The sequence below is a fragment of the Anoplopoma fimbria genome, chromosome 24 (assembly GCF_027596085.1).
Source record: "Anoplopoma fimbria isolate UVic2021 breed Golden Eagle Sablefish chromosome 24, Afim_UVic_2022, whole genome shotgun sequence".
Taxonomy (NCBI): Eukaryota; Metazoa; Chordata; class Actinopteri; order Perciformes; family Anoplopomatidae; genus Anoplopoma; species Anoplopoma fimbria.
In genome coordinates, this window is record NC_072472.1 from 10,777,266 (window position 1) to 10,849,354 (window position 72,089).

Below are 72,089 nucleotides of genomic sequence, written 5' to 3' on the forward strand. Positions count from 1 at the left end.
CTCCAGAGATGGCGATTGTCTGGAGCGACACCTCTGTCTGCCCCACGGCACGGAGAGAAAGTTCAAGAGTACAGTTTGGGTTTTTTTTTTTCTTTTCTAAAAAAAAAAAAAAAAAAAATTAAAATAAAAGAGCTTTTTGCAGGTTGTTTTTAAAAACAAACAAGGCGCTGCAGCTCAGGAGTCAGGATTCATGAGACAGCGTAACCTTAGTTGACCTCTTTGTCAGTAAAAGCTTGTTTTTCAAGATGCAGAGCTGAGTCCAGCGCACATCCTCTGCCCTGTGTGCTAGAGCCACACACATTAATAATATATTCACAGTATCTATTAGACATTACCGTCCGCGTGGTTCATTATTCTGCTCTGAACTACAGACAAGCGTGTGCGTACACACGCACACCTGTCACTGTCTAGACAGGGAGGGGGCATTAAGGCGGTGGGGGGGGTGTGTGTGTGTGTGTGTGTGTGTGTGTGTGGGGGGGGGGGATCCCTCATGACCCATTAGGACTACTGCTTTATTCTATGCCAACCAGAATATATCTCAAGGCGTTGGATAATGACAAAAAAAAAATCAAAAAAAAAATCAACAACAACAAGAGAACAAAAAAAAAAAAAAAAAAAAGCAATCTCTCTATCAGATCTGATTGGCCGGCTGAACCGACTGAATTTTTTTTCCCCCTGCTCGCAAACTCGAGGTCAGCTCGGGACGTTAAAAAATAAATAAATGAGAAAATAGAAATGCGTAGAAAGTAGAAGACACGGCAGACAATCTAGCTTGTTGGCGGCTGGAAGGACTGACAGCGCCGCCGTCCAATGGGAGGCCGCGGCGCAGCTGGCTCACTGTACTGGCAGAGGCGGTGTCCAATGCAAAGTTCAGACGCGTGATGGACACATTACTGACAACCCCCCCACACACACACACCCACACCGTCCCTCCTGATCCAGACTGGGGATAGATTTGAGTTCATTCACAATTGTGAACGCTGATATTTTGAACAGCAAGCGTTGGGAGCATGCACAATACACATTGATAAGATATAAATGAAATAAAAAAAACACACGGTTGGGTGTGTGGTTAATGTGCACGCGCTCTCCAAATGGGGTGCGACACTACTGCGAACCTGTTTTCCCTAAAAAAAAAAACAACCCTCATCCTTTCTCATCGCATCATGAGCTCCATTTATACAATATGCTGCGTTGCTGCTCTGGCACAAGCAAAACTTAAACACTTGGAGTAGGAGGAACATTACTACATTACTACTACAACTACTATTACTATAACTCCCACCACTTCCACAGAGACATAATGGAGCCGGGTTTTTTCACCGTCCCACTGAGCTCCCTGCGATTGGGGCGCAACAATGTTGACGGATTTCTGATCCAACCCAAGACAGTGCACTGTTCTTCCAATAGCAGCTTTAAGTGAAAAGGCGTGCCTGCCTGCTTGTCCCCCTCCTCCTCCTCCTCCTCCTCCTCCTCCTCCTCCTCCACCCCTCAAAGTACTCGATGTATAGTTAAAAAATGGGAGGGCACACTTGAACCGAGCTGCTCTATGAAGGTAGGCTGCAGCGTGTGTTTATTGATGAGATGAAAAGAAGATGGAAGTGAGAAATGAAACAAAGTAAAGGAACATATTAAAAAAAAAAAAAAAAAAAAACTATACGCGCTTCGTCGGGGGAAAAACACAGGGGGAGCCGTGGAAACGCTGTCGCCACTTTTTGAACGAGCTTCGAAGTACAGGTAAGAAATTAAGAAAAAGTAAAGAGAAAAGGGATGGGTCTCTACTATGTATATAACGCGATTATTGCAGGGGGGGAATTTGGAGGAATTTGCGATGTGAGAGGTGGAAACATGCTCGTTGACTTTGGGGGTGATGTGCATGAAATGCCAGTTGACTTCCATGTAGTTGTGGCTGGCTTTACCCGACCATACATTATAAGCTCTACATAATCGGAAACTTCGTTCTTCAGAGGATCTCAGACATTCAATAAATGTGTCGCCGGAATTAAATGAAACGAGTCCCCTCATGTTAGGAGGGGAGCTCAGTTTTTTTTTTGTCCGCCAGTGGGGTTTTTTTTTTTTTTTTTTTTTTTTTTTGTTGTCCATTTAGAATCGACTACCAAAAAAAAAAAAAAGAAAAAAAAAAAAAAAAAAAAAACGCGCTGCCCTGGCATGACGCAAGTTTCCCCATCTGTCATTATTCTCAACATGCCCCTTTACCTTTTAGCCCTTTACTTTCGGATTTGCCCGAGAGCCCGGGCAAAGGGGGGGACGACGGACACACACACACACACACACACACACACACACACACACACACACACACACACACACACACACACACTTGTGAACAATACTCTTGGGCAAAAAAAAAAAACGGTGGTTCACAGGTCCGATTCTCTCAATCAAGCGAGGAAGAAGAAGCAAAAACAAGCCTCAGCGATGCTCGCGGGGCTGCTCGTTCACATTCTACTGAGAGCCGGAACAACTGTGGCAGCCGACGTGCGCATTTGGCTTTTAGGTCAGTTATCTGAATCAGAGGAAACGCGTTTCCTCATTGCAACACACCCCCCCCACACACACACACACACACACACACTCACACTACAACACACTCTCACTACTAATCTATTTTTCTAAAATTCAGATTCAGTTTGTGGAACTTGCCGGATAGATGGTTGGTTTCCATGTTTGAAATGCATCATTGTAGCAGCGGCTCCTATACAGCGCTTATACTCAGACAGATGTCTAGCCTACATTTATTTTTTATTTTTTTTATGTATTAATATCAATACGGCGTGGCGTTTATGAGATGGGGTTACATTAATAGATATGTGCTCAGCAGGCGGATGGGGTCGGCTGGCTGATATTGTGTCTGAAGGTAAAAACAATTCTGCAGGTTCAGTAAAAAAAAAAATCACAACTAAATCCAGTGGGACTCTGGTCTGGATTATTTGGTGCCATGTTTTCCCCCCTCCAAAAAACCCAAAACGAGTGATCTCTTTAATTGTCGCAATCCGCTTTTTTTGTTCATTGCATTGCCTGTATTCTTTCTCCTCCTGTATTTTTTTTTAAATCTTTGCAACGTGAGGATGTTTTGGCAAAGGCTGGCCTAGATATGGGGCCATGCTCTGGTGTAATTAAAGTTGCAGGAGACGCTTCCTGCGTGCCTTTTGAGACATTTTGTTGCAAAATATTCATGGGCAAACTCGTTAGTCCTTCGCTTTTGCTTATTAGATGGCAGCCAAGAGGCTCTTCACCTCTTTTTGAATAAAGTTAAAAAATATGGTCTGTATTCGTTCAGCTTTGGCGCAATAAAAAATAAATAAATGGAGCATTGACTGCCCAAAAAAAAATCCACAAAAAGGGCCACGGGGGAGTTAAGCCGGAGGAGCATGTCTTGTTCTTTTTGGGCTTCATCTATACGTGCGAGGTCGTGCGCGTCTCTCTCTCTCTGTGTGTGTGTGTGTGCGTGCGTGTGCGACTGAGAAACGGACATAGTGTGCTTGCTTGCGTGCGCGTGTGTGTGTGCGTTTGTGGCAAACAGATGTTGTCCCAAAGCGCTTGGCTTTGTCAGATAAAGAGAGAGTAATACAGCGTGTCCTCTGTTATAAGCGGTGCTCTCTGCAAATACGTTATGTGTCTGATTAAATGCACACGCAGAGGCTCGTCCATGTGGCCCAGGAGTTGTGTGTGCAGGTATACAACCTCGCATCAACACATTAGTCATGTCACAGAGGTTGACTCTGGTGTGGTCAGTGCCGTTTACGTGAGAGGACGCAGGTTTTCCACACACACACACACACACACACACACACACACACACACACACACACACACACACACACACACACACACACACACGCACACACATAGAGGCCGGTCCCGGGGCTTTGACACGTGGGGAGGCTGCATAAGAGCGCAGCGCTGCGGCCATCCGCTCTGGTCTGTGGATGTGCACTGTGTGTGTGTGTGTGTGTGTGTGTGTGTGTGTGTGTGTGTGTGTGTGTGTGTGTGTGTGTGTGTGTGGTATTTTTACGACATAATTGTGCGTTCATCCCTTCTCGCTTTTGTTGTGATCACTTCCTCTCTTCATCCCCCCCCCCCCTCGCCTTCATTCAGAATATGTTTCCACAACTTAAATGCATCTGCAATCCTATAGGCTTTGGTTATGTAATTTGGTTCTGCTCTGGATCGTTTGTTTTTTCTGAATGGATACATTCTGGAGAGCTGAGCGTGCAGCCCTGTGTAGCAGAAATCCAACGATTGGACTTTGATGTAAGATTTCAGCTGGGCATGATTATACATCTGTCCTATGAATTGGAGCATATTGATTGACAGGCTGCATGTGGGTGAGTAAAGTTGAAATTATATTGTCACGGAGCGTACACTGGTTGGAATGCCCTTCATCTGAAAAAGAAACTCCACACAAACTTAAAACCTGTATTTTTTGGACATTTTATTGTTTGATGAATTGAAGGGTACTTGTCTTGTGTGTAAGTGAGCTCTCGTCGCAGCTTGATGTCAAAGAACTCTGTTTTTTTTATCAGCACAGATAGGTGTACAGTAGCTGCTGAGAGAGAGAGAGCGAGAGAGAGAGAGAGACTATATGTGTGCGTTGGGGTTTGTAGTCCACAGTGTCAGTTGCCCAGTTTCATCTCTGTTAAGTCACTAATGAGTATATATATGTATATATTCCACATGTACATTAATATTCACAGTGTTTGAGCCATCGCCATTTGCCAGCTTTCTGTGTCACGGCTAAAAACCCACCCATGACTAATGAATATTTAAGAGCATGTCTGCATACCAAGGAAAGTCATTATTATATGAAGGAGACCCAGCAGATAAACTGTAGACCTCCTCATATGAAGGCGGGGGTGGGGTTGGGGGGGGTTGGTGGTGGTGGGGGGGGTCAGTTAATCCACACTCAGCAATCAATCCCAATTTTCTTTTGGCTTCACCATCCTTCACACGTCCTCTGTTCTGTAGCTCTCTCTCTCTCTCTCTCTCTCTCTCTCTCTCTCTCTCTCTCTCTTCACATTCAGCCATTTATTATTGACCAACAAATTCAACACAATGTGACCACAGCATTCAATTTTGAAACGTTCCGAGCTGAATCAGTCGCCCTTTCGCACATTTCTCCCACCTGATAATTTGGGTTTACTCAAGTGAGAATGTGTAAGGAAACCGTGCTGTACCAATGTAATGAGTGCTTCTTTTGGAAGGGACATACAACAATCATCTTGTACTGTACTTGCACACAGATGGCAGGTCAGTATTCCAAATCATTTTTTTAAAGCCCAGCGAAGGCTCGGTTGCCCAAATAGTCAAGATAGAGACATCTCTCTGAAGCCTCCGCAATGCCACATTTGTGGTTATTCCTTCACCAGACTTTTGCCAGGTTATTCTGGTGGCCCACATTCCGACTTAATTAAATTTACAGATATATGCTCATTATGTTGTTTTAATGCAGCTCTCTTGAAAAGATTTTTAGGCGTTGGTGGTTTTTTTGGACAGAAGGGAAAATTATGGGAGAGGTGCGAGAGAGCATTCAGTATTGGTCATGAATAGAATTCACTTCAATCCACTGATTTATTTTGCTCCGTAATATTTAATTATAATATAATGAATGATAAAAAAAAATGTAGAAAGTGTAAATTTGGTTGCAAATGTAAGAAAACTGGCAATGTCATTTTAATAAAATATAAATTCTTACATGCAGCACCGGTGGTCCTTTTAAAAATGAAGTTAATATAATATTTCAATCCATAATTCTAAGCAGGGTATTTTAGTATAATATAACAAAAGATGTTAAAAAAAAGAAATATGCACTTGAGTCCATCTTGGCACTTTGTCTACCCCAGTTGAACATATTTGGCAGCCATTTTGGGAATGCAATAGAGATCCATCGATATAACGAGCCACTTTGTGGATTGCATCCAGAATGTCATGGTGCTTGTTAACTGCTTGGCCTTTTTGTCTCAGACGGTGTTTATCCCGTTTCCCTCCTTTTCTGTTTCCGTATGATTCTCGTCAGAAGAGTATTCCCCCATGGAGAAAAACTAATCTTTGATGTGATTGCCAACTGAGACTGTCTTCAGGTGCAAGTCTTAAAGTTATTGTTAGGTCTTATAATCAACTACAGCAAAGCCTTTTAGCCTTTAATAGACTTTCAGGTTAAAGATTTGGTTTTGTTTAAAAAAGAACTCCTAAAGTTTCTCACGTGATGTTAATTGCAAAGACTGCTGTTTTACAGCAACTGCTGCTTTAATACTGCATTTGAGTCCCCAGTTACCATGACAACCCTAAAAAACCTGAGATACCTCTTAGGCTTCAGTCTTATTTTAGATTAAAGATGTCATACGTATTCATTTTCCTCATATCTCTTGATCATATTCAAATATAATCTAATTATTGACTACTAGCTAACTCCACCTTGTTAACATACATTGATTTTTTTGCAATTAGAAATTATTGCCCGGCTAGTTGGCTCCTTGCTAGCATTACATGCTTCTCTTCCCATTATGTTATTATTTTTTAATTCTTGAAAATACTACTAACACAATTGCAATACCTATTGAGAATGCATCCAAGTTGCTTTTTGTAATTAAGGAGAAAATGTTCCCTACAGCTGCATTATGCAACGCAGAAATGCAGTTAGAATGAGTTATGGCGGTTTCCTTCCTGGAAACTAATATGCCTTGTGTGTGTGGAGGGAAAATGTATCTTGTTTATTGATGATCATTTTGCCAGGATAAAAATATTTAGGAATGAACTAAAGGTTCTTATTTGGCCACCAGTCAGTTATGCACACATAATGCTTAAACAGTTATATGTCACATTTGTGAAGACTAACTCAATTTGTCAGTTCATCGAGCAGGGATTAAAAAAAACACTCTGCTTTTTTAGTAAATTGGCTGTTAGAATAACTTTTATAAAACTGAATTGCATTCCCAACCCAATGACTTAAAGAGCATGCACTATACAGAAAACTGACAAACAAAAACTTTAAATCATGTGGGGTTTTTTGTTTTTTAGTTTTCAAAGGACTTTTGTTTTGGAATCTCCCCTCCCTGCAAGTATCACAGGAATGTGTAATGAAAGCACACACTGAGACTAAATATGTATTTGCGAATGTGCCACGCTGTTGTCAGGCAGCTTTTATTCCGTTCTTAAACTGTATAAAGTCCTATGAAACACAGTTTATATCCTTGTGAAACATTGTTTTAGGATTTTTTTTTCGAAAAAATAAATGTTCACATCCCACATGGAACAGTTTAACACACACTTGCCAGAGGATAGGCCTGTTGTGTCTTTTATTTTTAAACATAAATTTGTTACAGCACAGGGAATTAATAGCCTTTTGTTTTATATAGTTGTTGTAAAATGTTGTCCTGTAAATTACAGTACATACAGTACAAACGCGATCCAGTTGTGGGTGTAACCATGTGTTTCCATTACCTTTGATTAAATTGCTAGCAGACTTTTGATTCATGTTTCTTAATATTTTCAGTGCTGGTTATAAGCTTTTCATTAAAGTCATCTGTTTGAGGAACTTAAACCGGATGTTGTTTTACAACAGAACAAAAGTTCTTCTTTTTTTTTTTTTTTTTTTTTTTTTTAGATCTATGCAACCTGTTGTAATAATGTATAGTTGAATACATTTTTTCTTTGCAAGACAGAAGCAAGCATTTAAAGTTAATTTGTATTCCCTCTCATTAAAAACACACGCAGGCCCAGGCATCTAACTGATGTGAAAAATGTATCCTGGATTCTAATAGCGAAGTTGTATGTTTGCCAAGGTGCATGTGTGTCCTCAGTTCACCCTGCTACCCATATGGTTTTCTACAAGTCACGGTGAGATCACTGCCTAGTTGAAGGGGGAAAGTATCTAAAGAGGGTTTAGCACATATTTTTAAAGTAACAGAGTCCTCTTTGACTTTTTAAACCACTTTTACAGAGAATAAGTGCCGTGTATTCTCTGCGTCTATCTTGGCTTCAGGAAGACTTTTTAAGCCTCGTGCCAGTAAACAGCTCTCGCAGCAGCCAAACTGTTAAGACTGTGCACAGTCTCACTCGATGTACATCGGTATGCGCTGTGCAATGGGGAATTATTTACACAATAGTGTTTGTGTTGGGTTTTAATCACAAAATGAAGTTTGCTAGGAAGTATTTCCTCAGAATCCAAGGGCTTATTTTCTTTTCTTTTTATTGACTTAGCCATTCATTGTTTTGTTTAGTTTTTGTTTACAGCTGCAGGAAATCACTGGCATACATCTTGACTTTTGAAAGAAATTCTGAAATTGTCTATTTAGATAATCATTTTTACTGTAAAAATGAATGGAATATCTGCTCTTATACCGTCGACATTGGTTTTGTTGTCTTGAAATTGGACCTTAAAAAGGCAGATTTCTAAATAGACCACTTCATGAAGCTGGAAAACATAATAAATAATAATAATTTTGAATAACAGCTCATTATGGAGAACTTTTGCGTTCGTAGACTGTTGTGGTGATTTACAACTGTTAGCCCGCATGATGCCGGAACATCTAGAGTAGAAAACATGGACGTAGTCTCCGTGACGTCCCCATAGGTTTCTTAAGAGTCGTTGCGAAGCTCAAAGATGGTTGCTCTGGCCGTCGGTCTTCACAGCCCCCCCCCCCCCCTAGGGTCAATCACCCTAGACACAATGGAAACGTTTAGTTTGTAGTGATCATTTTAAGGAGCTTTAGTGTTTGGTACTTCCGCGTTGGCTTAATTTCTCAGGAACAGAGGTGCAGAAGGAGCACTTGAAACCTGTTCAACAACAAACAACAAACAAATGACAAAACTGTTTTTCCATTTTATCAGAGTCGCCTGACTTGTTTCAAAATACGTTTAAGGTGAAAAGTGATTGAGATGAGTCTGCTAACATCAGCTCTAGTTCATACTACCTCTGTTACATTTGCATTACCGATGCAACCCATGTGTCAGGCTCCATGAGATGTTTAAGTGGTCAGTACACCAACGTATCAGTTGAAATAAAACACCTTGTGGCAGCTGCTATGCAAACTTACATAAAGCTTACTTCTTTTTTTTTTCTTTATAATTTCTCTGAGGCGATTAACTGACATGAATGCATTTAAGACCAAATGTCTTTCATAGCCTTTGACTCCAGCAGACTTTGCTGCCTGCTGATATCTCAAAGTCCATTCATTCTCTCGCTGTTATTTCATTCTCAGACCTGTTCACGGTCATTTCAACGTATCTCAACATGCATTTAGAGGAAGGCAGGGCAACTCCCTGGGCAGGTCACTTGGCCAACACACAGACTCTGAGGTAACAGGAGCTACTCATTAAAGGTGTTACAATTACTTATCATTAAAACTCCTGTTGCTCAAAGATAAGTGAAAAAAAAATCTAAACCCTCCTCCACTTCTCAGGCTAGCAACCAGACCACAAATGACTTAGAAGCTTCACAGCCGCGTGGTGTGATTTTTATAGTCATGTTACCCTAAACTGCTGATGATCTTAGGTTACACTCCAGGGCTTACTGGCTATAGATTGTTACCATCAAAGATAATAATTCTGCTCCGTTCAAAGAAGCTCACACTGACCAGCAATTCATGTGCATTAGCGAGGCCAAAAGGCCAGATGATTATCATAAACGGAGATGATGGGCGGTCATGTTATCTCTCCGCTTTGTGCTGCGAGTTGACTTTGTAGTGACTCTGTTTTCTGTGCAGAGGAGACAACCATCACTACACCAACATTTAATCATAATAGCAGGTGTAAATACTGAAAATGAGCTAGTAGTATCTTCCAGGACAAAAAACACTGGAGGCATCACTTTAAAAGCACCGTATATGTATTTGCAGCAGATAAAGGTTTACGTGATCAGTATCAATATGTGATGTACAACTTCTAATATACTATAGAATGAGTTCAACCACATTGCAACAGAGTTTTCCACTGCAGTCATTCCTGAGCTGGGTGAGAAATAAAAAGAGATGACCCACACAAGAAAAACCTGCCTGCAAAACCAATTTACAACAGAATTTTACACAAAGTACAGCCTTCAATAAAAAAAGAAAAAAGAAAAAAAAGAATTTACCACAGAGTGTCATTTAAATAAATATTGCTCAAAATTTTGAACCACCATTTTACAGTTTTTCTGTTCCTGATGAAAGTGTTATAAACTAACGCATAATGAATGTGCTGGCTGATATAGTATTGATAAATGTGGCTCATATGAAGCTTCTAATCAGTATTATAAGTTGATGTTCATATACATTATTGTAACTTTATATGTGTCACTTCTTGTCATCAGTCCTTGGAGCTGGAGTTGGTGAGGTAGTTTTCTCCAAAGAGGCTGTTACTGAGTAGCAGTGTGTGTCTTACTTACAGTATTGTTTGCATATAGTTAGAAGTTTTGCAAAATGACACTACCTGTTATAATTGACCTATGTTAGCTGATACTTTCTATAGATTACTCACCTTATTGTTCTCATTGAAACCTTTATTTCATGTGGCTGTTCAGTGTGTGGCACTGTATATTGGGAACATTTCAATCAGCTCCAATTTCTAGATCATTTCTAGTCTTCTTTTTGAGTTTGTCTTTACTAGAATGTCTCTGACCCCAAAAAGGAGTGAAATCTAGATTATTATTTTCTTAAGAAAGCATTTTATGGATAAAGTTTCCTCATGTGGTTAGATTGCACCCACTCCCTGTTAGATTAACAGAAAAAAACTTAACCTTTGTGCCAACTTTTGTTAATTTCTAAACTGCACTGCTGTAGATTTAAGTCAGTATATCTACCTTGTGTTGCTCAGCTGGCCTGCAGACCGGAATGGACGAGAGGCGCTAACGCTGGGTGTAAGTGTGTATAGGGCTCTCATGTGGTCTGCCTTGTTTCAGTGTGTCAGCATTACACTTTTAGATATGTCAAGTGACCTGGTGAGACATATATAATCTGTATTTACAACATAACAGCTTGCCGAAGTATAAATACACTAGAGTGTTAACATCCTTAAGGCTGAAAATAAACAGAGAATATTTTGCATTAAGTCATCTGGATTTTATATCTGTAGTTGAACACGCACTATGTTGAAGGTCTCTGTCGTTTACCTGAGTAATGCTACACTTTTATCTCAGCCTGATGGCACTTGTATTGTTGTTGCCGTAGCTACAGGCTGATTAAATATGTTACATGATGAAACTTTTCTTTTAAAATTTGCCACTTCACCGTCTCCTTTGCTTCTGCATCGTTAAGAAGCAGCATGTTATCAGTTTTGCAGAGCGTCGAATTGGTTTTGTGATCGCTGATCCTGTTTTAGAGGCAAGTATTGAGCTTGCGTTATTCTGGGAGCGAGGTTCTCTCGCTGACCCTTGAAGCACAGACTTTGACATAATTCACTTATTTAAGACACGTTGCTGTTTAAACACACGCACACATAATAACTATTTTGTTCCGACAGGGCCCCCTCAGTCTTCTTTGTCGTTTATTTTGTTTTGTGCCTGTGAGATTGTTTTCCTTCTGTTTTTGTCTCTCTGGTGACAAACATAATACAGCCTACACTTAACCTAAACATTTTCAGAGGCTCTGCTCTGCGCTGTGCTCTACAGTTCTTGTTAGCAGAGGTCCCACACTATCCTCTCATCATTCAGCACAAAACATCTTTGTCCTGCTTTATCTCCCAAGGACATAAAAGTGAGCAGCAACTTTGTTTTCTCTGAGCGATATAAAGGTGATACTGCACCTCTGTGCAATACAAATCTCTTGTTGAGTACGTGCTTGCGTATGTACAATCCCGGCATAAATAGAGACATAAGATCGCAGGCATATGAGGAGATGTCTCCTGCCAAGCAGAATTAATTAACTGGCCTCTATCATGATACACTGGTAATAGACAGAGAAGTCCTGTATGAGCATCTTTGTAAGTTCATGAAGATCCCTCAATGGCCCGCAAGGTCCTTTTTTTTTTTTTTTGAGAGGCAAAATGTCCTCGACGTGTGTAGTAGCTGTAGAGAGGCAGTTGCTGTGGACACTTGAGCCTAAACGATAACTCTTGAATTTAGCATTATCTGCTTCGGGGGGTTAGAGGTGTTTTGGAGACGATCATATGAGTAGTCAGATGGTTCTTTTTGGTCAAATGCTCATTAACAAAAGCACAGTCATTTGCCAGTTCTGAGATATTTCTTAAAAGCATCGTTTCCAGCACCAAAGTGAGATGCAGTCTTTATAATTTCAATGGCGGTGAGCCAGCAGTGGCTATTTGTTTTTTGCCCTCTATTCTTTTTTTTTTTTGGAAGCTCTAAAAAACAGTTACTGATGGCACTAATTCATAAATGTTTGTGCTCCTGAAAAAGTATATTAGAAGTAGATTATCCTCCCATCTGCAAATAGACAAAGGATGTGCTATGGATAACGGTTGGCGGTGACGGGTGTGTTTTTTGACAGAAAATGACGAAGTTGAACAAGCTGTCCTGTCAAAAAATATTTAAACTGTCCTTTACTTGTGTAGTGGCATTGTAGTGTGTGTAGTTATTTGTTTGCCTGAGGAATTTACTTGAAAGCCGCACATCCTGTCACATTGGGATTTCAGTCGGACTGAATATGTTATCACATTGATCTGCTGTGCTATTTGAGACGTTTTAGTGGCAGGAACCAAACATGAACAATTAGATTTCAATTTATGGGGACTATAAAGAGTTAACAGTTCCAAATAGTTTATGATGCAAAGAAACACACAAACATAATACAGTTATTCAAGCTTTCTCCATTGAGCAGTGGCCATAACATCACACTGGCACGCTGTAATTACTTCACAAATGCTTCCACCGAGGAGAGAGTATTCTCAACAGAAAGAAAATAGTTGCGAATTAATGGAATGCTATTTAACAGCGTTTGCATATTTTTAAAACTGTCCCTGGTGGTGAGCTTGAAATCGAAACTGTATTTAGAAGGGAGAATCACTGGTATGTGTTGTAGGTGAAGAGCCAGTTCAAAGTACAGCAACAGGACGTCTCATGTTGAAATTGTTAGGACAACACCTGGTTCAAGTGTATTTCTTACATGTTATAAGTATCACCAGACAATTTTGACACATTTTAAGAATATTTCAGTAGTGATGTTACACCCTATAATTTCAGTGAAGGGAGAAGGAAGGAAGAGTGAAAAGAAAAAAAAAATTCTTGTGTAAAAAAAATCTTGGCTCAACTTGTCAAACAGCCTACGTGCTTGTTGATGATTCTCAGTGACTGCTATAAAGCCAAATCAATTAAATTGTGAGACTGTGAGGGTGTTTTCTTTTGCGTCTCCTGAAGTGTGTGTTAGTGTGTGTGTGATTTAGGTGCATACCTTACCTGTTAATTGCTGCACAACGTTATGGACGAACACTCGAATGTAATAAGAGACACGGGCGCTCTAAATTACTCGGATTCAATCAGCCGACACAACATTGATGAATATTCAGTTACCTAAAAGAATAATTTTGAATCGTGCCGATCAGAGGGAACCACGCCACAATAGCATTAGCTGAGGATTAATTCAATTTATTTTTTCAGAAAAGTTTGAGATGTTGACTGATTGCAGCGAGTCGTAGCTGTGAATTGTTTTTGCCAGAGGAGTGAAAATGAACGCTGTGTCTTCATTGAACACACCTTGAATTATCATTTGTCAGAACACTTCATCACTTGAAAACTGTTTTTAAATTTCCCAGCGTGCTCTCCACACATTATACAATGCATTGTTTACTAAATTACATTAGATCACGTATCCGAACCATACTATTAAAGCGTGATTTCTGGTAGTTTATATGCTAATGCACTTTGGCTAAATGGATCATTGAAATGAATAATTACAACGTTGGACAGCGACGGTTAAGCAGCAGAGATTTCAAACAAACTCATAAATTACTATAAATTAGACACAACACAAAACACTCTTGATAAGGGCAAATCTGCATCAGACTCACGGAGGTGCTGTATGCACATGCATGGACATGAGCTTTTCACAATGGCCCCCGTGGCCCTTTTGTCTCCAGATTTAAATGTATCAAGAGCCTACAAGCGTATATTCAATGCTTGTAGTGTGTGTGTTGTTAGCAGTATTTGCATATTCAGGATGTATATTATTCACATGGCTGATGCTGCTCCTTTCATAAGCATGCCTCTTATGTCTGTCCTCAACCCCATCCCCCATCTTCCCCATTTTATCCCCCCCTTTGATTAACTAATGTCCGATTCGATGCAGCGTATTTCATGAGCTTGTCACCTAATACAGGCAGCTGATTAACCTGGAGTCTGGCTGGTGGAGTAACAATCCTCATCTCCCTGTCTTCATTTTTTATTTCTCTCTCTTTCTTCTTCTCTTTTTTTTGTTTTTGCCCCCACCCCCTCCCTCTTCCCCCCACCCTCCACCCCTCCTCAGTCTTTGTTGTGGCGGCAGCAGCAGAGCATGCATTGCATCGGCGGTCTGAAGCATTGTGTCTGATTTCCAGCAGACAAACTGACCTCTGGGGATTTATTGACAGCAAACTCCACAGAGGCAGACACAGAGCTGGGAGCATGGAGAGGCAGCCAGCGAGGGGCGGAGGGTGTTGGGGAGGGGAGGGAGTAAGGAAGGAAGGTGGGAAGGGAGGAAAGGGAGGAAAGTGTGGGGGGGGGGGGCAGACAGAGAGACAGACAGATGGAAGAAAAGACGGCGGGAGAGTTTCAACGTGATGAAACAGGAAACAGGTAGCAGCACACAGAGAAAGAGATCAATAAGAGGAGGGTACAATACACACCCCGATTTTAGTTTAATTCAAAAAAATGTGTTTTTTTTTTTTTTTTTTTTTTTTTTTTTTTTTTTGGTGGAGCGTTTGGAAGTGAAAGAAAATGGCTGCCTCCTACAAGGATCTAATTAATTTTGAAGGATCATCAGCCCCTTTAGTCCAAGGCAGGGTACAGGAGGGAGGGAGGGGGAGAGTGGAGGGGAGGGGAGGGAGACAGACCCCTGGGCTGATTAGAATTCACTGCAGGTAGGCGCTGGCTGCTGCTCACCCACTGTGTCACGGCTAAAATGGAATCACTGTTGTGAGTGGCAGTCTGGGCAACTGAAGCCTGCTTCCCTTGGCCTGCTCCTTTGTTGCCTGCGTTCACCTCACTTTACCCCTTAGGCAGGTGGATTTACATGTCTGGGTGGTGGTGGGGGGGGAAGCCAGAGAGGGAACATACATGTTTGCACAGTAGTCCCGAAAAAAAAGAAAAAAGAATTAAAACAAAAAGGCCCATGGCACCAGAGTACAGTTACATCCAGAGCTAACCGTTGCTGGAAAAGAGGAGAAAGGAAAAAAAGGTCAAATATTTGCCACAGTTGTGGATTCAAGCATTTTGGCTCATGTTTGTGCGTCTTCAAGCATGGTATTTTTTGTTGATTTTCACTTCGACTAGGCCGCATTTTTAATTATTTCAGTGGCAGCAGTTCGATTGAGGCAAAGGTTACACCTACAGAAGGGTGTTATGGTTAGGTATTAGAACGAGGCCATGTTTGGGGTTCAGGCTTACATTGAGGTCGATAATAAAAGGGCTGAAGGTTGCTTATAGAGTCACGTGTACAGTTACGGTTAGAGAAAAGTTTATTTTAGATTTAGGGGTTAAGGATTGCACCGTAAATATTCTGTCCTGACCAAGACGGAAGAACTAACCAGTGTGTGTGTGTGTGTGTGTGTGTGTGTGTGTGTGTGTGTGTGTGTGTGTGTGTGTGTGTGTGTGTGTGAGTGTGTGTGTGTGTGAGAGCGTGTGTGTTTTCATGCCAAAGAACGATCCGTCAGTATCGAGTGATCACCCTCTGCTACTACACAGGCCATTACTTGTCTATATCTAATCGGCAGATTTGTTAGTTGACAAGGACATTTCCAGAAAACAAGCACATGTCTTGCTGCCCGCAGTACTGCTCAAAGACGGGCCTGTGATCAAAACCGTTTCAGTTTACACTTTAACCCCTTTACTTTCTCAAAGATATTCTCCGTCTTCATATTAAACTTTAGCGTCATAATCACCTTATCCGACCATTTTAGAGGCCATTTGACACCTCTAGTGGAAAAACACACAGGTCACCTACTCAAAATCACATGCTTTTCATTTGTAGATTTCAGCTCAGTGTCTCAAAGCGGGAAAGGAGTTCTCTGAAAGTACTCAGGATTTGTAAAAGAATAATAAGTGTCAACATAAACGTACAGGTCTGGTCAAATCCTAGCCTCGCTCTGTTCATTCAGCAGCACTCTGTTGTTACTGACATTCCACAGAGAGCACTTGATGTTCATGTTGTAGCCAGCGTGACAGCTACGAAACATTTTCACCTGTATTTCTACCCAAAAAAATGTAAGAGTGTCAGATAACATTTGTAATTCTGATCCAAACTCCAATGAATGATAAAGATTCCCGGAACAAGACACAGAGTAATTTCCACATACTTTTAAAGCTTTGTTGGCAGAAATATTTTAGGGCACTTTGACTTGTTCAGGACTAAGAACAGTGAAAATGTAGCGGCATTTTTTTATTGGTTCAATGCATTTTTTTGCTGCTTGCCTGAACATAATGTGGTCGGTTTTTTGTCTCCACTTTTGGGATCAATCCTTTGCAGAATAATGTGTGTGTACAGTAGTAGTAGAGCAATTGTGTGAGGCTTTCTTAGCATCACCAAACCAGCTCGTCACATGCTAAATGTTGTTGAATGCCTGTCTTGTGTTTTTCAATGAATGCCTTGTGTGTTTAATGTAAGACTTTTTTCCCTATTATTACAACTTCTAATGCCTGCTCTATATCCGTATTGGACATTGTCTTGTCTAATTAGTGGATATTAAAATGAAATAGAACAGAAAAATACACACGCACGCACACACTCTCTCTTTGTGGGGAGTGTGACTGAGACCTTCTCAGAAATATTTGATTTGGGTGAATTTACAAGGAATTTAGATCAATTTTCTTCTAAACAAGGGTGTGGTTTTTTTTCGCCCAGCGGCACAGATAACAGCAGAGAGAAGAATTGGCTCTTAAACCAATATTATTTTTCAACCTTGATTTGTGATTGGTGGGCACACAGGAACGTCCATTCATCTTTCTTTGAAAACTCACACATCTGTTGCAGCGTGTCGGTGGAAGATATTCCTGTTACTGTGGCTCCCGGTTCATTAAGGGAGTGGCAATATCGAGGAGGCAGAATGTGGCATTAAGATTTGTCTTTGTCTTTTCTCTCCCCTCTCCAAACACTGTGGCAGAGCAACACATGATTTGGACAGAGAGGACTGACAGCCTTGCCTAGCACTCGGCCTCCGATCAGCCATCTCCACCAGCAAACTGAAGCTTGACCCGCACTTCATCACCAGCCACACAAACATCTTCGGAACAAAACGTCATCTAACTGTGAGTGCTTGTTTTACCTTTTTATGTGTAAGTTAGAAATAACTTAGCACAAAGTATTAATGCTTGTTTTCCAGCTAACATTATTGCATTGTTTCTGCAGTGCATTTGAGCTAAATTCTACCTCAGTTGGATACATAAATCTGTTACTATCAAATATGGTTTTATTGTAACTACCACCGTTCAATTTATTTCTGTTCGGCGTATAACTGCATTCCAAATTATAAAGCATTTCTTTACATGTTCAAGATTTTTTCCCCATATATACAGTAATCTATTTACGTGTTTCATCGCAAATATGTTTTCACAAGTATGTTTCTTATTCATTGACAGACATACTGTAAAGGAATTATCTGCAATTTTTGACATAGATTTGTTCAGTTTGCAAGATCAAAATGAGGACATTTATCCTCAAGAAAAGGGCTGTGTTTAATAATCAGTCAAATAAGGTCAACCGCTTTAATTAAATTATACTCAAGCATGTTTATATGCAAGAGCAAATGAATTTCACAGCAATTATGGAAACCCCCAATTTGCATAATTCTGACATTTTCTACTTCTCTAATTTATATGATGATTTTCATTTCTTTTCACATGTAACTGTGAAGGAAATCATCTCAAGTTATCTTACACACTGATCAGCCGGGTCACATCTAGTGTATTCCTAGGATAGTTAGGAAGCGCCATCACAGTGAACACATGGCTAACAAAAGAGGCCTGTTGTCATCTTAGCCCAGTGCACCACCTACTGGTGGTTGGAGGGATTTCAGGAATACACACAGAGACACTTGTTATAATTAGATGGGAACCATCTTAATTGTCTTTCACCTTCGCAGTGTGGAATTTTAAATCATGATCTTCAAGAGACAAATTTAAGTGAGATGTTGAAACTGAGAATAGAGTGATTAGAATTACCATATCAGTATTAATATTGCTTATCACATGTTTAATTGATTGTAGCACAATTGTAGAACAGCCAAAAGAAAATTGTGATGCATTTGCTCATAACTATTCTATTAATTAGTCTGTGTTAGATTATTCAACTACACGGTTTTACTACTCCTAATATATCAGTTATACTGTAAACCAATACTGTAAATATGTTGTTTTTATAATACTGTAAACTCCTTCACTTCATTATAATAACCTAGTGACTGTGTGTCAGAGTTTTTAAATCAGCTGTGTTGCGTCCTGCCTGCAGGTGACATCAGTTGCAAGGGGATGACCGAGCGCATTCATAACATCAATCTCCACAACTTCAGCAATTCTGTACTTGAGACCCTCAATGAGCAGCGCAACCGTGGGCACTTCTGTGACGTGACTGTTCGGATCCATGGAAGTATGCTGCGAGCTCACCGGTGCGTGCTGGCCGCTGGAAGCCCATTCTTTCAGGACAAGCTGCTGTTGGGCTACAGCGACATTGAGATCCCTTCTGTGGTCTCGGTGCAATCCATCCAAAAGCTGATTGACTTTATGTACAGCGGGATCCTGCGGGTGTCTCAGTCAGAGGCCCTGCAGATCCTGACTGCTGCCAGCATCCTACAGATCAAGACCGTCATCGATGAGTGCACCCGCATCGTGTCCCAGAATGTGGGCCTGGCCGGGCCGGGGGGCTTCCCTGTTATACCAGGAGACTCTGGTCAGGACACGCCCCGCGGCACGCCGGAGTCCGGCACCTCTGGGCCCAGCAGCGACGCAGAGTCAGGTTATATGCAAGCAACATCACAAAGCATGGACCGTGCATACACATCACTGTACTCCTACCCTGGCCTCACTCTGCAGAACGGCACCCGCGAGCGTCCCCTGTACATTAACCCTATGTCGACAAATTACGATCCGACTCTAAGCACTCAGGAGGTCCAGCAATCTCAAGATCCGCCCTGGATGAACCGCATCCAGGAGAGGTCTCAGCAGGTCGACCGCTTCATCACCACATCAGAGTCCACCCACTGCCGCAAGCAGCCCCGACCGGTACGCATACACACAGGAGGGATGCACATAAAGCAGGAGGCCGAAGACGAGCACAGCTGCTACGAGAGTTTGGTGGACTGCCAAGATGACACTGACCAAACTGAGGGCGTGGAGAGTGAATCCAAGGTCGAGAGTTTTGACTCAGGGGTGAGCTCCTCCATCAGCACTGAGCCGGATGCTATGGAGCAGCAGCCGTACCTGACGAGTTTTGGCCGAGACGGGGGCGGGGACGGTCAGCATGGCGACGGAGGTCCGGTGCATATAGAGGTCAATGACTCGTCCCCGGAGCAGGTGCAAGACCCGGAGGACGGGGACACGTCCCACAGCACTAGTGACAGTAGCATGATGCAGACCCTGCCAAACTCCGTCATGTCCCAGTCCCTCTCAAGTGCCCCGCACTACATGCGCCAGGCAGAATCACACACCAGCAACCTGAGGATGCCGCTCACCGTGACCAGCAACTCCCAAGTGATGGGCACCGCTGGAAGCACCTTCCTGCCCACACTCTTCCCTACACAGCCGAATAGAGACAAGCCTTTCATTTACCTTCCTGGCCAGCAGCAGACCCAGTTCGTGGCCGTGCCGCCTCCTGCAATGCCATCATTCCCGAACCCCATGTCGGTACAGCAAGCGTCCTCGCAGCAGCAACAGGTCATAGGAGGACTCGGTCCGGGGGAGAAGAAGCCCTATGAATGCACTCTCTGCAGTAAAACCTTTACTGCCAAACAGAACTACGTCAAACACATGTTTGTCCACACTGGTAAGTCAGAATGTCTTTAAATGTCAGTAGCTCAGTTCAATTATTTTATTATACTTAGATCACGTAGATAGTAGTTGCAGAAATACTTTTTTGGTTAGCTGATGGTCTTATTTATGACCTTTTCAAGATGTAATGTATCTTCATCATAATAGATAACAATATTAGAAAAAGGGGTATTCATTTTTATTAATTGCTATTATTGCGATGACAACATTCTGTAGCGATAGAGCTGTGTCCTTTTAACACAATACATTCTTTGTGTATCGAGCGTTTGAGATAGTTTGGTCACAAAAGTATAAAAACACAGCCTCATTCGTGACATTTATTAGGTCACAGTTGACTAGCGTTTTTTTATTATCATTTTCGTCCGACTTACAGTGCCATTAGATTGCTCATGCAGCACATCATTACAATGGGCACTGCTTTCCTCCAACACTGACAGCCTTATCAATCATGAACCGTAGAAATAACCACCACAGATAGAAAGAATTAGGTATCATATAATTAAAAGATTGCCTACTCAAATAGCCATTATTATTCATAAGAATCCTTTTGCGTGTCCAATGCCACCTATGACGGCCAATTCAAACCGAATTCCACAGTTTCACTCACAGAGCGATGACATATTGAGACTGAAAGACGCTGATCGATCAGTCCCGTGGGACGAGAGCTCAACGTCTCATTGCAATCAATGACGGATTACCTTTACTCAATCTTGTAACAAATATTATTAAAAAACAGACAGGGTGTCAGCATGATTTATATTAACAATGTATTGATGTCCCTATGAGATAACTATACATCACATAAATGTGCAACACATAGAGGTACTTAATAAAAATAATAATAATTATATTTATTTCATCTTTACATGGCACATCGATGATTAAAACAGTCATTACAATAGAATGATAATTCCTAAAAATATAGATTTGTACAATACACACTCAAAATAAGCAAAAAGACAGTGGACACATCAATGCATGTAATTAATACAATACATTCAATAAACGTGCAGCATGTGTCATAGGCTGCTTTTCAGTCGTATGAGTCATTGTATTGCAAATATAATAGCAAAATATAAAAGTATTGAAAGTATACCTGTTATATATGTGCTAGCTCTGTGTTGCTGATGTTTAACTGATCTGAACAGGTGAAGCAACAAAAACAAAGAAAGGAAAAACAATGAAAAAGTAAAAGTATAAATGATTGGCTTCATTAAATCAGAACGGGAAGCTTCACATTAATTCAGAGCAGCAGCAAACAGCAGATACACAGGACTTAATTAACTTGCACGATATAAATTGCTTATTCACAGTTTTGTCAGTCTCTCCCTCCACCTGTTTGTTTTACACAATTATTAATACTTTAATATTTCACAGACAAGAATGTCAGAATTATGTAAATTGAGCTTACGTCTGAACAAACCGAATAGGAACATAAATGACTTGGTTCGTGATCGTATAGGAATTCAAATTATTGTGTGTTTTTCAAATTCCCCCTCATAGACTTTACAGCATTTTTTACATTTCATAAGTTATCAATGCATTCATGTTACCATTACTGCATCAGAGCGACATTCTGCACATAGTGGAACCATCATTATCACAAAGCTAAACAGGGTTGCTTGTGTATTCAGTCAAATGTTGCTGCACAAGTTCTTCTATATTTTGTAAAAACCTGATCCTCAAAATTTCTCTCTTCTTCTTTTTCCCCTTAATGCGTTTGTCTTGCATGTACATCCAGGTGAGAAGCCTCATCAGTGCAGCATCTGCTGGCGCTCGTTCTCCCTGAAGGATTACTTAATCAAACACATGGTGACACACACGGGGGTGCGGGCCTACCAGTGCAGCATCTGCAACAAGCGCTTCACCCAGAAGAGCTCTCTCAACGTCCACATGCGGCTGCACCGTGGAGAGAAGTCCTACGAGTGCTACATCTGCAAGAAGAAGTTCTCACACAAGACCCTGCTGGAGCGGCACATGGCCCTGCACAGCACGGGCAGCGCCATCACGGGGCTGTCGGGGAGCGCGGTGACCCCGGGCCCGGTCTCCATTCCCATGCCCATGGCCGTCCCTGAGCCCGGAGCCGGCGTGGTGGCCCTCGCCATGCCCGTGAGCGGAGGTGCTGGAGTAGGGGCCGGGGTTGGAACAGGAGTGGGTGTAGCTGCAGAAGCGAGCTGCCAAGAAGGGACCACCTACGTGTGCTCCGTCTGCCCTGCCAAGTTCGACCAAATGGAGCACTTCAATGACCACATGCGAATGCATGTCTCCGATGGATAAGTACTAATAGATAAACTTCTTTCAAAAAGAATGACAAATAAAATGGCACTAGATTTTCCTTTTCTTATTTTGAGGTATGAAGAGTAATGAGTATAGACACTGGCACATTAAGTTTCCCAAAAAAAAATTTTTTTTTTTTTTTTCTTTTCTTCTGTTATTCTAAAAGAAAAAAAAGATGGTGGCCTTAAGGCTTAGTAGTTTGATATTGATCTACTGGATGGATCCTAACTACAGGCCTCTAAATGTATGCTTTCCTAAAATATTGATTTATGTGTTGAACACTACCGAAAGGCCTACGAAAGAAACACATACACACAAACACACCTTTAGTGTAGATACGTCTGAATGGATATACATGTGCATACATGTGTGAGCGTTTGTGTGTTTGCATGTGTCTGTCTTTCGGTCTGTGTGTGTGCGTGTGTGTGTGTGTGTGTGTGTGTGTGTGTGTGTGTGTGTGTGTGTGTGTGTGTGTGTGTTTGTGTGTGTGTGTGTGTGTGTGTGTGTGTGTGTGTGTGTGTGTGTGTGTGTGTTTGCGTGTGTGTGTGTGTGTGTGTGTGTACATTGCCATGACACATTAATCATGGCAGTCGTGAACCCATACTGACCAGTTTGGAAACTATAGATGTCCAAGCTTACTGTGGTATAATTAACAACAACAATAACAAAAAAAAAATCATCTGGGTTGGGCTACATATTCCCTCTAAAAAAAAAAAATACTGACGGTCACAAGATTGCCTTCTTATGTAAAATAAAAAAAGGAGAGTAGTTAATTTGACACTGGGTTTTATTTATTCCTATGGTATTAAGGGATTATAATGCAGCTGTTGTCAAGGTACCAATTTCAATCATTTTACTGAAATGTAACTTCCTGTCGGTGGTGACAGGGACGAATATTTCTCCTATGTTTTGTAATTGTTGTCCATGCATTTTGATGGTTAAGATTACGTTTACTAAATTAAGGTGTGTTGATGAGACAGTATTTGAGCAAAAATATGTTTCTTTTTTTCTGAAGTTTGGAGTTTAACTCATTTGCATACACTGCCACTAATATCCTAAAAGACTGTTAAGGCTAGTAGACCTCTTCCATTTCAAAAACATGAGAAAAAAAGAAAGACTCTTTTGCTGATGGGTTGTTTTTTTTAAAAAAGCCTTTCACATTCACAGTTATGGCAGGCTGGCATATGCGACTAAACTCTCTCCTTCATAATTGCTGCTCCTCAACTTGCACCTGACTGTTATGGGATGTAGATTTAAATTGTCACTTTAATTATTGTTATTGATTAGCCAACATGGTTGTAATTTGATAATCGGATTATAATATTTTGGGGGCTTTAGGCTTGTCGTTGATTGGAACAGTGTTAAAGAGGGAGGGAATTAATTTGAGTCAAATCGGAAATAAATGCCATCCTGATCCTGAACCCCCTGTATAACCTATTCATTACTATTGCAAAGCTATTTCAGCAAGCGGGAGCAAAATGCATAACTCTTTATGAATTGGCTCTCCTCGCCAGCTCAAATGGCATGCAACGTTATGAAAGGAAATGCAGTCTCAAATCAAAATTGGTAGCTCCTTTGAAATCACACTGATTGGTGATATACCACAAGTTGCAGATGGACTTTCTAGACAAAAGTATACATTCCTGATTTTTCTAAAAGAAACCTAGACACAGCATGTACAGAATAGATTTGGAAGCTAGTGTGCAAAAGTTGTCATCATGCATCACATCACGTAAGGCTCATTTCTGATATTTGACTTGTTTTTTACTGCATTTTATTCGAAATAGGACTTGGACACACACACTCACACACTCACACACACACACACACACACACACACACACACACACACACACACACACACACACACACACACACACACACACACACACACACACACACACATGCAAATGCCTGCAACTGCAATCTGAAGGATTTGCTCATTTATGTGAGCAAACACTTTTCGTAGTTGTATTGTTAAAAGAATAACAAACTGAATACAGTGGTCTTAAAAAAGACCTGCTGTAGATTTAAAAAAAAAAAAAAACAACAAAGTGCTATTTTGCACATTTTCTTAAAATGCCTGTGCTTAATATTTAATCATTTTCCTTAAATGAACTTATATGATTTTCTTTCATTCAATTTCAAAGGAAAAAAAAAACATTTTTTTTAAAAAATCTTGATAAGTGGACTGCATTATTTTCTTGCATATATGTTGCACTGCTTAAACCAATAAGTGCACTACTGTTAACAGAGATATTATAGTTTTAGAAAAGAGGATTTTTTTTTAATCTAACATTTGGTTGTAGAGTTCACATGTAATAGAATAGCTTTGTTTCAATTTATTCATTAAGTAATTCAGCGGTTCTTGGCTTTTGTTATCGCTTGCAGTTACCTACAGTATATCCTTGTGCCGTGTTAATGCAAGCATTTATTTTTATTTAAATATGTACCATAATGTGTGCTCATCTACGTTTTAACCTTTTTGAATTCATTCTTTTTAAGGAGTCAGCTCCCTATAACAGTTGATCAATCGCATTTCTTTAGAAACAGACAGACTTTTACAAGAACATCCAAGCCAAACAACATTAACAATGAAACAGTAATAATAAAACACAACTCCCGTCCAACTCCTTTGGCGGAGGTAATGATAATAATAACTATTATTGTATTATTAATAGTAATACATTTAAAATGTGTGTGTGTGTAACATAAATGATACGTGTGTCCTAGAACAATCTTCTGTGGGTTTTAAGGTGTGGGAGGTGATGGAATGCAGCTTCTTTGATATCTGTCCGTCAGTTGTACACAGTCGTGTCCCTTCCTTAGTGTTTGTATGTCTGTGAGTGTCTGTGTGGTATTTAGCCTAATCAAACTGTTAATAAGTGGAATATCTGAACTGTAGGGCTTCCTTTGCAATATGCAGCGCAGGTACTATGAGAAGCAGCTCTCCAAACCTTTTGGGCTAACGTGGCACCGGTAACATTTGTTCTGAGATTTTTGACAAAAGCCTGTAGGTCAAGTACTGTTGTACTTCGTTGTACCCGTTTGGAGAAGTTATATCCAGCTTTTTTGAAATTTTACATAATTGCTACTAGATTTCTGATCCCCGTGGAGTCAGCTGAAGTGAAGTCAAGTGACGAGCATGTGAGACCTGGAGAGATTCTGTATTCTGATTTCTCCTCGGCTTAAAAAAAATAAAAAAAAATAAAAAAAAAATTGAAAAAGCGTGAGGTTAGTCCTCAGTAAAAGTAGCACATTATTTAACATTTGATTAGGCCCGTCTCCTTTGGTGTGCATATACGCCTAAACTGTATGGTTCCTGTATGTAGCTGTTGTTGCCGGGATGGCAATATTGCTGCATGCTAGTGCTATATTTGTCTCTACACAGCACGCGGAGGGTTAATCTCATGCCTTAACAGACAATGCACTAAATAGAATATGTAAGCAACTGCCGAGATCTCTTTCCAACAGTACTGCCACATGTATGGCACACAGCTCACGATGTTGGTGTTGTTGTCTGTTCAGTACCAAGTTAAACACTGCCAAACTGACATCATCACTTCTTTTAAATCAAAAGGCAGAGACATGAATTGAATTGTTTCCGTGTAATGTGTGTATTCGGTAATCTAGCATTCCTTCATGGCACCTAAATTTTTTTACATATTTTGTGTAAACACATATATCAAATGCACTATTGACTGTAGCTAGATGAGTACAACCAGCTTTGTGGTATCATTGGTCTAAATAGTAGGTTAAGTAGCTCGATGTTGGTTTTTTGAACTATTTGATTTCAGAACTACACTATCAATTGTTTCTCTATCTTTTCTTTTTTTGGAATAACAAAAAGTAGCCAATCTCAACGTTATCCGGATGAGGGCTAATAACTCGTCCAATCGTCAGTTGACTTCTTGTATCATAAGGTGTTTGATGGATCGGGCTTGGAAGGGGGTGAACCTTCTCTCCAGTGTGTCATTACCCTCCTCTCCTGTTGCATCAGCATCACACGCTCTTCACTGTCCATAGTTATATATTCCTTATACTGCTTCAGCTACTCGTGGTAGTGCTTAATTCTCTCTTTTCTCAGTGTTGCGGAAAAAGTTGGTTAAAAATTGTTGAAAAGTCGCAACATTATCCATAAAAATAAGTCCTTAACTCAATCGTGCTTCTTCTAGTTGTTAGTTTGAAAAAAAAAACTCTAGCATTTATGTTTGCAAAGTGTTCGCATATTTTCCAGAACAAAACATATTGAAAAGTAGATAATAGCCTTGAGCCTGCAGCTGTTTGTATTGTGTTTCAAATATATTACTGTTCATGTTTTGTTTATCTAGCGTAGAGACACAGGGTCTACAGTACATCGTTGTCCTTCTTGCAGTATGTTTAATTCATCGTTATACTTCTTAATTTCAGACTTCCTCCTGCTTTTTTTTTTATGGTGATCATAGTGGTGTTGTTTATACATACATAGCTTCACGCAACTGGATAAAGGATTGTCAGTTATTGAGTCATATTTCACAGTGTACTATATATATATGCTTATATGCTTTGCATTGAGATGAAAACAAGGAAACGGAAGATAGTAATGGTGAGGGTCATGTTGAGTAAGAAACGGGGTCATTTTATTTTGATAAGCATGCGTCTGTCTTCCTGTTTTTGTCTTTCAGTCCGTCTCCACACATTTTTAAGTCAGATCTTTTTATTTAAGCTTGAATAAAGTCACAAAGTTAAGAGTAGAATACAGAAAACGCATGAAAACATCCAGATAATACGTAACTGCATTTTTCTTTTGGGCCTTCTACAGTACACATAAGAGTGAAATAGATAACTTCTTACAAATATACTATATATATTTAAGTATCACCAATACATTTTCAGATAGTTTGATAAAGACATAATTGCAGCTAGATTATACAGTACCTTGTGGGATCAAGGGGATATGCCTATCAAGTGCCTATCAGTACATACAGCAACTATACAGAATATTCATAGTTTTTCTCTCCTACATGCACAGATACAGTATATACACAATGGTCTATAAAAAAATACTATTTATACTATTACTGCTAAGACCTGGTGGTTGTGAGTACATCCTAAGAGAACCCTTTAAAATACCTGAAATGCTCTATTCATATACAGTAAAAGCTACATCTGCAAGTTTTATTTTTATCATACATTTATACCGCCTGGAGGATTCAAAGATATAAAATGCGATCACAACTTTTTAAAATGAAATATACAGATAGGTTTAGTGGCAATGACGTTTATGTCATTTCAGTATTGAATGACCTTTTTTCACGTTGCTCTCTCTCTCATTGCTGTTTGGCATTTTACACATGCCATTTTTTAGTTTCAGTTTTTTTTGCCATTTGCAAACAAGCCATATTCTGTACTGTATGTTTGTGGTTAAAAGGGCAGTGACACTTTGTGAACAGCAGAGGGAGCCACACGTCAACTGGAAGAGGTGAAGTTAACGCTGTCTGCCGCAATGAACAAAAATCCATGTAAGTTTAATATTTGGATTTTAATATTGTGTTGTCAGTAAATATTGCCATTCTTCAGATTATAGTATATATCTACACGCTTGGCAGTAGTTACCTCCACTGGCATTTGTGTCCTTTGACCCTGAACACTGTTGCACGTGATAGTGTCAATGCCCAATTTCCCAACAACGATCATTAAAGTTTTATCTTATCCGACAGCCTTGTTGTTTACGTGCAGCTTGAAATTGTAAAGGGCAAGCAAAGAGCAGCGTGAAAAAAAAAAGAAACTGGTCATTAAGATATTTAGAGCCACTTGTAGGCTAAATGATATTTCCAAATGAAGTGTTTTGGCAACAGAGAAAGAACATGAACGCAGCATTAAGATTTCTTCAAGAGGTTGGTTTAACAATATGGAAACAAATCTAACAGAAAATATAGTGGAATGTAAAAATCATACATCAAGTTTCAGGAGTGAGTGGCTGAGAGATAAAAGGTGTTGGGACGGCTTATTATTCTGTCCCCTGTGGACTAATTAGTTTTCTCTGTAACCTTCTCCAGCCTAGTTACTGTGCCAAAATTAGGAGGGAAAGAAAAAGACACTTTTTAAGTTGTACTGCTTTTGTTAAATTGGATGTGAGAACAAAAGCAGAGAAACGAAAATTGAAAATCGTTTTATATTTCAAAGAAATCAGTAAAAAAAAACTTTGTAATCATACCAAAAAGCAAGTGATTGCCTTTATTTTGAATCTTTAAATCCTCCATAATGCATAGTTTTCAAGTAAATAGGAGAAAACAGCTATGATTAACAAATGCACATTGTGAAGGCATAGTTTCATTTACATGTTATGTTCAAATGAAGCATTAATAATAATAATATAGGTAATGTGGTATAGCTAGTCCCTGTCATCCAGACGTCACACTGTGACGCACACAAACAGCATCTGTTCAGATTTTTACCGTCAAACATCCAGATTCTGTCTTCATTTTTAAGCTTTACACGCAAAACGGTGAAGCAGCTGTTCAGATTTTAAAGTACGACACAGCGAAACTAAGCTATAACAACATCTACATTATATTCACTATGACGCTTTCTCCGAAACATGCAGTTATCACACTACCCTGATGAGGTTTTTAAGAGATATCATCATCAGGTAACCACCATCCATCAGTCCAAATGAAGCATGCAGTCCTGTCTACACAGCTTCTTTTTCCTGTAGGGGAGAACTTTGTTTTTGATGGAGCACAAGCTATATTTTGGGTGTCCCTCGATAAAAGGCTTTCTTTATCTTATTATTCTTTCACAATGATGAGGAGACTGAGGCACGGTTTAGCCTCAGAAGACTAAACATGGAGCCTCTTTGTGCTCTCAGTGTCTTTAGTCTTTTCTTTATTTTTGGGGGGTTTAGTCCAGCTCGATCAGACGATTCGTTTTAAAGTGCGTTAACTAAAAACATGCATTCCTGTTCAAGTCCAGAGCATTCCAACTCCTAGTCTGGCATTCATTTTCCACACTTATCTAACATTAAGGAGGGATTTCCAACTCCTAATGTTTTTTACACATCTGTTGAGTATTTGGTCACGTAGTAGCAAACATTGCCCATTACATCAAAGTTTAGCATAATGTATATTTTTCCCTCAAGTTGTTTAATCTATTCTCGCTGTAAATTCAAATTTTGCCCACAAATCCCATACGCTTTGAGCACAGCTGATGCCTGTGTTGGCCGTTTCTATAGACAACATGCACTATGCTATCACTCTGTTCCTCTATGTAGGTCTCTCCTTCGTAGTGCAGAGACATAAAATACAAAAAATAAAAATAAAAAAGATGTTGGTCACCGTCTCAGCCAGCACGTAGTCTGTCATAACGGACGTTCATACTTAGATTTAAACCTTTAGCACGGTAATGTACCTAAAGGAGGCTGGAGGTTTGTAAAGTGGGGCCATGCTAATCATTAGAAGTCAAATGAAAAGAAAAAAAAAAACTGTACTAGACAATGTTTGTTTTCATAAACCAAAGAAGGATTAAGAGAATTTTAAGTTTGATGGAGAAAATAACATTTCTTTTCTGTGTGTGTGTCCTAAGCGATTGGGTTAGTTTGCTACGGTTGTTGTTGTTTTTTTGTCTTTGTTTTTCTTCTCATTGCTGAGTTGCTTGTGAAAATGCATCTTTGTTTTTTTTGTCACTTGATCAGTTGTTTATAGTTTTGTGGTTGTGTTCATTTGCCTATTGTAGACCAAAATAGATTTTTTTTTTTTATATATAAGAAATGCAACAAAACATAAAAATGAATCTGACACAGTAGCTGTGATGTAAACTATTGCATGTTCTAAACATGTGTAGGATTGTAAGCGTTGCATCGTTCCTCTGACAAAACATACTAATCATTGGTTATGTCTTCTATACACACATTTAGCAAACCAGTGTAGACCTGTTCACCTTCACATTGGATTTTATCTAAATAGTTTTTGTGATAGCAGTTTTTCTTCAAGTATTTGGCACCGTCTAATAGTTCAAGGCTGTCCCTAAAATACTAATCTGACATTGTGACTTTGAGTACTTTTAGCCATTTATACTTGAGATGGACCAAGTTGTTAAGTTTGCACATATTTGTAGGTTGTTTATGAAGCCAAAAAAAAAGAAAGGAAAGAGAATAATGACACCTTCAGTCTCAGCAATTCAAGTCTAATCTAGCTGAGGTGTTCATGATCTCTAAGCAAATATTCAATGAAAAAAAAAAAAAAAAAAAAAGCATCAGAGCCAGCCATCACTACATGATGACAAATAAATTAAAAACCAAACTGTCTCACGCATTTTAATATCACAACGTGGTCCAAATATTTATGATAGTGATTACATATATTTTTGTAAGGAGAACACATCACCTGCAAGCGGAATGTAAACCATTTGGCTAAATCTGACAATATTTTATTACTGTAAGGTCTAATTCAAGGTGAATCTGCTGTATATTTTTCATCTTGTGTGTTCAAAATAGGAAACTTAATTACTGTAATTCGGGCGATGTTTTTGTACGAAGACAGAACTTCTCAAACATTGGCATTAATCAATCAGAAATGAAATGCGCCCTAATAAAAGCAGCTTAGGTTTTTTTTTCCTTCATCTGGCTTTCAGGCTTTTTTGCTGCCATATCTTGTATGTAGATGCTTTTTGTAAACATGCACTTGTGTTGAACTATGAGATGTGCTTATAAATATGTGTATATTTTGTTAGGCTTTCTTTTGCCTAAGTTAGCTTGATATTTTATTATTTCCCTAAAAAACAAATACTTCTCCTGTATAGTTATGAACTTGGCAGAAGTGGAGCTGTTGTAGTAAAAAGGTAGTTAACATCACAACTAAGCAACCCTGAAATATATGCTGCAGTAATGTGTTTTCAGTTTGTTTTTTTGATAATTTATGCTCCAAGTTGGTTTGTATTTTATTATTATTGTTATGAAACAAGCTTGTTTGAAATTGTATTGACTGCTGTTTTGAAAAGAGGGGATAAAGTTTGTTTGTTTTTTAAATGTATGTGCAAAGGACGTTTTTATAATATGATTTGTCAAACACTGGACTGGGGTGAATTTTCCAACATTTCCAAGTTGAGAGATGTATTTGACAGACATAACTGCACAGACGACACCCGTTAGCACAGATGTGAGCTGACAGAGAAGCACTTCCTCCCCAGCTGTACGAGGCGGGGTGACTTAACATGGCCGCCATCCTCCCGTTCAAAATAGGAGTCATTCGGATGTAAGAAGTTATGACATTTCCTTAGTGCTGGTTAATTGCATTCATTGGGTGATGGGTTATAGATAATAGGAAATATTTATTAGGGTTTGTCCTTCCAAATTGCTGCACGGCATCTACTGGTGACAGTTTTTTTTTTTTGTTTTTTTGTTTCCTTCTGAAAAAGAAAGAGCGCTCTCTTAAATATTCAGAAAAATTGTAAAGGGATTCCACTTGACAGCTATGGAGAGATCAGGATCACCTGGTATGTTCTTGCTGTGGTAGAGCAGAAACGTATGTTGAGTCTCATTAACCCAAAACGCCACTTCTCAAACCAGAAAAGAGATTTGCACTAGACTTATTTTGGTCTTCTTCTATCTAAAGCAATATAAATCACTCAACACATTTTTGAACCATAGTTGTCGCCCATGCTGAGTAAATGATGATATTTGACGAGTTTTGATTTGTTTTTTGTATTCAAAGGTACAGAAATCGGTCGCTTTTTTAAAAATGCACATCCACATGTTGTTGGTAGAAGAGTTTTACTTCTCCCCGAGTATTCTAGTGTCCAGATTTGAGGGGCATTAAAACTTGTTGTTTCCTCCTGTGATTGTTTTGGACAAATCAAGCAGCTTTGAAAGTCAGAGTATGAGGGAAGGAATCATTTTTCCACAAGTCAAATGTCGATTGTTTTCATCACATTTGAAGATAAACACAAATACCAAAAGTTAAATCCAGCTCTCCACTGTCATGCACACCTCTCCCTTAAAAAACACTTGTCTTCTCTGCATATTTCGTCACTTTGAGTGCTTTTTACCTGGGATGTTACAAAAAAAAAAATGCTTTAAAGTGAAATAATACTTATCAGACGGAAGAATAAAAAATCCAAATGCACCTTTTTGTCGTACAAACACAGCATCATTGGCTACGTGTGTAGAGAATCTGTGTCCACCAAAATGTATCATACGTCATCCTTTTTCCAACGAGGTCATTCACAACAGCGGCAATTATCGACCTTAACGTCATTATTTTTGTTAATGGATAAGTGTAAATTTTTGAATAATTCACAAACAGCAAAACTTCACCATTTTATCTGGATGTAGTAGCTTTTCCTGTTTTTCACCGCTTTGTGGTGTTGTTGAAAGATGTTGCGGTTTGTCTAAATATGTTGCGTGTTAGAGGAAGCATAAGTATGTGCCTTCTTGTAATCTCCTTGGTGAGCTTGTTATTATTGAGAAGCTGAAGCCAGCCAATTGTGTTTGCACTAAAACCAAATTGCTTTTGTGATGTAGACTATTTAAGCAAGCTTGTTGCGTCACTTTAACCGTACAGTATGCATGAGGGTGAAATTGGTAAGTCTAGGGCTAGAGCTCTCATCTGTTGACCTGTAAACCAGTGCAGCTTAGAGGATCTTGTGAATATATCTTGGCTTAGTTTTGCATTCAGTTTTTCAACTCCATCTCCTTACTCATCAAGTTTGTCACAGTTTCTACAGTTTAAAAAAATAAAATAAAATTAAAAAAACAGCAAATAACACATACCATGAATACAATACAGCTTTTACTTTTCACATGCCACAGTTAGAGAGTTACACAACTGCAGTAGAGATATTCATTTCTCTGAATCCATGGGAACGCATGAGTATACGAGGTCGCCTCAAGACTATTGGTCAAATTAATTTAGGTTGTTTTTTGAAAAACTTGTATTTATTACATATTTTGTTGACATCTAAGAAAGGCCTACATGCTTTGAGTCTTACAAATGCACCTTATTCATGTCAGTCCATGTGGGGGAGAAAAAAAGGCTGGCAATGTAATATCTCTGATTTAGCACCTTACTACACAGCATGTTTTCACTTTATGCCAGTTTAGCTATTCTTCCATATTTATGATTTCAAAAATAAATCTCAGACTTTGTGAAATTGTTTCATGGGACGTGCCAAAGTTTGGAGGCGATCTCCCAAGTGTTTATGCTTATCATTTTATTTTCCTCCTCCTTCAGTTATAGCAATGGTATGTCAAAAACTTTCCTATAACAGTGTGTGGAATCAATTTATCTCAGCAAACAGTATCATTACTTGCCATTTTACAATAAGCCCTGTATTTCACATATATTTACCAGTGATGTGTATTTGTTATTATAAAGAAAATAGCCGTAAAAGCTTCATTATGTTACATAATATTGTGACTTTTTTCGAAAAACTGTGAAGACTTATCTTGCATATACTTTATACAGAAGTATTAAGCCTTAATACAAAAGACTAAAAAAAGTGTGGAAGAATAAACTGATTGTTGCTAAGTAAGGATGATTTTTGTAAATGTTACCAGCACTTTTTTTGTAATTTTCACTCTCTGAGGTATTGTACAAGTTCAAGCTGTTTGTGAAGTTTGATTATGAAGGAATAAAAACTAGTACTTTCCTGTACTTCACAGAAAGTCGTGTTGCTGCTTTATTTTTCTGTTCTTTCTCCTGCTTGTTTCCTCATGAATATACTGTCTTTTCTAAAGTTACCTTTTCTCTTTTAAAGGTTCAAAGTTTGAAAGACGGATGGATGTTATAGTTGAAGTCAATACAGTCAACAAAAAAAAAATAGCTGCATTAGCCTAAATTAAGCCCAAAGATAATATTAGCCTGCTGCTGTGTTGATTCCAAATACAGTTGGAAGTGACAACAACAGGCTGGATTTTCTCCCAGAATGCACTGGGCAGAAAGGCAGGAAACACCCTGGACAAGCTGCCAGTCCATTACAAATCTAACAATGATTAATAAACAATCACAGTCACACTTCACTTCACTTCACACCTACAGGCAAATTAACTGCGCGGTCCACTTCAATAACGAGTGTTTGTGGACTGTGGGAGGAAACTGATGCAGCCAAACGCGTAAGAACTCTGCACAGAACAGATTTAACAGACAGAAAAGACTTGGGTTATTTTTTCCTACAGTGAGGTGTCTGCGTTCACATCTGAACTGCTGCACAGCACTAAACACAGTACATGTGTGTGCAGCCCATAAATGGGTTTCACACTCTGATTAGCCGGATGTGTCTTATCTACCAGAACACAGTCAGTATTGGCTGTTACCGATGCTCAGATTGAGCGTGTGCACTGCAAGATTAGCAAGAGTGTTAAACTGCCCTGTTACTTCTGCAAATAAAAAATAATGATCACCATCATGACAAAAAGAGATAAAAATGATAATGTACTAAAATTCATTATGCATATCCAATCAAACTAATTTCTGATAATAACCACCTTGTACTGTGGCATACGATTTTATTAAATTGTTTGTGTTAATGTTTCAGTTATGGCTCCTCATACTTAGGTTGTACTATGGTAAAATCATGAGTACAAAAAGGAGGACAGGAGGCAGATAAAGAATATGTATTGTATTCTAGTATGAGATTCAGATTGTGTTGAAATATTGGTTTGAATGATTTATTTAGTGCAATAAATAATACATGTTTATGAATACAGAATGAGCCTGTCTGAGAATAAAAATGGCCTTTTTATTTCCCGATTATTTATTTCACTCTGCAGCATTTCATTTTTCTGCTAGAACCACAATATAAATGAATAAAAAAACGCAGTGGCAGCCTTATTAACAAAATGATTTGTGATTTGAATAAAATACATATTAGTAGAACATATTTCTTTGTATGTAAACTTAATCAGTCTTTCACTGGATCATTAATTGGGGCCATACTGGTGTAAAAAAACCAAGTTTGAGTTTTAAAAGCCACTAGGCTAAATCATATGGGATTCTATACCTATATATATAGCTACTTTAATAACTATTAATGCATATTACTATTGTTCCTTTATTTTGTTAGATGTATTTATTTACATAAATACAACACTTTATAATGTACAATACAGACTAATGCAGTACACCAACATTATATATATATATATATATATATATATATATATAATATTACTATATGTATCATCTGTCATTCTTAAAGTTGTTACTTCTTACAGTATTTAAGTGAACTGTGTAATATTTTACTGGTACTGTGTCCACCTTCATGTCACAATATCCTGATAACGAGATTAGTCAGCAAGACACACCTCATTGAGAAACACGGGCACGCGCCGAGGGGACGGGAACGCGCGAGGATCCCGCTTGTTTGCCTCTGGCGCCCCCTGCTGTCAGACTCCGGTATCGCAGACCAGATAGAGGATCTGATCCTTGGAGTGGCGTACTTTGTAACTTCCGCCTGTGTGTCACCTCTAACATGCATCATTCGGCTTTGTAGGATGTTAGTCATCGTCTTTCACTGGACTACAAACTCTGTATAAGGAGATGGACACACTGTGTCCCTGTGAGACGGAAGATGTATTAAGTATTTTTTTTCTTAAGATTGGCTGAATTGTAATCTCAATGTCAGCAGATTTTACTGGTTAAAGTGGTTTATCTTTAGTCAAGCCTTCAATCACTGGTATCTCACACCGTGTAATCATATTTGAAGTCAACCAAGGGCACAGAGATTAGTTCATTTATCACCGTGTTTCATACATAATTTACTATCCAATAGTGACTGCTGTCACAGGTCATGTGCTCAGCACCTAGATGTATTCATGCTGCACTGCAGTGCCTGGCACACTTCATTAAGACTCACTTTTCAGGGCAATATTCCTTCACTTTAGATGTTTAAGTGACATGATGCACAAGCTTTTTATGATGTTCTTACAGGTCTTTAAATATAGTATAAAGAATTCTAAATAAATCACCCAAGAGCTAGCCTATGTTCCTCTGCGGTTTGCAATAATAACTGAAACAGCTCTCTGGAAAGTCATTTAGATATAATGTGAAAGATATCCTTTCAACAACCCAAACCGCAAGAGGTCGGTCATTTTTAATCACCACAAAAATTAACAAGCATAAATGCATCGTCTGCTGCAGACTTTCAGGAGCCGGTGGAGCCTTTTTCAAGAGGAGTTAACGGTCAGGTGTTCTACTCTACAATCCCAGTAGTGACCACGGTCAAACCAGAAGGCTCAGGAAGAGATAAGCGCGAGTAAATATAGCAGTTGGGTGTAATCCACTTCGTGCAATTCATTATCCAGTGAGTGCTCATCTCATGTAGTGGAAAGTGGAAGAGACATTTGACATCAATGGTTTAGTTTGTTCCCCAGAATAAATTTATTCAAGTTGGGACCATACAAACCTAGTGAATGACAGGAGGAGGAGGTATCGGATATCTTTAACAGGAATGACATTGGTAAAGAGGATGTGGAACGTTTAAAATCATAAAGATGCACAAAGTACAGCCTTCGCCCAAAACTAAGGGTGAGACACTATAATTTGTTCCCATAAATAAGGCAGAATGCAGAGTCCATAGAAATGGAGAGTTATTACATTTAGCCAAATTGGACAGTGGTGTGACAATATGACAATTTACATGACTTTCTTCAGCTCGTCGTACAACACCAGCACAAAGGCGCCGCCCATGCCTCTGAGCACGTTGGACAAGGCTCCCTTGAAGAAAGCCTTGCCACCTTCATCGCGTGCAATCTTGCGCCAGCAGTCCATGGTGCCGCTGTACATGATGTCGGCTGAGGAAGGTAAGAAAAGAGCAGGATTTAGATAATGCATGTAGGCTTGAACCTATGGTACAGAATTCATTGCTGCATTTAGGCTGTCAATTACGTATTCAAAGCAACTATACACAATAGTAATGTAGATACAGCAGTAAATCATTACAACTGTAAAGATTAGTATTAATTAATAAGTAATTCAATTAAACTCACCTCCTTTGCGACCAGACTGCATCATCATACGTCTACGGACAGTGTCGAAGGGATATGAGGTCAGGCCAGCAACAGCTGTCACACTCTGTGCAATCATCCAGCTCACCAATATGCTGGCGTTCTTTGAGTCTGGGAGCATACCTGTAAACACAGAGGGGGAAACGTTACACATCTAGAAGAGGAACCACGAAGGAGGCAGTTTAGGGTGTTTGCCAATATAACATCTACATACCTTTAGCTGTGTCATAGATTCCGAAGTAGGCCGCCCTGTAGATGATGATGCCCTGCACAGACACATTGAAGCCCTGGTACAGACCCTTCAGGCCATCAGACCTGAAGATCTTAACCAGGCAGTCTCCCAGACCATTGAACTCCCTCCCGGCACCGGGTTTTCCAACATCAGCGGCCAGACGGGTACGGGCGAAGTCGAGGGGGTACACGAAGCAGAGAGATGTGGCTCCGGCGGCACCACCGGAGGCCAGGTTACCGGCGAAGTACCTCCAGAACTGGGTGCGTTTGTCAACGCCATCAAGGAAGATCTTCTTGTACTTGTCCTTGAAGGCGAAGTTGAGGGCCTGGGTGGGGAAATACCTGATGACATTGGCAAGGTTACCTCTCCAGAAGGAGATGAACCCCTGCTCCTTGGGGATACGGACAATGCAGTCCATGATACCCTTGTACTGCTTGTCCACGGTGATCTGCTTACTGGCATGTTGGACCTGGAATAATGAGAAAGAAAAGTGTGAAATAGGGAAGCTAATAAGTGTTGAGTGTCAATCACAAGGTCTCCTTGTTGTGACCTTGATGCATGTAAAACTTATTAAAAAAAAAAAAAAAAAAGGTGCTGCATAGTCTGCAGGTGAGTGTAATGAGACATCAGTACTGCCTAGCAATCACATGATTTATTCATCTGCCAAACCCATTTTTTAATTACTAATAAAACATAAAATTATATAATAAGACGTTCACTGATTCATAAAGGAGGTTTTAGACACAATGTCGCAGTGCAGGTTGAGCAGTAAAGGCTGTAAAACGTGTTGACCCGGCTCTGAATGAGAGCCGGCCGGGCCTCTGTGCAGACGTCTTAAGGAGAGCCAGCACTCATAGCTGCATACGCAACCGGAAACATCACACAGAGGGGGTAAAGCTGGCGTATATACCCGCACTGTGGCGTTGCTTTACTGCCACACGACATGGAGGATGTGTAGAGACACCAGAGGAGCTGCTGTGCGTCTGTACATCATGTCCCCGCCTCAGTATCTGCGTTTGTCCTTTGTTAGCTAGCGGTGCGCCGGCTAAGGTTAACGTGGGATGCTAACGTTAGCATCCCGGCTCGTGTAGGTCATTTCCCCGTCAGATGGTGACCTTAAACCCTCTGCAGACTCCCATTCATTCTCCATGAACACATACTAGTGAGCCACTAGTAGGTGACACTGTGTCTGCATAGTGACAACCTGCAGATGTTAAGGTTTCACTTTAACTTTTTTTTAAACCCACCCAATGTAAGTTAGCACACAAGCTAGCCGGCTAGCGGAAGGCGGTGTTACCTGGAGGAGCAGCTTCACTCTCTCGATGGGGGCGACGGCTGTTTTGGAGATGGCGGCGGAGATGCCACCAGCCAAGAAGTCCTTGGCGAATGAAACAGCTGTCTCGTTCATGTTGCGATGTTCTTGAGTGTCCCTTTCAGATAACCAGTAAACGATATATACCCCTCTGCCCTCTACAGATGATGGCCTACAACGACGAAATGGCCGATTGTATAGCAGCGTTGCGGATTTATATAATCTGACCCATCGCGATACAACGCGAGATCTGTGATTCTAAAGCCGTGAGCCAGTCCCTGCACGTCACGCGGCTCTCAGCCAATTAGAATGCAGAGAATGCGATGACGTCACTATGCGTATTTTAGCCGTGCTATAGGCGAGTAAATTGTGATATTGCGAAATACACGTGAAGGAAACTAAATTTAGACAGAAACCCCGATGTATAAATGCACCGACTTGCTCTTTTTAGGCTTCTTGCTTGAAAGTTACGCCCACAGACCAATGAAGACACCTCTAGGGCGTTACATGTATGTGCTCTGCATACCAGAGCAAAGTCACAGGGTCGTAAGGCTTTCAAGGACTTCACAGAGGCCTTTAGGTCAAAATTACATAACATATCTTAATTAAAATTTATAAAATATCTCTCAGCTAATGTGACGACCCTAAGCAATGGTAATTACAAGGGTAATTGTTATTGAGTAAGTAAGGTACTTTCCTCAGAATAATCTTGTTTTACATAACCTGGCCTATTAAGTACTGGTGTAAAGGTGAACCTTCCCTCTATACTATCTGTTTCGACTTCTGGACGTTGTTCCAATAGGCTTACACTTTAATCTGTCTTGTACTTTTTGCAAAATCCTGATGGTACTCGATGTCAGATGTTTAATTTCATTTTAAGAAATGTTCTTGAGCAACATAGTGTCAACAGTCTGCACCTATTTTATTTTTTTTAGCAACTGTTGAAAAGAAAGATATGTTGTTGTAGCTAAGTGTTGTTACTGTGTATCATAGATGCCGTCAAGAGCATTTTAATTGCTAAAAGTCTCATTCATCCAGCTTAGGCTTCACCAAAATGTTCCACTAGAGGGCGGCACGAGACTTAATGTCTCTCTTTATTTAGTTGAAGAACATAACTCCATAGAACTACTGCATGCAGAGGGACATGTTTTTAAATAACCTTACAATTTGTTTTATTTAATAATTAAGTATCATCAACTGAATTATTTATGTTTAATGTGCTCAATTGTGACTATTTTAAAAAAAGATTGGTGTTTTCTGACATCTATCTATAAAAAACAGTATATGTGATGAAGCTTGACATACAGTGGGGCAAAAAAGTATTTAGTCAGCCACCAATTGTGCAAGTTCTCCCACTTAAAAAGATGAGGCCTGTAATTTTCATCATAGGTATACCTAAACTATGAGAGACAAAATGAGGAAAAAAAAAAATCCTGAAAATCACATTGTCTGATTTTTAAAGAATATATTTGCAAATTATGGTGGAAAATAAGTATTTGGTCAATAACAAAAGTTCATCTCAATACTTTGTTATATACCCTTTGTTGGCAATGACAGAGGTCAAACATTTTCTGTAAGTCTTCACAAGCTTTTCACACACTGTTGCTGGTATTTTGGCCCATTCCTCCATGCAGATCTCCTCTAGAGCAGTGATGTTTTGGGGCTGTCGCTGGGCAACACAGACTTTCAACTCCCTCCACAGATTTTCTAAGGGAGTTGAGATCTTGAGACTGGCTAGGCCACTCCAGGACCTTGAAATGCTTCTTACGAAGACACTCCTTCGTTGCCCGGGCGGTGTGTTTGGGATCATTGTCATGCTGAAAGACCCAGCCACGTTTCATCTTCAATGCCCTTGCTGATGGAAGGAGGTTTTCACTCAAAATCTCATGATACATGGCCCCATTCATTCTTTCCTTTACACGGATCAGTCGTCCTGGTCCCCTTGCAGAAAAACAGCCACAAAGCATGATGTTTCCACCCCCATGCTTCACAGTAGGTATGGTGTTCTTTGGATGCAACTCGGCATTCTTTTCTCCTCCAAACACTTCTATTTTGGTTTCATCTGACCATATGACATTCTCCCAATCCTCTTCTGGATCATCCAAATGCTCTCTAGCAAACTTCAGACGGGCCTGGACATGTACTGGCTTAAGCAGGGGGACACGTCTGGCACTGCAGGATTTGAGTCCCTGGCGGCGTAGTGTGTTACTGATGGTAGCCTTTGTTACTTTGGTCCCAGCTCTCTGCAGGTCATTCACTAGGTCCCCCCGTGTGGTTCTGGGATTTTTGTTCACCGTTCTTGTGATCATTTTGGCCCCACGGGGTGAGATCTTGCGTGGAGCCCCAGATCGAGGGAGATTATCAGTGGTCTCGTATGTCTTCCATTTTCTAATAATTGCTCCCACAGTTGATTTCTTCACACCAAGCTGCTTACCTATTGCAGATTCAGTCTTCCCAGCCTGGTGCAGGTCTACAATTTTGTTTCTGGTGTCCTTTGACAGCTCTTTGGTCTTGGCCATAGTGGAGTTTGGAGTGTGACTGTTTGAGGTTGTGGACAGGTGTCTTTTATACTGATAACAAGTTCAAACAGGTGCCATTAATACAGGTAACGAGTGGAGGACAGAGGAGCCTCTTAAAGAAGAAGTTACAGGTCTGTGAGAGCCAGAAATCTTGCTTGTTTGTAGGTGACCAAATACTTATTTTACTGAGGAATTTACCAATTCATTCATTAAAAATCCTACAATGTGATTTCCTGGATTCTTTCCCCCCATTCTGTCTCTCATAGTTGAAGTGTACCTATGATGAAAATTACAGGCGTCTCTCATCTTTTTAAGTGGGAGAACTTGCACAATTGGTGGCTGACTAAATACTTTTTTGCCCCACTGTATAGCTGATTTCTTGTTGCACTCAAGGTCTCGATTTTGTGACAATATGTTCTCGTGGTCATTTATTCCTGTGACTGTTTTTAAAACTACTAATGTTTTTTATCAAGCCTCATAAAACAACAGAACTGAAAGAAAAAGATGATTATCATTAAATGCCAGCTGTTGACTAGATGCCTCCCAGGCCTTGTTTATAGCCTGTTGTACGTTTAGCGTTTAGTGTGACCACACAAAACTCAGATAAGACTGTTTTGATTCAAACACATGCTGCACAGTAAACACTATTAACTCACAGTAAAAGGCCAATGCTCACATTATTGGAGTCTTTATAACTTACAGGAGGAACCTGCATGTCTAGGCTGCATCTACTGCATATGGTTGACCACATGGAGGAGCTGCCGTGATGCCATGCAGTCAGCGTTAAACCTCCTCTGAGGAACTCTGCCACAGACCAAGAAGACCAAGGTAACAACCTGATTTATCTGAAAACACACTGTTGTAAAGGATGATTCACTCACTCATTCTGCAATTGTTTGTTTTACCTAAAGCAGACTGTTTTTACTCTTTGTGCAGTGAACGGTCTCCTTGTGTTGCCATGGTTACTATTGATAATGATGCCTTTTTAAACGCCAGGCTTTGTTGTCCTTGTTTGGTTGAATGTGCATTTTAATGACACTCACTGTCCACTTGTATTTCTAACTGCCACTTGAGCATCCAGTTGAGCAGGAGGTGTAAATGAATCAGTGAGGACAGAAGGTCTGTGGCATGAAGTTTTTGCACATTGCTTTTGTTTTCATTGTAGTGAGAGTGCAGTATTCTTCATCTGAATTGAAAAATAAGTGTTGAATGACTTTTATCAAAAAAATAGATCAGCTCTGCATTCAGTTTGATTTAGGTTAGAGGATTTAGTAGCATCGTTAGCTGCTAGCTGCCGGCTCAACCCTCTCCATGGAGCTCAATGTCCATGAGGCAATAGATTTCTGCTCTGAATTCTATATCAATCTTTTCCAAAATCTTCAAAGGGCGCGAGCAAATATGGCAGCTGCTATGTGATCAAACTCGCAAATTTATTTAGTTTAGCTATTAACATCCTTGGAGATTATAAAGAGTATAAGCTTGTGCACGAACTGCACAATCAACCTGTTTGTTTGGATAAACAAAATAAAGTATCCCTCACTGTCACAGGTTAGTTCCCCAATTTTCGGTGTTTCTCACTTCATGTCATCCGGTCTGGACCGGCCCGTTCCACCCACGGGTCAGCTGCAGCAGTGGAACAAGTAAAGATTTCACAGTCCCAGTCCTGCTGTAAGCTGATATAAATGTAAAAAGGCTCTTGGGCTGCAAACTGGTCTCAAAGCAGTGGGGGAAACATATTTCATTTTACATGCAAGCTCACCTCTAAAGGCATATGTGGGGTAAAAAAAACAAATCAATAAACCAGAAACATGGTCCAAGTCAGAAGACAGTGTTGCTCTTCTTCAGCTCAAAATGTAGCTCTGTATGGGTAACAAATATATATTTTTCTATATGATAATAATATAAGTGTGATAGATAACGCCATTAGCCTACTGTCCATTCAATGGTTATCTGCCTGAAACACAGTCAGCCTTTTAAACCATTAAAACAACACACACACACACACACACACACACACACACACACACACACACACACACACACACACACACACAAAAAAACCCAATTTGGTTTATCATCAGGCTTAGTGAGTGATAATTCTGTTATGTAACCCCCCCCCCAAACACAATTGACTTTTCAATGCAGTGTATGGTGTTTACCTTCTGTTGTCCATCATGCTGATGCCTGAACTAATGGCTGAAACAGACCAGCTGTTCTCCCACAGGAAGCATTCTCACACCTCATGGGCACATTCAGACCTTTCGGCGACCAATCACATGGCGCAGTTAGCAGAGATGCGCCATGCAGTCCAAGCGCACTAATCCCAACTCTGTCTGTGGACAACTGTGGAGCTGCGATGCAACCACACGCGCGCAAGTCCAAATGCGACACACAACTCGCGCTTGGGAGTCGGGACTGGAACTGACTGGTGATCAGATGCAGATGAACTTTTTGGGGATGAATGTTTTTTTCTTTTTCTTTATCTGCGTCGTCTAAAGATCAATAGCATTATAACTGGGATTCCGAAATAAATAAATAAATGGGATAACAACAACAATCGCGATAACTTGAATCGGTTCAGTTTAGGCAACTTTGTGCTTTGAGCCCGTCCGATCTGCCTCAATCCGCGCAGCAGCAGCAGAGGAGGAGGCTGGATGTGGCACGAGACGGGTCACTGAGCTGCAGCGAGTCGGGTGCGAGTTTCCTCCAGTCCCCAACTCTCCAATGTCACCGGACAGGATGATGATCTTTGGACTTCTGCTCAACGTCTTCTCCTGTGGTGAGCAGATCACAGCTCTCATTTCTACCAGCTGGTTATCTCTGTTTTAGATGTAGAATATTATATCAGCCTCTTTTGAGATGATAGCATCCATAGTCTGTTACATCTGGAGTGTACATTCATTCCCTTTGTCTTGTCTTCCAGTATCCAGAACTTGAGCACTAATGCACGCATGAATTCCCCTTTTTCCTCCAGGCAAATGCCTGATGAATTTAGCAGCAATTAGGCTTCAGCTACAGATTGGGAACAAGCCTCCAGCACAGATGCACATGAGAAAAAAAAAAAAACGGATTTCAGTTTATATTGCTTATTATAATGTGTTCCTTATTATTCAGATTCTCCACACATTTATAGCAACTTAATCATGAAATGGTAACTTTTGTACATTTTTTTTATATATATATTTTTTGTTAATATTTGCATAGTTTAGCTCATTGAATCTGACAAAGGGCAGCTGGCTCATTGAAAGAGAAAAAAGGGAGAGAGTAGAGAAAGACTGTGAGTTAAAGCATGCGACATATAAGATTTACTATTCAAGGTTTGAGTGGAACTTTTGAGAAGCCCCTCACAAAACCTTAAGAGATCCATAAAATCTGTTTCATTGTAGCAACAGCCTCAAACTCTCACATCTGGATGACATCATGGGTTCAGGTCTGTTATTTCTGACTTGGACTTCTTCCAAAAAGAGCCGTTCATCTTCACAAATATTGATTAGACTGTCTCGGGTCATAGAAATATCACACATGAATTGTTAAACTAAATGATGTCTTCTTTTACATTAAAGCATTTCATCTGCCACATATGTAAATCATTGACATTTTACATTAGAAGTTGTGCATTAGAAGTTGATAGGATGAAGGTTTAAATGTGGAAGGAAAAAAATCATAACGAAATGGCAGCATGGTAATGGATCAGTTTCAGGTGTCACTGTTTTATAAATCTTTGTCTTTGGTGGTGATCAAATGATGATGTTTGACATTTCAGCAGCTGCATTTGGATTCCTCTACTACCACACACGCACAAGCTCCTGCAGAATGAGTTTTAATCATTAAAGTCAATAACGTGACTGTGGCTGGATAAGACATCTCCCAGAGGAGCATAAAGCTTGTTGATCTGTGGTTATTTATATTGATTTGTGTCATTTTGGATCATAAGTGTTTTCAGTGCTCAAGCAGGAGCAGAAGTTTATTTTCATTATTTGAATGTGGCTTTCTATAATTCATATATCCTGATCCATTGGTAACTAATTAAACGCAGCTCCCCTGTTTGATCATAACTGCAATATACAATACAAATAATGTTGTTAAGATTATTTCAGTAGTACCTTGCATGGTAGCCCTTTCATCAGGGTGAATGATATGTAATATACTACTGATTGTAAGTCGCTTTGGATAAAAGCGTCTGCTAAATGACTGCAATGTAATGTAATGTACAGGAGGTTCAGGCTCCACTGCATCCAGGAAATTTCCGATGTGCCCATTAGAGATTAGTATCGTAAAATGATGAATGCTATCTTTTGAATGTCAAACCTCTCAGGCACCCTGTTTATCATCCAATGTGCCTAACCCACCTGCCAGGCACTTAGGTGGAATCACACCAAGAAAAACTGTTATTTTCAAGCGCTATTTAATTGCGATCGGAGTCATTACAGATACAAATTAGACATACTGCCATGATTTTGATTTGAATCATTATACGTGATTGCAACACAAAGTATTGGATTTCAATTTTATGAATTGTCATTATTAAAAATTGTGAAATCAGGACAAAACTCCAGAGACTTTACAAATCTGTTGTAGAGCTGCTCTGTTTTTACATGGCAGTTTTAGACAGTCTAATGGGCTGTCCCTGTCTAGGTGGGTATTGTATAAATAGCCCCTCTGAACTGTATTCCATTTCATATATTGCTATTTTTACTTTGTAATATATCTGGCCTTGTCCAACCTAAGCAATGGCAGTGGGAATTTTAGAGGTAGATAGACAACAGCCTTCCCAAAATGTCTGTCACTACTGATGCTCCGCAGAGTTCAGGGCTTACCAACGCTATCATTAAAGTGTCTTCACAAGACTGAAACATCCAAAATGAGAGAGAGGAATTGCACCTGCTTGTAGAGATTACCGACTTTCTAGCTCCTTTGTGAACAAAAACAGAGTCCAACATCTGCTTCATGATTTTCATACTTTGCAACTCAGAAAACACAAGATGGATCCAGTGTGCAGAAAACAGATTTTTATAATTTATGAACTGTTGTTTTCTCCGTTATGTGTCACTGATTTCACCTAATGCTCAAGTGACTCTCTCTCTCTCTGTTAATTGTTTGCATGCGTTGTTGCAATCATGCGTGTCTTTTTCCAAATTAATAACATCGGAATGGCAAGGCATCTGACAAATAATGCATGAGATCACTCTGAATGAGGCCATACCCTTTGTCAGATAAATCAATGGAAAGCAGGCTATTGTTGAATGACATTAAACCCGACTTTGACCCTTTGCTGCCAGGCCCCTGTGGATTATTGCTTGAGTCCCAGTGCAGACTGCAGCTGATGATTGAGTGCTGCTATTTTTGTACTTCATTTGGTGGACGCGATTGAGCCGTAACATGGTTGTCATATATTTATTAGAGCTCATTTTCTGGCTGTGTAAAGTTACACAAGTCTTAGGTGGACTAATATCCACATGCTCGAGCTGCCTCTCTGTTCAGGGTTTGACTATTTGATGTACACACTGTGTAGGAGGTTGAGTGCCTCATGCACACAGGTTTATCCAAACCTTGGCTTCTTTGTCTTTCCCACTGTTGCGTAGACTCTTCTTTTTTTCCCCCTCATTCTGCTGAGGCATTGTCTTTATGCAGTCTGTTCCTGTAATTCAGTTTCGTTTAGGACGACAGCACACAAAGATTAAATTGGCTACGTGCCCATTGGATAGATAAAAAACATAAAATACCCTTTCTCATTATGTAATTATTTCACATAGTTGATGTTTTACTTTCAAGAATAATTAAAATTAGGGATAACTTAAACATCAAAATGTGTTTTTTTCTGAGTGACACCTGATTTCTACTCAACTCTCACATTCATTAATGTTAATTTGTATAATTCATGTTTCACTGCCGGCTATACCTACATCCTTTGTATGTGCTCTGCTTTTTGATTGTCACATGCACACACTGGATGGCACCAACAAAAACCCACAGCCCACTGGTCGATATATGCGTGTCACTCTCTGACCAAGATTCTTTTTTTTTTGGCGCATAGCAATGTATATCTGTACCAGGTAGCGAGAGGCAGAAGTCTGAAATATTCACACACCCTGACTGACTGATGCAAGTATTTTACCTGGAGTACAGAGGAGGGATGTTGCCTGCGTGATGTGGCTGCACAATCCAGCTGCTCAGCTCATTAAACGAGGCTTCGTCCGTGTACTGGACACACTGGTCCACACAGTTCATTCAGAACGTAACACAAAGTACGCACTAGTGGAGTTGTCGCCTTTGGATGCTTGGACCCCATGCTGACAGAAAACCGAAATTATGCTGAACAGGCCTAATTTATTCATTTTCATTTTTTTTGCAGCTTTCGTTTATTGCAACCTACTCTGCTCTAACTAAAAACCTGTGTGTTATGTTTTCAGAATTATTCCTATTTGATTGAACTGTCCCTATCTCAGCTGTATGCCATAATAATGAGTCACAGTCGGTGAGTAGTGAATCAGGGACTGGACCCAAATTCAGCCAGTCTAGGAGGAATTCAGTGATTTCTTGTTACAGAGTTTTAGATGAAGCTGTAGGTTCAGCCGGCAGGTAACGGGCAACAGAATACCACATTGTAACAATGAGGAACTCACAAAGGAACAAAGGATCTGTGCTGGCAATTATGGATCTAGATTTATTCATAAGTAGGAAGGTGATCGGGTGATGCAGGTGAGGATGTGGGTGGCAAAGTCCAGGTAGAGCAGATGAGAGAATTGGGAACAGGTGCGTAGATGGGTGTGGCAATAATGGGGCCTTCGTAATAGTAATAGGCTGAAACATTTAATCACCGAGATAAGAATGAAGAACAGCATATGAGTAACAGAGACTGACAAAGTGAGAATAATTAATTTTTCTGCTCTCCGTGGACTTTCAAGCTGGAGTCGAATGTGACTTTACTATGGTTACTAACGTTATCTCAAAGTGAACTTTCCTAGCTCACCAAAGTTAAGACAGTTACGTTAAGTTTCAGAAGACCATTTGAAACTTTAAATGTAAATCTTTAGAGAGTTTCAAATTTGGCCATGGCCAGTCTCCATAACTTTCTAAAGAACTGCCCTTTTCTCCTGGCTCTGACGTTAATGTTACCCATGTAATGCCAAAGTCTAATGTCTAAAGACTAATGGTGACTAGTAGGCCTGTCACGATAAGAACTTTTGTTGGATGATATATTGTCGGATGATATAAGTGTGAAATAATTGCGATAAACAATATTCCCAGTTTAATATAATCATAAAAACAATGGCATATTAAACACCCTTTCAAACAGCAATTCACTTTTAATTCATAATAATATTCAGACATACTCCACGAAGCACCCAAACTTGAATCAAGTGAGTGTTATTCAACATTTCATAAACATAAAAACCCTTTACAATAAAAACAAAATGAGGGCTATTGAAATACAATTTGACAGCATAATTGATCCGAGTCAGATTAGACCAAATCTCACTTCAATTCACCGAGGCATTGAGAAAAATATCAATTGTGTGCAAATGGCAGATTAGCAGCTAAGAACCTTGTGAGTAACAAATCATTTATCACTTTTACTTAGAATCTCACAACCCCCTAAATATTGCTAAAGATATTGGCTAAAGACATTGAAGATTATCAACAACATTGAGGCCAAAAAGCTCTGATCAGTCTCTCAGACACAGACAAAAATAGATACAAATATCCTAAAACCACCCAACCCCAGCAATACATAAAACAAACTCTTAACAGGCAATATCCTGCAAATCAGTTTCTCAATGGTTAGAACCTTTTGTTAACAAAAAGTGCAAAGTAACAGCACATTACCTTTAAGTCAGCATTGATTATCCAAACAACACTCCTCTCTCAATCCACTTAAACCCAAAATGATCCCATATTGGAGCTGTGAATAATAAATCGATAATGCAAATATGAATGAGCTCGTGTCCATACATTGTACAATTTAAGTAATTATTGCAACAGGCCAAGCACAGATGTTTTTGAGGTGTATATAGAGGTTACTTCTAATTATGATGAAGACAGTTTGGCTAAACTGCCACACTCACCCCTAGGTGCTGCTGATTTTAGTTACTGGGATAACCTATCTAACACAACAAAATCTGACCAAACAACAGTTAAAGAGAAACTGAAAGCGTATTTTGGGCAGAACGCTTATCCGTTTATAATTTAAAGTTATGTCAACTCACACCTTTGCCTGCCTGGCGAGGCCCTCCCTGTGTTTGCTGCTGATATTTGCAGACTGGTGGTGTAAGCTTTTCCTACATGTGGACAAAATTCTAAAGATGGAGACAAATTTAAATGCTTCCTTGCTGGAATTGAGCCATGTATTTGCAGCTGTGTTTCTCTCAGGCGCCTGTCTCTCCTGCTGTCCCTCCCTTGGCACCCTCCCACCTTCCTGCATCCTCCACTTCTCCACTGTGTCCACTTGCCACCTCAGATGATCTCCGGAAAATGCAGAGAACACAGGAAACTTTAAAAACACACTTTAAAAAAATGGTTGAGTAGTTACAGCTACAGGTGCAGCGGCAGGACACAAAACGTGGCTCATCAGACTACAATTATCGTCAGTAAAAGCCCTTCTCCTAACAGTGGACGAGGCCGCAGCTTTTTCTATTGCTCTGACAGAAAACAACTTTAGAAACACCTTCAAGGCATGGAAGAAAGCAGTATGACAGGCCGGATTCCCACACTCGTTGTGGATATCTGAGCTCTATGCATGTGGCCACAGCCGGACTACACACATCAGGGCCGCTCTTCTTACCTCCAAGAGGACAGACACCCCTCGCACTTTGATTATGATGACTGAGGATATAATATATAGAATCTGTTAAACTACAAGTGTCTCTTGAGTTTTGTCCTCTTCAGACTTTTCAAGCACCTTGGAAGTAAGGGAAGTTGTACCAAAAAAAACCACTCTGCTTTCGGCCACTTACTTTACCAGAGACGGTTTATGGTGGATGTGTCAAAAAGACATGTTTCCTTTAAGATTCAGGACACTGTTGTGCATGCTTTGTTGACACTGGAGTAGACATTTCTGTTACAAGTGAGCATTATACAATGACTACAATTGCTCCCCACAAAAAGCCAAATTTAATTATTATTTTTTTAAATTGGTTCCTCTCACTGGTGTCACATGTAATCCTCTGGACAGTTTGCTTAATCTCAGTCAATTAAAATTGCCCACAAGCCAATGTCACATGCTCTTCAAGTTGTCGCAAACTGTACAAAATAATTGATTTTGGGCTGGCAAGTGGTTGCTAAAATCTTTTCTGAGAAATTTGAGTTAGTATTTGCTTATTATTTGTACTTGAAATTTAGACAACTTAATTGTGTATCACAATATCCCAATATATGATTCAATCACGATATGATTTCAGTCAGCACTCACAGGACAGACCCGGTCACACACAAAATTGCAACTAGCTGTGACTCTCCCATCTCAAAACAAGAGCCTTTCATACAGCTCTTTCTGGGGCGACTCAATGTGTCCTTGTGCAAGACACTAAACCCCAAATTGCTCCCGTAGGCTTTGCCGTAGGTGAATGAATGGTTATGAATTGTTAGTTAGAGTCCCAATGTGCAGGTGGCACCTTGCATGTTAGCCCCTGGTATCAGTGTATGAATGGGTGACTGGTGTAGTGTTAAAGCGCCTTGAGTTGTCTGAAGGCTAGAAAAGCGCTATATAAGTCCTTCTACCATTACCATTTCTATGGTAGCAGAAATCCACTGTAAGGTGGAAGAGCATAAATCTGATGGAAGACGGTACAAGCCAGTGGTCATGGGGAAAAAGAAACATGGCACATACAGATTTTGTTAGCCTTTATAAAGACCACTGATGAAACTTTTTAGAGCGAATATCTGCTGAAAAATAAACTTATGCAAAGGAAATAATATCAAAGGTAATGCATTAACAACCAAAAACATTAAATGGATGTAGTGCTTAGAAATGTTTCTCCAAAGGTCATTGAGTCAATGGAGTGCCGGAGTAAAAGGAAAGCGCCTCTTGTATGCTGTCATTTGGGCTTTATTTTCTTTAGTTACCGGTCAATAAGTGTCTGACTATCAGGAGCAAAACAAACCAAAACTGACCCTAGCCTCTACCAATATGAAGTGATGCCCATGGGTCTGAAAAACTACCACCAACTTTTCAAAGACTAATGGATTTTGCTTTGAGAGGTCTCTACTGGACCAATGTGTCATTTGTCTCAATTACCTCATCTGTACGGGATGGATCTTTGTGATTTATTTTCAAAACCATACCGATATTTTCTCAAAATTCAGACAAGCAGGTTTGAAAGTAAATCCTCTTACTCGGAAAAAGTCTGGGCTTATATTGAGTCAGACATAACGGAAAAAGTTCCCAGCGCGTGAGCAGGGGGAGCTCTATGAGCAGCGTAAATGAGTAAAAAGAACTTAAATTAAATGGTAAATGAATCATTAAGATAAATTACATTAGCCTGCACAAATTGAGGAGCAAAAACAGACGTTATTTGGCTTCACATGCAAAACATGTTTGGCATTAGGATGTGTGAGTCACTGTTGCATCTACAACCTTTTGGATGGAAGGCAGCTAGACATCTTTCTCAGCTGGTGTTGCACCATTAACGATATCGCAGCTTTATGAGAAGACAGGGTGTGAAGTTGTTCTTTGAAATAGACTTTTTACAGAAGATGTATCTTCAGTCTGTGTGCTCTTCACTTAGGCGTGACATGTTATAGCTGCCATCAATGTGGCAATAATGTGTAGCCGATAGTGGAACGATGTGGAATAGACACATGAAGTGTGGAGAGAGTGGATGATTTGGGGTAAAATTGCTGGCAGAGAATAATGAAATGAGGTTCAGCACCATTGCGAGGTTGAAGAGGAAGGAAAGTTGCAAAAATGAAATGAACAAGGGCTCCTCCCTTGTTAATCCTAGGTATGCTGAAATAGGGATGAAAGTTAAAGGTTCAGTCAAAATACCGAACAGATCTACAATAAAGAACAGTTCTGATGAGAATGTAATTTGCCTTGATCCAGCATGTATAGATGAGGGAACTCAGTGTTATTGACTATGTTCGTATTTATAAATTAAACAGAACTCCTGTTTCTTTAAAAAGAGCTGCTCAACCAAGATTGCCTAGGGCACTGCCTGCTAATTTTTCCATAACAAAGAGAATATGTGCAACTGTTAAGCATATGTTTGATATTAATAGAAAGTTTAATGTTAGGAGACGATGAGCCGATTGGTGGAAAGTGTCAAATCTAGAGCTCAACAGAAGCGACTGTCAATAAGGGCCCACATGAGCTTTAATCTGCACAGCTGTGTTTCCTGAGGAAACCCCTCCGTCCACGCCGACCAGCGTGTTCCAATACACATTATGATTCAATCAAAACCAGGAACCTGAAATGTCTTTACAAACACTGAATCAGTGCAGAAATCCTCTAAACGCTAATGGCACAAGATGGTGCAGTGTTTTTAATCAAACTTTTCTGTGAGTAATGAATACATTTACATTTTTGGAATGAAATGGGGTCAATCACTTTTTGACTTTTGTGTTTTGTTTATTTTTTGACTCGGGCCTAATCTTCTTGTTGCTGTTGCAAATATTTAAAAAGAGCCCTCTTTCATTTGCCATCTGCTCTCTCCAATTATTAATAAATATATTTTTATTGAATGTAGTAGGTTAAATCAATATAAAAAAAGGCATTTTGCCAAGAAAATCATTCTTTTGACCTACAAACATGTGCTCTATTGTCCTGCCTCTTACATGTGCTCTATTGTCCCGTTCCCATTTGTTTAATCCAATGCTTTCCAGAGTAGTCTTGTAAGGTCAGTTAGCGTTCACATTAGCACTCTGTTAACTGCAGTATATTGGAGATAGTCATAGATATTTACTTGCATGTACACCAACCAGGATAAGGTTATATATATTAAAGCTCAAATACGCTGGTTTTAGGTCTGTTCCGGTATGCAATCGCTGTATCTCATGTTCATGAAATTGCATCATCAAAATAATCTGCCACTGATGAACCGAATAAGGTTCAAATAAATTCAGTTTGTCATTCTTTCTATAAAAAATCAGTTAAAATAAGGTTGAACTATTAAATATTTTCTTATTTTTCATCAAAAAGATGCTGATTCATTTTCTGTTTTATCAATTTTGTGACTTATCACTTCAGCTGTATTTTGAATTAAACATTCACAAGTACTAAACTGTAGCTACTGATTGTCACCATATTCCCCCTAACACCTTTATGTGAAACATCAGTAAACATAGTTTTTATGCAGTCCGTTCAGGAATCCCACCGGTTTTCATTGCAGGGCAGATGAATGAATGTAAGTAGTAACAAGTGGCGGCAGTAATGTATATCTTTTTCTCCGTTTTGTCGCTTTGCTGCTGTTTCCCCCTTTGAGCCTACGACTTCATTCCAAGATGTCTCTTCTGTCACGATTCCCGTGAAAACATTTATCATTAAAGTCTCCCATCACAGTCTCCCCTTAAGTAAAATTACCCAACAATGTGGATGCTCTGCTACCTATCATGTGCGAAAGCATGGAAGAGAAATTTCGTCCAATCAGTTCACTCCCTGTGAACGTCGGTGTGTGTGGTTTGTCGTTTATGGCGTTAACCTTCATCAGCTTTGCCTCACAAATTCTATTAATCACCCCAGTGAGAAATCAATAGGGTGTGCTATGGCGTACACGTCACAGTAATTCGTCTCGCTTCTGTCTCCTTTTCGTTTTTTCTTAAAACACACAGTCTAGCTCGGACCAACAATTCCCTTAACCCAGACCTTTACATTAGGAAATATGTTGCATCTCTAACAGCATATTGTGAGCACTCTGCCACTTAATCATCATGACATTAAATAATGTTCAAGTTATTAAAGTTCTTCTGACCTGACAAGATTTAACAGAGCTGCTCTGTACTCTATAAAGGTTTTTGTTATCTGTGTTGTGTGTGTGTGTGTGTGTGTGTGTGTGTGTTGTGTGTGTGTGTGTGTGTGTGTGTGTGTGTGTGTGTGTGTGTGTGTGTGTGTGTGTGTGTGTGTGTGTGTGTGTGTGTGTGTGTGTGTGTGTGCATGCGTTTGTGTGCGTGTGTTACAAAGACAAGCTCCCAGATACTGAAATTGCTGATAGTCTCTCTTTATCAACGGTAAGCCAGAGGGATCAAACACTGAGAAAGAATAATGAATAAGCCATTTACTGCCCAAACCAAATGCATGAAGCTTGTTTAAATTAAGCTAAACATCACAGACGTTGATATTTTACTATATTTATCAATGACCTGCCTACCTATGTCTAATGATACATAAGACATAGGTAGGCGGGTAATCATCACCTTTACATACCTTGGGGATCTGTGACTGTGAATATGACTCAGTGCCCTGTTTGTTTCTAGTGGTTTTTCCCCCACCTCTCCCTGTGGAGTCACTGCAGTAGCCTTGGCAGGTTTCCTGCAGCGGCGATGAAGCGTAGCCTCTGTTTATGATATGTCCCATGCCAAAGTGAGACATGGACCTCATGTGGCGTCTGAGATTGCAAAACATGCAGCAGCAGAATTCGATTGCAGCCGCGCTTTGTGCCGCCAGTCAGCAGGAGTTTAATCGAAGTGTGTGACCGATCTAACACAATGCTTCTGTGAGTTTGTGTGTGATGTATATGTTAATGTGCGGAAGCATTTGTCCATGTGAGAATAAAATAGGTGCAGATATTTGTTTACAAAGTTCAAACATACCTCCATTTATTTCTAGTTGGACAACATATTCTCTAATGTCTTCTTTTGTGCAGAAGAGACAGGATATGGCAATTTAGAAAGATAAAGCTAAAAAATTGCCTATGCAAGCTATTTTCCTTTTCTAGAAACGCTGTGTAGAAAGTGTAATTTGCAGGGACAATTATGTCACATATAAAAAATTAATTTCCTAAAATGCTCCATCAGAATGCCTTTTTATGAAGAGGGCTTTCTTTTTTCCTCTCGCCTCCCTCGGGCTGCCTCTGGCCTTCCTGCATTGTGTTTCTCATGCAGCAACAATCAGTGTTATGAAATGATTTTGTAATTTTTCACTTTCAGTCTTTCTAGACAGAATACTGCCAATCACAACCCTCTTAATGTTTAATCACTGTGGACTAACATGGTTGTTAATCTACTGAATGACATATTTTAGAGTAAATGTGGTTGGTGATATGCAACACATTTGTACTTAACGGCCCTTCTGTAACTTAAAGCTATGGATACTTTTAAATACATATACTGCTCATTGAATTCTGCATTATTTTCAATCAGCATATTCTATGGTGCGATTATTTTCTGAGGGAACTTCAGGGGGGAAACATCTGCATAGTGGACATTTGAGTTAAGTCACTGACTTAATGTGATATCCAGATGGCGTCTCTGTTGCAAGAAAAATTTAAGGCAAAAGTATCAGTTTTTAGGGGAAAAAGATGAACTGTGCTGGAGAGAGTGTCTCACACTGGCGAAAAGCTTGTTCCAAGTGAAGTGGCACCCTGCTGCAAAGGGTCTGGTCCCCAGCTGTTCATGTGTCCTTTTACAATAATAACAGCAGTGCTCTTTTACAATAAATCCATTACAAGCTCTGAAGATACTAAATATGTCACATGTAAAATGCCCAAGCACAGTCAAGTACTCCAGTACAGATTTAGGTACATTTAAGAACGAGGCGACAGCATTTGTCTTAGTTTGATATCATTAAAAGTAAAGTTAGGCGTTTGCTGTTGCTTTAATTAAAGTTAGTTTTGATTGTTTCACAGCGGATACATTCTAAAGCACAAATAATAAAGATCAAGTGCTCGTGCATCAGTAAATATTATGCAGTTATATTTCTTCTTTTCTTTTTGGTGGCTTGGGAAGGCACACTGGAAATGCAGACAACAATGGGCTGGACTAACATTATAGTTCCTTGAAAAGTAGTCCCAGGACTAAAATTATCAGGAACTTCTTGGTGGAAACATGGCTAGTGTCATATGAAAGTGACTATTTTGGAAATGTCCCCTTGTTGCTGGTTGAAGCACCTAAAGGTAGATCCAAGAAGCATCCAAGACTTGTGAAATCCATTATTTCTAGCATCCCCGTTGGGTTGTTTGGTTATTTTAAATTAGCTTTCAAATGTAGTTCTGTTTGGCAGCTCACCCTCAAGTTTTTGATGCCCGCTTTTTAAGATGCACTTGAACAGAGCAAACTATATAAATTGCAAATATAGCCAAATTCCTCATCTTAGCTCATTTGTTCCATTGTACCACCATCAAGAGTTTAAAGGGTTTTATGAGGTGGCAATGCAGGAGGAGGATAGGGAGGGCAGGTTTGAAACTTGACAGGAGAGCACCATAGACCACCTATATTATCTCAAAATTTCTGATAGCATGTGTTGAGCTCAATGATCCAGGAGCATGGTGGCATGTGTTAAGATAGAAGAGGCTACCACACAGCACCACAATGTGAGGAGACACGCATTTGGAGAATTTCAAAAACTCATTAGTACTAACATTAAGACACTGTGCTGAAAAAAACATGGTGCATGAATATAAAACAAATGACTGAACATAAAAACATTAGAAGAGAATTCAACTAGGAGTCCCAATGAGATGATGAAGAAACAATTATGACATAATTACAACCATAACATAACCCTATACTGTTAAAAATATCCAAGAGACTCCTGTTCTTCTATGAGAAACATTGAGGTTTCGCCCACGTTGCTACTCTATTATACTTATGTGCTTTCAATTTAATCCTCTCCGTTGGATATTATAGTAAGCTGAAGTGCAGTAAAGAGTCTATGGAGTGCACTCACCTCACTCTGTTTTCTTAATTACAGCCTATTTAGCGTAAGGACTAATGCTGGATAATGTGACTATAAACCCAGCCGCTTTGCACAATACAGCAGAGCACATATTGGTGGTAATGTTTGGGGGTCCAGCACTGACAATATCCACCTCTCCTCCAGGTAGTGTGCCAGTATCTGCATCCTTAGACTGTCTGGTGGCAGAGCAGGGCTGCATCCAGGAGCAGTCCTGCATGGTGCTCTATCGGCTGCTGGAGTACTGTGCGGCTGAGGAGGCCGTGTCCCCCCTCGGCTCAGATGCCCGCCTGGAGTGCCTGGAGGCCCAGAGCTCCTTGCAGCATTACCGCCCCCTTCAAGTCTGCAAATGCCAGCGTGGCTCTCGCAGAGAGGAGCACTGCCTCAGGGTCTACTGGACTGTGAGGTTTGCAGGTGGGTTTAAGCTTTGGCATCTGCATGCTTGAATTCTCTGCTGCATAATCCATGTGAAAATACTTTTCACTGTTGTTTCAGCATATGATGAGTATGAAGTATCTCCATATGAAGAGCTGGAGTTAAATCTGGTGAGGAATATTGAGATGTCTCGTATGGCCTCCATCATGTCAGGTACTGCTGTTATCACAAATTATTAAATAGTGACACCCAAATTGCTGTAGGTCAACATTTTTATTTCCTGATATGTATTCCACTGTTTTCCTCCTGATGACCTCCAGCTTCCTCTCTTTCTGTGGACGGCCAAAACCAGTGTCTGAAGGCAGCGCAGGACTGTGGCTTGTATGAGAAATGTGGCTCCCTGCGGTCAGAATACGTTGTAGCCTGCACCAAGCGATCCACGGTGTCTGACAACGCTTGTAACCGCCAGAAATGCCACAAAGCCCTGCGGCGCTTCCTGGAGCGCGTGCCAGAGGAGTACAGCTTTGCTCTGCTCTTCTGCCCCTGCTCTGACACTCTGTGTGGGGAGCGCCGGAGGAAAACCATCGTCCCGTCATGTTCCTATGAGGAGAACGGGAGAGGGGAGGAGAGAGTGGGCAAGCCAAACTGCCTCAGTCTGCAGAACTACTGCTCCAGAGACGAGCTGTGTAGGTAAGACAGTTGTTTGGGTTTAACAATGCATTACATTAAGTGTCCATAGTAAGGTTTTAGCGTGAAACCAAACGGAACAGAAGAAATGCATATTTTGTACTACAAAGCACCAAAATAAAAGGATTAGAAAATATACCACAAATGGGTGTCACACCAAATTCTGGGTCTCTGTGGGCTCCCCATTCATTTCATTAGGCCCTTGTGTGCTCTTGCAAAGGGCACCTTGCCCGGAGGTTCTTAAACAGTGTTAGCGGGTTGTGCATATCAGATTGACTTAACCTTTTAACATGCTCATAATTACCATATTAACGTTGGTTATTAGACACCCCCTATTTTCTTGGCACCTTTTTCGAAAAAGATTTTTTGAGGATCATAAGATAACATAAGATTAGTAAAGATAATCCTTTAGTAGTCCAACAACTGGGAAATTTGCAGGATTACAGCAGCAGAGTGAATAGTGCAAACAAACAGATAAGAGACATAAGTAGAAAAAACAAGATCAAAGCAAGTACAATAAATAAGTAATCGCACAGTAATAGTACAATAGATAAGTAAAAATAATAAAACAACAACAATAACTAAAATATGATATAACCGGAGAGAAAGATTGTTAATATTGCAAATTGGAGTGCACAGACTATTTATATTGCACAGTGGATAACAAATAAATAATCAAATTTGACCACAATGCAACAGTAACACATTGAAAATTCGTCACATTCTTCGAGTTTAGTACAAAAGGTTTTACTGAAACAACACAAGTACGCAACTATCTATTTCTCTATTTTGTGTTTTGCACTCTTACATCGTGTTGCTGTTTGTGTTTTTCTTAGCTTGACTCTGAATCCCAAAATGAAATTGTCAAAACACTTGCGAATACACACTCTGTTTCTCTGTGCTGACTGATGAATAACTGTTTTCTCTTCTGTGCGTGTGTGTGTGGGTTTGTGTTGTATTTGTGTGTACGTGTTTCAGATCCCGGTTCGCTGATTTCCAACACCAATGCCAGCCCTCCCCTCTGTCTGCCTCTGGCTGTATGCGAGACAGCAGAGCCATGTGCCTGAAGGCCTACGCTGGACTCATAGGTGAGATGGAGGGGAAAAAAACCGGCTGAAAGAGGGATTAGCTCAAAAAAAATAGACCTAAAGCTGCTTAAATAACTTGTTATTGGAAATCGTGAGTAGGTGTCTAACAGTGATATTTGGTTTATATTATATTAATTTATGTTTCCACCCTGTGGGCCCACCACCCGCAGGGATAGGCATTGGGGTCGGGTGCAATGTGAGCTGGGCGGCAGGCTGGGGCGGGAACCTGGGCATGCTGACCCCCTGCATCACAGACTAGCTCTAGGGACGTGGAATGTCACCTCTCTGGCAGGGAAGGAACCAGAGCTGGTGCGGGAGGTGGAGCGCTACCAACTAGATATAGTTGGGCTCACCTCCACGCATAGCACCGGTTCTGGAACCAAACTCCTGGAGAGGGGCTGGACTTTTTCCTTTTCCGGAGTTGCCCAGGGTGAGAGGCGCCGGGCGGGTGTGGGGATACTCACAAGCCCCCGGCTGAGCACCGCTGTTCTGGAGTTCTCCCCGGAGAACGAGAGGGTCGCCTCTCTGCGACTGGGAATCGCAGGGGGAAAGTCTCTGACTGTCATTTGTGCCTATGCACCAAACGGCAGTTCGGAGTACGCGGCCTTCTTGGAGTCCTTGGGTGGTGTTCTGGAAAGGGCGCCGACTGGGGACTCCATAGTTCTTCTGGGAGACTTCAACGCTCACGTGGGTAACGATGGAGAAACCTGGAGGGGTGTGATTGGGAGGAACGGCCTGCCCGATCTGAACCCGAGTGGTGCTTTGTTGTTGGACTTCTGTGCTAGTCATGGACTGTCCATAACAAACACCATGTTTGAGCATAGGGAGGTTCACAAGTGTACTTGGTACCAGAACACCTTAGGCCAAAGGTCTATGATCGACTTTGTAGTTGTGTCATCAGACCTGCGGCCGTATGTCTTGGACACTCGGGTGAAGAGAGGAGCAGAGCTGTCAACTGATCACCACCTGGTGGTGAGTTGGATCAGGTGGCGGGGGAGGCTGCCGGACAGACCCGGTAAACCCAAACGTGTAGTGAGGGTGAACTGGGAACATCTGGCTGAGGATCCTGTCCGCAAGGTCTTCAACTCCCAACTCCGGAATAATTTCTTGTGCATCCCGGGGGAGGCTGGGGACATGGAATCCGAGTGGGCCATGTTCAAATCCTCCACTGTGGAAGCTGCTGCTAGGAGTTGTGGTCGGAAGGCGATCGGTGCCTGTCGTGGCGGCAATCCGAGAACCCGCTGGTGGACACCAGCGGTAAAGGAGGCCGTCAAGCTGAAGAAGGAGGCCTTTCGGGCTTGGTTGGCCCAGGGGTCTCCTGAATCAGCAGGCAGGTACTGGTTGGCCAGAAGGGCTGCAGCTGCGGCGGTTGCTGAGGCAAAACCCGGGTGTGGGAGGAGTTCGGCGAGGCCATGGAGAAGGACTTTCGAATGGCCTCAAGGAAGTTCTGGCAAACCGTGAGACGACTCAGAAAGGGGAAACAGGGCTTTTCTCAGGCTGTGCTCAGCAGGGGTGGAGAACTGCAGACCCGGACTGGGGATATTGTCGAGCGGTGGAAAGAACACTTTGAGGAACTCCTGAACCCGACCAACACGTCCTCTGTGGAAGAGGCAGAGTCTGAAGACTCAGGGGAAGACTCGTCCATATGCCTGGCGGAGGTCGTTGAGGTAGTTAAAAAGCTCTTCAGCGGCAAAGCGCCAGGAGTGGATGAGATTTGACCGGAGATGCTAAAGGCTCTGGACATTGTTGGGCTGTCTTGGTTGACACGTCTCTTCACTGTCGCGTGGAAGTCGGGTACAGTGCCTGTGGAGTGGCAGACCGGGGTGGTGGTTCCCATTTTCAAAAAGGGGGACTGGAGAGTGCGCTCCAATTATAGGTGTATCACACTGCTCAGCCTCCCCGGGAAAGTTTACTCCAGGGTGCTGGAAAGGAGGCTCCGTCCGATTGTCGAACCTCGGATTCAGGAGGAGCAATGCGGATTCCGTCCTGGATGTGGAACAGCGGACCAACTCTTTACCCTTGCAGGTCTGTTGGAGGGTGCATGGGAGTTTGCTCATCCAGTCTACATGTGTTTTGTGGACTTGGAGAAGGCCTTCGACCGTGTCCCTCGGGGAGTCCTGTGGGGGTACTGCGGGAATATGGGGTACCTGGTTCGTGACTACGAGCCATTCGGTCCTTGTATGACCAAAGTGAGAGCTGTGTCCGGATACTCGGCACAAAGTCGAGCTTGTTCCCAGTGCGTGTTGGCCTCCGCCAGGGCTGCCCATTGTCACCAATCCTGTTTGTGATTTTCATGGACAGGATTTCAAGGCGCAGCCGGGGGAGAAGAGTTTCCGGTTTGGGGACTCAGAATCACATCCCTGCTTTTTGCAGATGATGTGGTTCTGTTGGCTTCTTCAGAACGTGACCTTCAGCACGCACTGGGGCGGTTCACAGCCGAGTGTGAAGCGGTCGGGATGAGAGTCAGTACCTCCAAGTCTGAGGCCATGGTTCTCTTCCGGAAAACGGTGGATTGCACCCTCTGGGTTGGGAGTGAATCACTGCCCCAAGCGAGGGAGTTCAAGTATCTCGGGATCTTATTCACGAGTGAGGGTAAAATGGAGCGGGAGATGGACAGGCAGTTCGGTGCAGTGTCAGAAGTGATGTGGGCGTTGTACCGGACCGTTTTGGTGAAGAAGGAGCTGAGCCGTAAGGCAAAGCTCTCGATTTACCAGTCCATCTACGTTCCAACCCTCACCTATGGTCATGAGCTTTGGGTAGTGACTAAAAGAATGAGATCGCGAATACAAGCGGCCGAAATGAGCTTCCTTCGTAGGGTGGCTGGGCTCAGCCTTAGAGATAGGGTGAGGAGCTCAGACATCCGGAGGGAGCTCGGAGTAGAGCCGCTGCTCCTTCGCGTCGAAAGGGGCCAGCTGAGGTGGCTCGGGCATCTGATCAGGATGCCTCCTGGACGCCTCCCTTTAGAGGTTTTCCAGGCACGTCCAACTGGTAAGAGGCCCCGGGGTAGACCCAGAACACGCTGGAGAGATTATATATCTCGTCTGGCCTGGGAACGCCTCGGGGTTCCCCAGGAGGAGCTGGAAAGTGTTGCTGGGGAGAAGGACGTCTGGAGGACCCTCCTTAGCTTGCTGACCCCGCGACCCGGCCCCGGATAAGCGGAAGGAAATGGATGGATGGATGGATGGATAATTTATGTTTCACAAAATAACTCTACAGGGGTTCTTAAATGGTCAACTGTAAAAAGCCGCTGCTCTGGTGATCCAGTCAGCATCATTTTTAAAAACTTGTTTAAAAAATTGCATTTCCAGCAGCTCTACAAAATGATCCAGGTTATATTATTTCCTTCTGTTTCTCACTATTTATCAAAAAGTAATTTTGTGTACCTGCAATTATCAATATCAAGAGCTGGAAAACTGGTGACATCGGATCCCCAGGGCACTAATATTGTTGTTAGACTGACTCATAGCTTCCATGGAGGTGTGTGCTGAAAATGAAAATCCTCTGCCCGAGGGAAACATTATGTACAAAGTTTTTAAAGTTTCACCTGTAATATGACTGTCTTCCTTCTTCAACCAGGCACCATCATGACTCCCAACTATGTGAGCAACAGCAGCACAGAAGTGTCTCAGTGGTGCACATGTGACGGGAGCGGGAATGACTGGCAGGGCTGTCAGCGCATCCTGCACTTGTTCAGCAGCAATACATGTCTGCGTGAGTAAAGCAAAAAATATGTATTATGTGCTACCGGAGCAGTAAAAATAATTATGTTTTTATCATTAAAACCTAGTAAAGACTTTTAAAGATATTCTAACTTAAAGAATCAATCTTTGAGAGAAGCAGGAACATTTGCTTATTCTTACAACTTAATCCAGTAATTTGAAGTCAAACGTTTTCAAACTGAACTCATCTATAATAACTGACAGTTATTTCTGTGTCAAGATAATGACAGAGGAAATGTTACCTTTTTGCTGTCAAATGCACAAACTAAATTAATCTTGAGATGCTTCTCAAATTGAGCATTTTATAATGTACATCAATGCAGCATTCAGACGAGGTCAGTCATAACTGATGATTGAGAGGTGCAAAGCATTGAACCATCATTTTTTCCTATAAAAAAGTAAATGCCAAGAGACATTCTCCCTTTTGTCTGGTCGGCTGCCAAATGTGAATGCAATTTCCTAGTTCTGTGGAGTCAATGAATCCTTTATCCAAATGTAACAAACATAAAGTGGCTTCTTATTGAATTGCTGCCAAACCAGCAGGGGTTGAAAGAGCATCATAAGAGCCTACTCAAGAAGCACTGTTTGAGTTTAAAAATAACTGTTACTGTAAAATATGCTCACAGTAACAAGAACTGGTGTGTGAGGACTAAGAGTCAGAGGAAAGTCTGGACCAAGGAGTGGCTGTAAATCCACCTAAATTACTCACGTTATTATCAGAGTTTGATTTATTGAGTCCATTCACAGTTGGAAGGTCTAGAAGAGCCGAATGATAACATAATTTTATCCCATTTATGTTATTCTTGAAGTTCTGACATGCTCTCAACCCGGCCTCCGCTGCAGAAGGACTGTGGCATGCATGCTCTGTAGGCTCCAGAAACCTGCGGTGGCTTTTCTTGGTTGTGAGCAACTTTCATAATGACAATGCTAACATAGATGAAAAGTCAGAGGATCACCAGGGTCATTACAATTCATCCTGTGGGGGAAGGTTATGCATGTACCAAAATGAATGGCAATCCATCCATTAGTTGTTCAGATAAATCAGCCTGAACCGAAGTGGATGGCCAACCAAACCACCAAAGCCGCCATCCCAAGAGACATGACACTCAGTCATTTTCTAACCAATATATTCAAGTGTATTTTGACCAATCATGCACAGTATTTACTGATTTCTTGGCTCAATAAGCTTTAAAAAGTCACTGATAATAATGGTGGTGATGCCTCAAGGAGGAATAACAATGTGAACCTAATAAAGACGGCCCCTGCTGGTTGTGTTTCAGTCAACGGCATCAGCTCCATGGGAATCTCTGCACCTCCTCCTGTGGAAAACACTCCTGTGCCAGTTTCTCAGCCCTCCCCACGCGTCTACCAGGAGAGGGTCCACGTCCGCGTTAACACTCTCCCTGAATTCAACAGTGTAAGCGTTCTCTTCCTTCTTTTGCTGTCTCACCATATGCTTGTGTTAGACACTTGCTACAAGCTGAATTGAAATAGTTGACTGTGTATCAGGTGGTAACACCTAAGTATCAGCAGAGGCTGTCGGGCCCAGCAGCTCCCTCCTCGCTCGTTTCCCCCTCCCCATTGTGGCTGAGGATTAGCTGTAGGTGTTTGCAGTATTAGACTCCATCCTTACTGTTGATATTCATGAATGCGCACCCATCTGCTGCATATTCTCCATTTTCTCACCATTTTAATCCTCCTCAATCCGTATTTCCTCTTCATCCTCTGCTGTCACCACAATCCCTTACAGCACCGACACCCCGCCACTAGTACACTAGTAAGGCTGCATATTACACATCCACATATACAGTTTATTTAAAGGTGATGCATTTGAGTTTCACTATTTTTATCTAACACTGAAGTTGAGATAATGCAACAAAGGGAATGTACCTTGAACATATACGTTTTTTCAATGACCTTATTAAGCATTACATTTGACTTGAGAAAAATCTCGAACTTAATTGCCCAATACTGTAATACTTTAGAAATTAAGAATATATACTATATAAATGCATTGCTATGCTACAACAGTAACAGAAAGGAGAAACAACAAGTGTTCTCCTCAAGCTTTGATGCCAGTGGAATGAAGCTTGAAAAATGTATTTCAAGCAAAGATCAGAGAAAAAAGGCCCAGTCTGTTTTTAGCGAGTACACCACCACACCATCCTCTCTGGCTGTGTTTAGGTGGAGGCCTCACTGTATTGAGCGTTATTTTTAAGCAGTTATAGGAAGAATATGTGTACTATAAAACCCTTCAAAGGTGGGAGGTTGCTGAATTGTGATACTATCCCTAAGTCCAAGTGCAAATGACAAGAAAAGAAAGAAACACTAGTAGAAAATTTAACTCTATAAACTCTTGTTTCGATTATTAATTTAAACGTTTACATTAGTGTGAAAGTTAAAGAGCAGCTACTGTTAGTGTTTCCTGAGGGAAAAGTCTACAATAACAGAATTGTTTTACAGAAATTGAAGTAATTTTATATTAAAGGCTTCTTTAAACGTGTTTTTCAAAATCTCATTAACTAGAAGGTGTTTTTGCATTAATATTCATAATGTGTATAATAACAGACTGTAGGTATAATATCATGTTTTGGAGGGCCATAAGCTTGAAACAAGTGTTCAATCTGTTTCTCATGTTAATCATTTTTGCATTTGAAAAGCACTGCATTGCATTTGCATTTTTCAAACCACAATTTATCATTTTGGACTACACCAAATCAGCTGGCAAAAGGCTGCTCCTGTTTGATGCTCACTGGAAATGTCTTTATATTGTGTTCTGTCAGCAGCCAAGCCTCAGACACTTATTTTGGTGGACAGATTGGTTTTTGAGCCAAGTAATCATCAGATAGACTTTGGTGTTGATCTAGAACTGGGATTTCTGCCAATAGATGGTTATTGTTTTCTTATCCACTATGACATATGATGCCTCCAAATCAGGCTTACTGAATGATTGTATATAAGAAATGTAAGTAAGGCATCATCTTGCTGCACTTGCGCTGATATTAGCATCTCTTACTGTTAGAAACAGGAGGCCTGTTGTGAGTGTTTCGTTTTCACTGGTAACATCGTTAGAATAATGCTGTGGGTTTGGACAGACCAGTGATCAATAATTAACACATGATTCTATTATCTGACACCGAGAAAATGCAGAGACAATAAAAGCAACATCTGAAAAACATAATTCACAACAAACTTAGTTATCAAAGTGCTGAATCAGGATTTCTCGGACACAGTGTGAAAATGTAACACAAGTGGAATATGTTTCTTTAGTCGGTTGGTCTGCTTGTTCAAACTCTTAATATAATAGCGTCCTGGGTTTTAGCTGCAGCTTTACTTTATTATGCTATGTAGTTTTAAATTCTGCATTGATGTGGACTTTCTCTTCCCTCCACGCTCTACCACTTCTGTTAATTGGAAGAATCCCTCTTCCCTCCCTTTTACAGATGGAGGACAGCGAGGAAGAGGAACGGGAGGAGGAAGAAGACGAGGAATTCAACATCATCCCGCCGTATTCTGAGAAGGACTCTAACACTGAATCGGGGGCTAGGGGGAGTAAAGGAGGAGCGGCTAGCCGAGCAGTACCGGTGTTAACATTACTGCTGCTGCCTACGCTCATCCTGGACTGGGACTGTTGGAGCTACTAATGCCTCCATCTCATTCTCCGCTCATATTCTACACCCGCTACCACTTTCAAATCCATCATAGCACTCCAGAATGAACCACAGAGGACATTTGTGAGGGAAGAAATGCTCTATTTCTATTTCTTTTTCTTTCTTTTTTCATTTCATGACTTTCTGTTATAATTCAGTTTCTGATATCGCTGCCTCCCCAAGAGTTAAGATATCAGCAGTCCTGCAGTATCTGCCACGTCTTTGCCTAAGTCCTCTCCTATGAAACGCAGGGAACAACGTGAGCAGATATATGAGTGCATGGGTGAATTTAGAAATGCTGTCTGGGCAAATACTCTATCTAGAGCCTGCTTCACACTCAAAGTACATCCCCTCTTTTAACAAGAAGCACATCGCCCAAGGCCACATCCACTATACACACTCCCAAAAAAACCATAACCAGTCTACTCCACTGCAACCAGGCTGGAGCACGGCTTTTGATTTCTATTTCATGACTCGTGTCACATCCGTTTCTCTGTCGGCCCCCTTTGGCTCTTCCTCTCGCAGCTTCATACTATGGTTGAGTGAGATAATCCACTTTACCACGAGCTAATAAGAAACTGCACCACACTTAAACTGCTTTGTACCATTGAAGAAGAAAGAAAACTTTTGAAAAGTGCTGCATCTAAAAAGAGACGAGACACGAACCAAATGTGTTGTCACATTATGTATGAGACATCTTACGCCGCCTTCTCACTTTGTGCGCCAAAAAAAAGCAGAGTGCAACAGTCGTTCTGCTCTGCTTCTTTTGTTAACATGCCACTTAGTATTATTCCTGCCAGGGTGAGTGACTGAGAATTCAACCATGGGCAAAAGTAATGAGATCAAATTCTATTGTAGAAATGACGAGCATGAGAAAAGCAACATGAGCAATTACAGCACAATTCAAATTGCTCAGCATGCAGGGAAAGTCTGGAGTAAGGCTCAGGGGAGGAAATAGCCAATTTACCGCTGTCATACCCTCGCGCTTTTTTCTCATCCTTAGGAAGCGTGTTTTAGTGCTCCTCGCCCATCATGTGCTTTAGATGTTGTGAGAGCGAGATGCGGTGAAAGGGGATGGACACAGGAGGCTGTAAAGCCTGCTGGCTGCTCCGATCATTGAGCAGCACATTGAGCCATTCTCTCTGCCTGAAATAGCTTTTGCTGATGTTAATGATTTTCTTTCTCTTATGGCTCATTTTCTTGTGAAATTATGCAGCTGCAGGGATGTAGGTAAAAGAAAGTATTGTGAAGTTTTTTGTAGAGAGTTTCAAGAAATAATCCGTCTGAGCTCTGCAAGGAAAGTTCCTTATATCGCCTCATGATGCTGCTGATGACACAACCTACTAAATCATCATGAGATCGTTGTGTGTGAGGGTGTATGAGTGAGGGTTGTGTGTGCATCTATGTGTCTGTCCATAGATAATCTCACAAACTGCTTCACCAAAATGCACAATATTTTGGGTGCTCATTTATGGCTGTAAGCTGTGGTTGCGGTGACTCACACATTATCAAAGCACCTTTTATTGCCTGTTTGATACATCCATTGATTGACATTGATAGGGGCACAAATGATCACACAGTGGAGTGCATCGCCACTGCTCTGCAGCCAGAGTCATAGTGGGACAAAATCGTTAGTTCAGTAAACTTGAAGCCTGAGTGCTTCAAGTTGTGGTTACGCCCGTGAGACATAGCTGAGATGTGCCCCTGCACAGAGGCGGTGCAGTAATCTGTGTAAATTAAAATGACAGCGTATTTGTTGTGCGAGACTTATGTGAAAAATATCTGACGCACTTGCAGTCTAGATGGAGGGTTAGCCAATAGTGTGTTGTATTCATTCAAACATTACAGCAGTGGTCATTGCAGACACACCTGGCAGAGATCTGCTCTCTACTGAGTGCTCCTTTCTAGTTGTGGTTTTACATTAATTTTGTTGTATGTAACAGATCAAAATGGAAAGTTTCCAAAGACGTATCTCAAATCATTCTCTAATGGTTTAGAAGGTAGTATGATTCCACCATTTTTTTGCCCCTACTACCTGATATGTTCATACTATGGTTAATTGACATGAAGACTAAACTTTTAATAAAAACAGACAGCATAAAGGCTGAAATGCACTGGAAGCATATGAGCCATGCTTGTGCAAATTCTGGTCCATGACAACTTCAAACTTGGGTTTGATGTTTAAAAGTCAAAGTAGGACTTAAATGGATGTTGTAAGGCTAGCACACCTGTAGTGGTGTTACACATCTCGGGGGAAAATGACATCATGCAGGTTTTCTCGAGAGGCTACAAGAAGCTAAGAAGTGGATGAGGAAAAGGCCAGTTAACAAAGCTCTGAAGACTGACTTCAAGCTTAGTGGGTACAAAAAATTACATATTTGGACAGAGTATTTGAAAAAAAAAAAAAAAAGTCTGTTTGGACAAGCAGCTGGTATCCACATATATAAAGCAGAACGAGTCCATAGAAGAGACGTGTTGATAGATAAACATGCTAAATAAACATTACCTATCACTGTGTAACATCGCTGTGTCAATGGTGCTTCTTAGTCATAACGCATCATATGAGCAGCATCCAGCGATAAATGTCAACTGCATCCAGTGCGCTCTGGCCTTAATGACAGAATATGAGTTTACATGTATTTTCACATTTCAATAGGTTTGTTTATATTTGTAAACTATGTAAAGTAAACATTTTCATTACACATGGCTTGTATTTTTTAAAGAGTTGTGTTACAAAGATTAAAAAAAGCTTATTCTCCATCCATAAATTGTTTTATTCTTCAAAATTCTTTAAGAAAATATGTGAATATTCCCCAAATTAGACCGTTTTTAGATTGTATCTTCCCGGTAAGAGACTATGTACAGCACTATGTTTCTCATGCTAACCTTCTTTTAAAGACATATCAAACATGCCAAATAATTCTGACTGTCATGTGTAATAACTGTGATTTTTGTGACATAGTGGAACAGTGTGCCAATTTGGTAAAAGAAGAATAAAAGTCACATTGGAAATTTCCACGTATGACAAAAAAAATGCCTTTCAATGACCAAGAAATTACTGTTTTGTCTGAACATGTATCATTTGAGCATTTTCTTTTTCTGAACACTGTCAGTGGTTCAGGAAAAGACTGATGCAACCTATTGGGATTGGGAGTGTTGCTGACCAATTTAATGTCAATTTCAGTGCAAATTTGTAAGTTAATATCCTTTGTGAGATTTTTAAATACAAGCTGAAATATACAGCTGGACTTTAATTTGCTTTAATTAAATGCTGAATGGTGTAAACTGTAGATTAATGATAATACAGTGGTTTTCTTTTGCCCACAGCTACTTTGGACAAACTGAGCCAAGGATTCGTGTTTATATTTTACTTCAGACTGATGGAGGTGATTGCAGGGTCTTGGGGCTTCTACATCCTTAATGACACTATAGTGGCAGGAACAAGCTACAGTTTAATGATTTTGAGCAAAAAAAGAAGAAGCTGTAATGGAAACTGGCTTCCGACTTCAATTTAATTATAAAAAAACTCAGCATGAGGGCACAGGGCCTTTGTTTTTATGTCCAAATTCAGCCAGCTGTCTACAAAGTTTAGTTATGTTTTGTTAATCCTCCAGAGGAAAAAATATCTTCTGCATTTATCCGTCCTAACTATTCAGGACCAGTGGGACGAAATTCTGAGGGCAAAAGAACCATATCGGTGGTTTTCATGTTTTAGCCCTTTTACTACTAATCATATATCGGATACCTCTAAATGCCAGCTTAACATTCTGCAAACAAAGGTGCTGCTATCAGAAAGAACTCATATCTATACTTCAGGTATCATTGGTTTCTATTCACTTCTCTGTGTGAAAATCAATAGCAGGACCCTGAAACTGAAGCAGCTAAATGTAATTCAGACATCATTAGTTTGGTTTAAACTGTGAAATGTCAAAATGTCTTCAGAAAAAAAGACTTATTGACTTATTCATTGCAGAACTTAAACAAGTTTCCAAAGCTAAATTATATTTATGATAGCGTGGCATGGTGTTAGGGCAGTGATTCTTCATCTTATAAAAAACACGACATATAGCTTAAGGTATTTATTTACTTTGTCTGTGTTTTGAACTTATTGAGCGCCATTGCTGCACTGACAGTTTTTCCAACAGATGATGCATTCAGGTTTGGGACACACAGTTATTTTCGGTGGCACAATGAAGCCAAGTTGTTTTCGTCGTTCAGTCTAATAATAGAACGTATGGTGACTCTGAGTTGAGAGCGAAGATAACTGAGCTTTTTGAGCTTTGTTTACAGTAAAATATCTCTCCATCCCTGCTGTGACAGTCATTATTTCTTGCTGCAGATTTTTGTCAGAATGAAATTATTATAATTAATGCGGTTTCACGACTAATTGAATTTCAAACTACTGAAATGAATGGAAATCACCAGCTGTCTGGAACAGCAAATACTTAAAGAAGTCTAAAAAAATATTTCATGCATTTGTAATCAGCAAAAATGTAAAGTACACACTATTGATTTTTTGGGGGGCTAAAACTTGCAAACACACCGATATGATCCCCTAAAGGCAACAGCAGCAGTAGTCAACAACTGGCTGACCATTTTAAATTTGGCTTTAGAGGGAATAAGGAGCAAAAAACTGCTGCACTCCGAGCACAGTTCTGTTTGGGTTCAAACTCAGGACCTTCTTTTCCGTGAGGCGACAGTAATCACAACTGAGCCACTGTGCCGCCCCAGGAGGCTCTTGAGCTGCCTAATATCCCATCACCGTCCTCGTATTATATATAAGAGATAAGCAATTATGTTAATGCAGTTATTAATTAAGTAAATCAGTGCATTAATTTGCAGACAATCCTATGTCAACATACAGTACTTGTCCTCACATACTACATGGACTGCATTAATATGAACTCAGCCATGAACTCAGAATCTTAAGCACTGAGGTAAATTCGGTTTTCTTATTAATATGATAATTTGTGCAGCTAGAAACTCTACAGTCTATTCAGATCATCCTCCTTAGTTTCTCTTCAGTTTCTAATGTTCTGTTTTTGTTTTGTGTGTATAAATTTGTCTTCACACAGATACCCAGGTGTGTGTGTCACTGAATAAACATAAACCAGATTTACATAAAAAATGAACAATAGCACAAATCTTAAAGCCATCTTTTGGTGAATGTCCCAAGGCATAAGGTAAAAGGGATTTAGGTAAAAGCCAAGTGTATTAGGATGATACATTACCTGTGATTGTACTGCCTCATTGATTCTGTGATAGAGTTTACACTGAGGTACAAACATTCCTGTGAGAAGAAACATTA

At 40.5% G+C, this 72,089-nt stretch overlaps 3 protein-coding genes across 3 annotated transcripts; 2 read left to right on the forward strand and 1 right to left on the reverse strand.

Moving 5' to 3' along the window:
- Positions 1–1,516: 1,516 nt before the first annotated feature.
- On the forward strand, positions 1,517–34,037 carry zbtb20 (zinc finger and BTB domain containing 20). The gene is made up of 4 exons (XM_054626232.1): positions 1,517–1,737; positions 17,242–17,386; positions 18,585–20,114; positions 21,861–34,037. The coding sequence occupies exons 3-4, from the start codon at positions 18,605–18,607 to the stop codon at positions 22,394–22,396; spliced, it is 2,046 nt and encodes a 681-aa protein (XP_054482207.1). The 5' UTR covers positions 1,517–1,737; positions 17,242–17,386; positions 18,585–18,604; the 3' UTR covers positions 22,397–34,037.
- A 2,689-nt stretch (positions 34,038–36,726) lies between these two features.
- Positions 36,727–39,126, reverse strand: si:dkey-251i10.1 (uncharacterized protein LOC100038774 homolog). The gene is made up of 4 exons (XM_054626234.1): positions 38,906–39,126; positions 37,591–38,077; positions 37,359–37,499; positions 36,727–37,163 (listed from the first exon to the last, which is right to left on the reverse strand). Exons 1-4 carry the CDS (start codon positions 39,014–39,016, stop codon positions 37,006–37,008), a joined length of 897 nt encoding a protein of 298 aa, XP_054482209.1. The 5' UTR covers positions 39,017–39,126; the 3' UTR covers positions 36,727–37,005.
- Positions 39,127–44,159: 5,033 nt separating this feature from the next.
- LOC129113765 (GDNF family receptor alpha-4-like) lies at positions 44,160–66,850 on the forward strand. The gene is made up of 8 exons (XM_054626233.1): positions 44,160–44,218; positions 57,410–57,676; positions 57,758–57,850; positions 57,958–58,327; positions 59,303–59,412; positions 62,989–63,123; positions 64,412–64,548; positions 66,575–66,850. The coding sequence occupies exons 1-8, from the start codon at positions 44,164–44,166 to the stop codon at positions 66,773–66,775; spliced, it is 1,368 nt and encodes a 455-aa protein (XP_054482208.1). The 5' UTR covers positions 44,160–44,163; the 3' UTR covers positions 66,776–66,850.
- The last annotated feature ends 5,239 nt before the right edge of the window (positions 66,851–72,089 follow it).

Bases quoted from the DNA above. Each gene is read 5' to 3' on its own strand.
- zbtb20 (XM_054626232.1), top strand. From the start codon at position 18,605: ATGACCGAGCGCATTCATAACATCAATCTCCACAACTTCAGCAATTCT. The intron at 20,115-21,860 runs GTAAGTCAGAAT...ATGTACATCCAG, and splicing joins ACACATGTTTGTCCACACTG to GTGAGAAGCCTCATCAGTGC.
- si:dkey-251i10.1 (XM_054626234.1), bottom strand. From the start codon at position 39,016: ATGAACGAGACAGCTGTTTCATTCGCCAAGGACTTCTTGGCTGGTGGC. The intron at 37,500-37,590 runs GTATGTAGATGT...CTGTGTTTACAG, and splicing joins AATCTATGACACAGCTAAAG to GTATGCTCCCAGACTCAAAG. The intron at 37,164-37,358 runs GTGAGTTTAATT...TACCTTCCTCAG, and splicing joins GCAGTCTGGTCGCAAAGGAG to CCGACATCATGTACAGCGGC.
- LOC129113765 (XM_054626233.1), top strand. From the start codon at position 44,164: ATGTCACCGGACAGGATGATGATCTTTGGACTTCTGCTCAACGTCTTC. The intron at 57,677-57,757 runs GTGGGTTTAAGC...CTGTTGTTTCAG, and splicing joins CTGGACTGTGAGGTTTGCAG to CATATGATGAGTATGAAGTA. The intron at 63,124-64,411 runs GTGAGTAAAGCA...GTTGTGTTTCAG, and splicing joins CAGCAGCAATACATGTCTGC to TCAACGGCATCAGCTCCATG.